Source organism: Schistocerca cancellata, chromosome 9 (assembly GCF_023864275.1).
Source record: "Schistocerca cancellata isolate TAMUIC-IGC-003103 chromosome 9, iqSchCanc2.1, whole genome shotgun sequence".
Classification (NCBI taxonomy): Eukaryota; Metazoa; Arthropoda; class Insecta; order Orthoptera; family Acrididae; genus Schistocerca; species Schistocerca cancellata.
Window position 1 is genome coordinate 315,520,096 of NC_064634.1, and position 72,089 is coordinate 315,592,184.

A 72,089-nucleotide genomic window follows, 5' to 3' on the forward strand; every position below is an offset into this window, starting at 1 on the left:
CATGAGACTGCTTAGTCTTCAGTGATTTAATTATTGACTCAATCTCCCCTTGTTAGTATCACAGAGGAGTATTTCAGACATCAGTCTCGGATAGGAATTTCTCAAGAGTGTTATATGCTTCCCTGTAAAAAGTAAGCTTTTATTTAATTCACCAGCAATGCTCAGAATGTGATTGTTAAATACAGTACATATATCTGACTTATCAGTAGCAGAAATGTTTTTTCTACGAACTGACTCTATATCGTCGACCTTGTGCTGCTGACCAGACACTTCCTGCAGAACTGGCCAAATGGTTTTTAATTTTATCCTGTGAATTAGCTATTCTATTTGTGTACCACATACTCTTTGTCTTCCTAATACTGTTTGTAGTGGGCTACTGAAACTTGATTGTGGGTGCTTCTAACATTTTGATATAATTCCCGCTTTGTTCTACATGATATTCTTAGCACACTACTCAGCCACCCAGGCTGCCTTTTACTGCGAGTTCTCCGCTTAGAACATTCTATTGTAAGGCAACTCTCAAAGAGCATGAGAAATGTGTTAAGGAAAGCATTGTACTTGTCATCTATGTTATCGGCACTAAAAACATCTTGCCACTCTTGTTCCTTATCAAGGTATAAAAAACTCTCTGTTGCTGTTGGATTAGCTTTCCTACATAGATTGTAATTATATGTGACACTTGTTTGAGTACTAAAGCCTTTTAGTGTTAAAATTTGTACATCATGGTTTGCAAGGCCATTCACACTTTTAACAACAGAATGCCCATCTAGTAAGGAAGAATGAATAAAAATATTGTCTATGGCTGTGCTACTGTTCCCCTGCACCCTATTTGGAAAAAACACAGTATGCATGAGATCATATGAATTTACAAGAACTACCAACATCCGTTTTCTTGCACAGTCATATACAAAATTAATATTGAAGTCACCACATATAACTAATTTTTGATACTTCCTATAAAGTGAACCAAGAACCCTCTGTAGCTCGATCAGAAATACTCTGAAGTCAGAGTTAGGGGACCTATAAACAACAACAATTAGAAGTTTAGTTTCACTAAATTGAGCTGCCCCTGCACAACTTTCGAATATCTGTTCAGTGCAGTGCCGTGATACGTCTATGGACTCAAATGGAATACTGTTTTTTACGTACATGGATACTCGCCACTCCAGAAGGAACTCCTAGAAAAACAGCCACCTAATCTGTATCCTGGTAAAAGAAGCCACTGATTTGTCAAAGTATTTAAGTGCTGCTGCGATATATCAATAATGTCAGAGTTAACATTTATAAACAGTTCACTAACTTTATCTCTGATACCCCTATATTTTCATGAAATGTGCTAATTCCTTCTCTACTTAGACACACAACCTTCTCTGAAGGTGATTCCTTAGTTAGAGGGACTTCCTTTAAGCAGGTATACCTATCAGCTACCTTCAATCTAGAGATGGTGCAGCTCTAACACCAACTACTACAGAAATTTTTCAATAAGTGATCTCACCGCCAGCCACTACACTGTCACCTATAAGCGTTGCCAACCTCCCCTTCCCATACCTATTGAGTTGCAGGCCGTACCTAGTGAAACCCGATGTATTGATAAACTCAACTGGCACCACTGCAATGTGACACATGCCCTCTGCCATCAGTGCCTTCTCCAGCCCCATGTTAAACGCCTAACAGCCGCATTAAGATTCCGATCATGAACAGTTGCTCGAAATGCACATTAGTGCAACCGGTTTCAGTAGCTATCTTTACCATGTCGCCATCTACATCATATTCCCCGTCCCTAGCAAGACTATTCCCTACTCCATCCACAACCACCACCTGATCCTCTTTCGTAAAATTCCTCCATAAGTGCTGTAAGTTGCGCTAGCTAACCCTGCACTAGGCTTCACAATGTTGCTGACCTGGTGCTCGCTCCCCAGCACTTCCTGTAGCTGCTGGCCCACACCTCTATCTTGCGAACTACCTAGCTGCAGAACCTTCTCCTTTCTGTTAGACTTTGCAACTGACTCCTGACTGCTGAAGGTTGCTGCATGTTTCCTACACCTACAGCTACAAGAGACTCCTCTCCAAGCAACTCTGACAGTTGGTCAAATCTATTGGATACACGCAAAGTACAGCTGTCTGAATACCTCCTCCTCCTAGTTGCCTTCTTACAAACTGTCAGTTCCTATTCCCCATGACTCTTCATCCTCCTCAACCTCTTTAGCTCCTCAATTGAATATTGTAACTGCACCTGAGAGGCACAGATATTACGCTCCTGCTCCTCCTCTATCAACTTATTTTTGCTACAGATTCTGCATTCCCAGAAGAGGATCTCGCTAGAATGCCCACTGGCTTCCCCACTGCATTCCCCCCTATGAAAATACTTTGAACAAATCCCACACCGTACCCACTGCTCACAAACCTACAACTAAGCCCGCACTTCTCACTCATGGTAAAATTTTACAGTTACTGAAAAAAATTAAACGTCTACGTTACTTAAGTTCAGTTACAACAGTAGAAAAGTAGTAACAATTGTGGCCTCGAAATTCTCCCTCTACTAAGAAAGCAACAACTTTTATTAATACTACTAAACCAAAATTAATACCAGTACCACCAAAACTTCACACAATTTCTTAGCTAAAACCAAGTATTCAAGCGGCCACTGGAACACTCAACGAAGTTAAAACAGTGAATGAAAATTTTACTGAAATATTTCACCAGAAACAATAAGAAACGCCAGCTGAAAACTACAGTCTTAAATTTACTAAACGACTTCAACGCACAGAAAACAAAAACACATTGAGGGAACGTTTCCAAAAGTTTATTAAACCGTTATTTTGCTGCAAACAGCACGAAACACCATTGAAAACTACTAATTTTATTAACTGTGTAACAGTGCACAAACAGCTTTGTCAGAGCTTAGCTTTATATCCGCTATAACTGCAACCGCACGCCGCGGAATGTAAAGCCACTGCTGAGGCGTGAGACTTGGATAAACGACGTAAGCACACTCACGAATAACGGACCACTCGAGTCAGTAACACAGAAAGAAAGACTGAGATTAATGAAAATCCACTAATAAATTACTTTTACAGCAAATATTAACACAAATAAACTTTAAAATAAGTAACAGAAAACTAAAACTCTTCAAAATACTGACGAGCAGTTTCAACAGCAGTCCAGCACACGTGACGTTACACCAAAGACAGAGTCACTGTTATGTTTATGTGCGTCCCTGGTCACGTCGGTCTGACCGGAAATGAGGTCGCTGACGCTGCTGCCAAGGCTGCAACACTCATACTGCAGCGCGGTAGTACTTACATTCACCCCGATGATCTCTTTGTTGCCCTCTGTCAGCAGGTGTTGCCACTTTGACATCGCCACTGGTCGTTCCTTCGTGGGAACAAGCTCCGGGGAATTAAACCTCTCCCAGCGGCTTGGCTGACCTCCTCTCGGTCCTCTCGCAGTGAGGAGATTATTTTAGCTAGGTCGCGTATTGGGCACTGTGCTTTTAGCCATCGCCGTTTCTTCAGTTGTGATCCCGCACCACTTCGTGCTCATAATGTTCAACCTTTGACGTTCGCCATTTCCTGATGGAATGTCTTTATTTATAACCACTTACGACGTTCTGTTTTATGTCTGTCGTCTGAGTTATCGGCCGTTTTAGCAAACGATGCTCGGGCTGTCGACCGCGTTTTACTTTTTATGCGTCGTAGCAATATGGTGAAGGGCATTCAATCTTTAATTCATGCCCTGTTTTTAGCTGTCTTTCCTTCCGTCGATTGGGCTTGCTGTGTGGCCGCTTTTAACTAGTTTTTTATTTTCGTGTTTTAAAGTTCTAACATGGGCGCGTATGACCTTAGTTGTTTTTGCGCCCTAAAACAAGACGAAATAAAACAAATCACTCAATGCGCTACGTAACAGAAGGGCATGACTCTCTGAAGGATATCGTCATTGGTGATGAGTCGTGGGAGTACCACTATACGTCCGAAACTCAGCAGGCCTCTGTGGAATGGAAATATGCTGCTCCCCGCTATGAAAAAAATTCAGAGTGACTCGTTCTGCTATGAAGGAGCTTCTAACAGTGTTCTGAAATATGCATAGTGTATTAGTGGTGGACTTTGCTGAACACGGGGCCACTGTGAATGCTACAGCCTACATTAAAACCTTGGTTAAACTGCGCCATGCCCTTTGCGACAAACGGCACAACATTGATGCTGTCAGACTTCTTTATGACAATGCTCGCACCCATACTGCTGCTCCCGTTCGTGAGAAAGTCGGCAGATGTGGGTGGGAGGCGCTCCAGTATCCACTGTACAGTCCGGACCTTCCACCGTCGGGCTTTCAGCTGTTTAGCCCCACGAAGAAATTCCTGGTCGGCCAACACTTTGCGACAGATGCGAAAGTGAGATCAACAGTCCGCAGATGGCTATACTCCAATGAAACGGACTTCTACGAACGGGGCATGTTGAAACTGGTACCACGAATGGAGAAATATGTTCAGAACGTTAGTGACTACATAGAAAAGTAGGTAAAAGATGCAAGTACATTTATGATTTTTTGTCTTATTACCTATTAAGCATTTTGGTGATAAAACTATTGTGCGCTACTCTCCGATCTTCCCTCGTATCTTACTTCGCCGTCATACATTAGTCGAAACTACACAAATGAAGAAATGTTGAGATAAACTGCCTTCCTGTTGAGTGGGGACAGCTTGCGTAGTCGCGTAGCAGTGATAGCCATCTGGGCCGTGTGCAGCCGGTTGCGAGTTGTGGGATTGTCGCATCCGGCTTTCAGGCGGAAGATAGCGGAGAGCCAGGCTGGGCTGGGCAGGGCTCCCCGCCTCCCAATGTTCCGCGGCTGCTGCGGCTTCGTCAGCAAATTACGGCTACAAGCAGGCGCCGTCCGTTATCGACGATAGGCATCTGCGGGCGGGCAGACGGGAAGCTGCAACTCGCGCCGACTATTGGAAGCTTGTACATCCAGTGTACACAGCTCTACCGTAGAACCACTCCTAGTTTGCAGAGAATTTGCATAATGCGCAATATTCTCTTTGGTGAGGTCGAATACTGATGGGCAGTTACTCCTCCTACGTGAATTCTTCTCTACCTGGAAATTAGCTTGATTGAACTAAGTCAAAAATAAAACAGTAAAATACAGCTCAATTTAAGTTTAGTAGTGCTTAGGATTGCTGGAAACATTTTACACTGTGTGACGAAGTAGCGAAGCACCTAGAATAGGATGAGTAAACGAAACGGATTGACAGGGCGTATGATATTATTTCAGTGATTACAAAATCGAATAAAATTTACAAGCAATTTAGCTGTATGAGCCCACTTTTCAGTAAGACTTCTCGCGTCCGCCGGCCGTCGTAATTTAATATATTATAAATTGGTAACGTTGATTGTTGCCGACTTACGTGGTGGGCCTTAATCAAAATGATATTTCATTTCAATTTTGATTTACAATTAAACGCTTTTGTGAAGTTATCATTTTTAACAATGTTGATCTTCAGTGGAATTAGACTCGCTGAATCTTAAAACATGAGTATATAAGTTGAACAATGGAATAAACTTTTCGTATTAATTTCTTCGGCTAGTCAGTTCACTTTAAAGCAAAAAGTCTTTAGTCATTAATTACAATTGCGGCCCACACACGCGCAAGAGTATTTCTTCTTACGTCCGTTAACCGTTGCATTGTAGTCGGAGTCCTGGCTCTGGCACTCGGCTGTTGTACTGAAAATAAGAATCTTAAAGCTACGTATTTTCTGCAACGTCAGGCGGCTGTGGAGAAAAATGAATATTATGTTAATAGCGGGCGAGTTTTCAAAAAAAATGGCTCTGAGCACTATGGGACTTAACATCTGTGGTCATCAGTCCCCTAGAACTTAGAACTACTTAAACCTAACTAACCTAAGGACATCACACACATCCATGCCCGAGGCAGGATTCGAACCTGCGACCGTAGCAGTCGCGCGGTTCCGGACTGAGCGCCTAGAACCGCTAGACCACCGCGGCCGGCGCGAGTTTTCAACTTCCGCTATTTTTTTTATAAGTTAGTATCGCCACGTAATGGCGTCGTTGGCTGCATCGGCCGCTGCGATTGTTGAACTGTAAATTACTCGAATACAGGTTAATTCAGAGGAAGGCGGACATGACATCGGGATCACCTCTTACAAATTAAAAGTGAACAATGATATTAAATCACTCTATTATCTGCTTAATTAGTACAAATATGCTTACATTTGACAGCACTCGCAAGATGTCTGTCTACACGCAGCCAAGACAAGAGAAGAAGTGAAGACGATTAAAAAATTAACAAAAGAGCCTATCTTGTCGTCTCTTTAGATCATTTTGTTATATTTCTTTGCCCTCGAAACTTACACAGAGAAATTATTATAATACGGGTACATGATAAAAATGTATATAATTCAGTTTCTAAATGTCTCTTTTTTATAAATATTGTTTTTAAGTCTTTTCTTATTATTTCACGGGGGACACTATAGACTTTGGAACCATTCTGGCCTGGACGCATGAACTTATTCGGTTGAGAAGGCTTATCGTACACCCATTTCATGCTCTCCTGAGGTACGCTGGTCAACAACTGCTATAAATGGTCCTTGACATGCTGGATACTGTCAACGTCTGAGCTGGTCCCACATACGTTCTATGGGGGGACAGATCTGGAAATGTTTCATGATCACGGGAGTGCCTCATGATCACGCAGACAGTTCATACAGTACATGCCATATGTGGAAGAGTATTGTTCTCATGAAACGTGGCACCACGATATTGTTACATGAGGGGTAACACATGAGAACGCAGGAAGTCCGTGATGTACCACTGAGCCGTCAAGAACTCCTTCAGCCACTACCAGCTGTGACCTGAAGTCGTACCCAAAGGTTCCCCACACTGTCACGCTAGGAGTAACACAGCTGTGCCTCTGCAGAACAGAGGAAGAAAGGGATCTTTCTCCAGGTTGTCGCCATACTCGCCGACGATGGTTATACGGGTTAGTGTAGATGCGCACTTCATCGTTAAACACAATGCGGCGCCAAGCGTTAGGACTGCATTCTTGCGGTCACCCACCACTCCAGATACAGCCGTATGTGTTGTCTTTCTTGTGCACGACGTTACACTCTACGGTGAGGAGAGGTAGGCTACACAGTGGTAGGAAAGCTGGACAGGAGCAGAAATGATTAGTGAACAAGTTAACACAACAAACAGAAGGTTTACTTAACTTGTATTTCTCCAAGTGAACGAAGACTCGTTAGAAATAATGCACCAAGAATCCAGCTCTCAGTGTCAACAGGGAAGAGTCCCTCTGTACTGAAGCACAAATGATGATGTCGGTGCCACAACTAGGCAGCATCTCTGTAGCCTCTCAATGTGAACAGGCTTAAAGTGCAAGCGGCTGCGTGGCTGCCGCCGCATATCACGGCAGCAGAGGGCGCTCGTGCTACTAAGCCACTGGCGGTATGGCTCAGCAGGTGCGCATCATTGGGGCCACCCGACCTTGAGCGACCATAATCGGTGTCCAAAAGAAACTTGCTATTCTGGTACCAACGTAGCAACGCCCGTGTGGTGGTGCCGATACATGATACTATAGTGTTAATGGCAGCTCGCATGTGGGATGGTAATTCCCTAATTCAGCCACTGCTGGCCTTCGACCAATCGTGCAGGATGACACCGATTGTTGCAGGAAGTCCACTACTTGTTCTAGAATGACACTTGCAGATGTGAAGGGATTATGATGCGTTTGGTGCAACATATGATGACCCATCCTGATGGTGGTCAGAAGTTGTCAAACGGAACCTTGACGACCAGTATCCCTGCGATCAACTTCCCACGTAGTCCAACAATGGGCCTCTGTCACATCCAAATTCTCCCAAAATCAGGATATTGCACAATTCACCCAGTCAGCCAAATGGAAACTACAGTAAGGGGTCGACAAAAATCTATCAGATGCTGATAATCTATCTCAGATGAGTATGCAGGATCTCCGTGTCCTTTACAGCTATCACTCAACATCTGTTCACGCACCTTGTATATCGTTCAAGGTCTAGTAACATTACTAAACATGGACAACAGTAATCCACTGTAGTGGCCGTTCAAGCTGTCACAGAGAACTGCAACTCTAATCATTCACAAACATGCCGATAGTGTGTGTATGTATGGAGGCACGCTGAGATCTGACCACATCTTCTGGATGCTCCACTTCTTTGTCAGGAAGATTGTTTACTGGTAGGGACCTCATTTTCAAAAGCGTTATGTTCCTTTCAGCACACTCATGAGGAAATGAATTATATATGTTTACCGCTGTCGTATACATGTTGTGAGAAATGTTAAACTTGATGTGACATAATAGTGAAATATAAATTTTGCTAAACAATTGCAAGTCGAAGAATCTCATTGTGTATGGCCGCAGAAGAGAAGCTAAAACAAAAAGGGAGACTTATCTGGCCTTGAGTAAAAATATTTCTCCGTATTGAACCGACGAACAGTTTATAATGAGAAACAGTACCTGAGCATGCAGTGAGTCACGTATGCACTGCCCAAAATCTATGGGCAAAAGGAGGATACTTTTACAGACTGTCTCATGCATTGGAGAACATTTTGGGACATTCGAGAAGAATTGTTATCGTTTGTAGAGAAATGAAAATCACACTTAAGACAAGAGGCCTGGTGTGGTCCTATGGGTATATAAGAAAGAGAGTTAATCAGTAACTTACTTGGCTAGAGGAAGGCGGTTGACAGCCTCTCTGATACATTAGTCACATACGCAGCTCTGCTGTTTCTCTGGCAATCGAATGCTGTTCAGTCGGAATCTCAATTGAAGCTGCTGCTCCGCACAGCACAGAATAGTACAGAGGTGTGCAACACACATAGTGACAATTGGCCACGACTGTCTCCCACTTAAGAGCAGTAGCACACTTGGGGGAAGCAGGTGCCTGGCATAGATCGACTGCTGACTGAAATTCAGAGACTTGTGCTACAGGGACATAATTTGCGGTTTGACACTAAGTATCATTTGTGCATTGTTGCAAGAAGAAATACCCATAAGGTGAGTTCGTTTTTGATTATGTTTTGCTGGATACTTCCCCAGCTTTCTGTGAAGTTGACCAGGAAATGAATGTTTTGTGTTGTACATCAAGTTCTGGCGGTTCTCTTTTATTCTCCTGGCGCTTACTATGTTCGGAGCAATCCGTTTTGTCAACCAATTGGCCAGTAGGAACCTAGGCGCACCGAGTACGAGTTATCGATCTAGGGAGCCACCACACGAATGTGTGGCCTATATAATGTTATTATCTCACGAAAATAATCCAGCCCCGAATCAATGATCTGTATGACTACTCAGAAATTTCCGAGGGCGAAGTTGTATGTTAGGAATCCTCAGTAAAATTACAACTTTGCAGTAGCAATTCATTTGCACTCTAATCAGTCCATCAGTCCAAATCAGTCGTATAGTATCACAATAGTTTAGCAGAGAAAATCATCCAGAGCCTATCTGCAACAACACTTCCAGCAAAAATTAAATTTCACACGACTGTAGTTTCCCACAATATGTGTAGTCAGGTGCCACTTAAAATCATTATGTAGCATTTATAATCAATTGTTACATTTATAAATCACAGTCTATCAAGTCTGACGCGATGCAGATCACTATCCATTCACAAAAAGAAAGAACGAAAGGTTCTTTTTTTAACATTGTTTTCGTAATCTTTTTCTTTGGCAGCGGCTTTATTCTCGCACGACTGTCGGCTCCCCGCTGCTGTTGAACGGCTGTTGGGTTCACCTATCCTTCTCTAGCAGTGGCGGCGCCTCATAACTTACGCTAAATTTTCTGCGACAATTTTCAATTCATCTCAGCATCATGAAAATTCCCCTTTCTCCGGACAGTAATTGCCCTCTCAACTGCCTATGTATGTCATCGTGGGTGGACTAAGACAGCTGAAGCCCATATATATTTCGATGTCACGCTATTACGATACTTTCAGTATATCTTACACTGGATGAAACCAGTTATGAGATATCAATAGAATGATGACAGAGGCTCAGTCGTAGGTTAGTCGCGTGCCAGACTTATGCTCTTTGCAGGATACTAGGAAAATTCAATACTACGTGTTAAACAGTTATGTGACGCATTCTGGAAATTTGCTCAAGTGCACCAAATAGGAGTGAGAGGGAATACTGACCAGATCGAAAGAATAGCAGCTCCAGTAGTCAGACGTTTGATTGATTCACGTGACTGTGTTTCATAGGTACCGCGAAGGGAAGATTAGACTGAATGCAGTACATGCAGAGATATTAATGCAGCCATTCCTCTCTCGCTCCCTATGTGAATAGTCGAGTTAGAGAAAGTAATACGATCTACAGTGCGGAGTACAAGATGCAGTGCATTTCAAAAGGACACATATGTAGAAACCGCGTGACGCCTCACTTTCAATGAGGTTTGGTATCAGTTTATAATTGTTAAGTAAAAACGAGCAGAAGTGTTGAAATTTGAATATTAATTTTATGTATGATCCTCGAGGTGACAGATAGATAACGACTGCATAATAATGCTTCCCGAATTTTGCGGTTCATTTTCTTGTGATCTGACGAAACTGCAATCGTCCGGTCTTAACAGTGGATTCTTTGGTTTCACTGGGAGATGGTTGACCGTAACTGCAGCACTCCGTCTTCAGGCTACAAGGGGCCCATCGGGACCATCCGACCGCCGTGTCATCCTCAGGCGAGGATGCGGAAAGGAGGGGCGTGGGGTCAGCACACCGCTCTCCCGGTCGATATGATGGTATTCTTGACCGAAGCCGCTACTGTTCGGTCGAGTAGCTCCTCACTTGGCATCACGAGGCTGGGTGTAGTTCACGTTATTGCATGAACGGTAAAAAGATACACTTAACTTTATATCATCCATCTCACAGCAAAGAGCCGAATATACACTGACGGAAATAAATATCGTAACACCAAAAAAGAATTATTGTGGAGTAATGAAAATTCGGGAATACGTCTGTCTAGGTAACGTATTTAAGTGATTAATATTGCAAGATCACAGGTTAATGTAAGTGTGAGATAAGCTATTGAAAATGTAAAATCCCGGTACATTAATAACCAGTATAACCACCAGAAAGTTGAATGCAAGCATGCAAACGCGCATGCATTGTGTCACACAGGCGGCAGAGGCAGGTTCCACGCCTGTTGGACTTGGTCGGTCAGTACGGGAACAGTTAATGCAGTTCATGCATGACGCTGGAAATTTCTGACGATGTCCCACATGTGCTCGATTGGAAACGGATGTGGTGATCGAGCAGGTCAAGGTAACATGTCGACACTTTTTAGAGCATGATGGGTTGCAAAAGCGATATCTGAGCGTGTGTTATCCTGTTGGGAAAACTACCCCAGGAATGCTGTTCACGAATGGCAGCACAACAGATCGAATCACCGGACTGACATATAAACTTCCAGTCAGGGTGCCTGGGATACCCAAGAGAGCGTTCCTGCTGTGATACGGTATCGCACCTCATATCATAACTCCAGGTGTAGATCCACTGTGTCTAGCACGCACGGTACACAGGTTGGTTGCAGGTCCTCAATTGGCCTCCTTCTAACCAACACACGGCCATCACCGGCACCGAAGCAGTACCAGGTTTTATCAGAAAGCATAACCTCCATCCTTCCTCCAAAGAGTTCTCGTTTGACACCACTGAAGTTGCAAGTGGCGGTGGTTTCGGGGAAGTGGAATGCAGGAAGACTGGCTCGGAGCTGTCCTTGAAGTAACCGATTTCCCACAGTTCGTTGTATCACTGTAGTGCCAACTGCTGCTCACATTGCTGCTACAGGCGCAGTACGATGCGCCAGAGCCATACGCCGAACACGATGCTCCTCCCTGTCGGCAGTGTCACGTGGTCGCCCGGAGCCCGGTTTCCTTGGAACCGTACATTCCTGTGACCACCGCTGCCGGCAGTCATCGACAGTGGGTACATTCCTGCCAAGCCTTTCTGCAGTATCCCAAAAGGAACATCCATCTTCTCGTAACCCCATTATATGACCTCGTTCAAACTCAGTCAGGTGCTGGTAATGGTGTCTTCGTTGCCTTATAGGCATTCTTGAGTAAGATCAACTCCCCACGTCCAGTCTTGAAGGTAATTCACGTTCACGACCGTTAAAGCGCGTGTTTAAAGCAAACATGATTTGTTACTCTAAAGCGATGCTACTAGCGCCACTCTTATTGTGACTGGCGTGGAATTTGAACAGACTTTATTTTTCTGATGTAGAAACAAGCTATCGACTTTCGTTTATGTCGCACGACCCCTCCTTGGTGTTGTAATATCTTTTCCGTCAGTGTATTTACAACTGTCTTTGAATAGAAAAGCATCACTTGATCCACACAATTGAAAACCCTTCTCTTGAAGTACAAGTTTCACTTGAGGCATGAATAGCATCGTTCTCGTAAGTGGATGATGTTGACTGCTAATCATGCTCGGCTTTATAGCGAATTCCATACGGTACAGAGAGAGAGAGAGTGTGTGTCTTCTGTAGCGTCTCCCATTCGTCGAAGCTGATTGCAGCGAGACATCGCTAATATCTGTGGAACTGACGTGCGTTGCCGACTTTGGTGCGGCACCGTGGTCTTTGGACGGTACGACAAATTTAATATTGGCATTAAAAAGTTACTACGAGGGCAATCCCAAAAGTAAGGTTCAAAATGGTTCAAATGGCTCTGAGCACTATGGGACTCAACTGCTGAGGTCATTAGTCCCCTAGAACTTAGAACTAGTTAAACCTAACTAACCTAAGGACATCACAAACATCCATGCCCGAGGCAGGATTCGAACCTGCGACCGTAGCGGTCTTGCGGTTACAGACTGCAGCGCCCCAAAAGTAAGGTCTCCTATTTTTTTATAAATGCATAGACCTATTTCTTTCTACAATGGCTTACATCAGTTTACAGCTTGAACATTTAGCTATTTTTCGACATAATCACCATTTCTGTCGATGCATTTTTGTAGACGCAGTGGCAGTTTTTATATGCCCATGTCATACCAGCTCGCCACCATGCTGTTCAGAAAGTTATGAGCCTCTTCTCATTAGTCTAAAATGTCAAGTGGTATGCCCAGGTTTCGTCACCCGTGACAATTGAGTCCAGAAAGTTGTCCTGTTCGGCTGCAAGGCGGTGAAGAAATGCGCGGGAAGCATCAACTCGTTGACGTACGTGGTCCTCAGTCAGCTTGCGTGGCACCCATCTTGCGCATACCTTTCATTAGTTCAATGTTTCCGTTGAAATTCTGTGAGCGGTGCTTCGGGAAACCTCAGGAACCAACGTGCAGAGATCATCCAGGGTGATCCGCCGATCTTCACGCATGCTTTGCTCGACCTTCAATACGGTCTCCTCAGAAATTGACGGTATCCACTTACGAACATTTCATACACTTCCATACACTTCCGTCAATTGGTGATGGATTTCAATCGGCGCAGTGCCCTTTGCGTTCAAAAACCGAATAACTGCGCGCAATTCGCACTTGGCTGTAACATCCAGCCGGCCGTGGTGGCTGAGCGGTTCTAGGCGCTGCAGTCCGGAACCGCGCGACTGCTACGGTCGCAGGTTCGAATCCTGCCTCGGGCATGGGTGTGTGTGCTGTCCTTAGGTTAGTTAGGTTTAAGTAGTTCTATGTTCTAGGAGACTGATGACCTCAGATGTTAAGTCCCATAGTGCTCAGAGCCATTTGAACCATTTGTAACATCCAACGGGCGCTCCATTCTCAACGGCTGCCAGACGAAGACTGAGCGCCTCAGCGCGGCGTGCGCATGTTTACACACAGCGTGTGAAGCACTCTTCATAAGTGTGACCAACTGGCACACAAACAGAGCTCTGTACCTATAAAAAAAACAGGATACCTTACTTTTGGGATTACCCTCGTAGGAAACGCCAGGATGGCGTTTTCCGTTAAAACGAACCCACAAGGCTGCTGTCACCTTACAGGGATACACCTACAGTGCGAAACTGGCGGGAAAAAAGTCGACAGGTCCTAAGAACCTAAGACCACAAACCAGTTCACGTCGAAGTTGATACGAAAAGTTGAAATTTAGGCTGGTCTCAGCCAATGGCTCTACTGTCGTCAGTCAGCTGTTTATCCTCAGACGGAATTATTTAAGTAGGCCTCAGTGGGAGCATGGGAGCACGTACCACACATTTAGCTGGATTAGGCGTTTCTGTGATATAGCATGCAGGCAGACCACATGGAACGTTGGTTTATGCACCGAGTAGGTAGACTCATCTACTGTGTATTGAAACAACAGAAGAATAAGGAGTTCGTTGAGCTGTTATTTCATACGCATACCACTTTCAAGTCGCGATATCGGATCAGCTACATCAAGTACGGCAATACGAATACATGATTGCCGACAAGCATCCAGATCAACCATGCTGCTGCTCAGGTAACAGCTTGAAACGATCTGGTTGCGCTGAACCATACCTCATGAACTTCTCTCCCGGTCACCTCGCTATTCGAATATTTTGTTTACCAACTAATTCTTGCTGATGTCTTTAGTCCTAAGAGTGGTTTGATACAGCTCGACACGCTAATCTATCCTGCGCAAGCTTCTCCATCTGAGCATAACTATTCCACCCTGCCTCCCCCCGACGCTTCCCTCCGTTACCAAACTGATTCCTTGATGCATCACGTTTTCGCCTATCAGCAGATTTCTTATTAGTCAAGTTGTGCCATAAATTTCTTTTCTCCCCAATGCTATGCAATACTTCCTCAATCCCCATATGTTATCAGCGTTCTTCTGTAGCATTTGATAAGCAACTATTCTCTTCCTGCCTCAACATTTTATCATCCATGTTTCACTCCTATACAGCGATAACTGGAGATATTTTTATATGTTGTACCTTAATATGTACAAAAATCAGTGTGTCTGTTGTTTTTTCTCTGTAGCTAGCATTCTCCCCACAAACAAATCACGTCATTTACTAACTGATGTTTTCTGCACGGTCGCAACTGCACCACTAAGTGCACTACACCTGCTGCATAGACTAAAAGTTTTGCGTCCATACGGCCACGCTTCAACACCAGACGTGCTGTCCAGGAGAAAATAATGACTTGCTTTTGGCACATGTACTTGGAGGTGCTAACCAACCTAGAAACATACTACTCCTAATAGCTATAAATATTAGTTTGAAAATCACGTAAATACTGATGTAATGTTGTCCAGCACACTGTCCTCAATCACCAATCAAGGTATCTGCACTTATCCACTTTACACCCTGTACAATGATACATTGTAAATATCTGCACAAAAGACTAGCTAACATTTAAATTTACATTCGATGTTAAGAAACTTTTCTTGTCATTGCGAGTCTATATTTTATATCCTATCTACTTCGGCTGGTCAAATAGCGAAACTCAACTAATTTCCTGTCTCATTTCTAACTCATCTGACTTACTTCGCCTGCCCTCTTCTAAAGACGCTGCCCATACCCTTCAGCTTCTTTTACAAGCCCTTTGCCGTCTCTCACAGAATTTCAGCGTCGTGAGCAAAAATTTGCAATTTTAATTTCTTCCGTCTGAACATTCCCTATCCAAATTTTTCTTTGGTTTTCTACGTAGCTGTTGAGTGTCACGAAATCTGTCAGTGCGCGTACATCCAGTGCCGCCTTCGAGCTACCAGTGCCTAGCAATAGAGCAGTTAGCAGCAGCCGATTAACCATACCTTGTTACGTAACTGACCGAAGCCCGCCTACAATTTGAGACCGGAGAACGGTAACAATTTCTCGCTTATCGCGGAACGTTCGCTCCTGCTTATATTCGCAACAGACTGGGGGGAGAGAGGGGAAAAAATGCTGACAAGGAGCGCAAAAGAAAAATGCAACACAACATAAGCTGGTTTCCAGACGTTTTCATTAAGAGCGCAGCACGGGGCAGAAAATGAGAAAAACATTTCCAATTAGACGAGTAAAAACGCTTTAATTGGCGGCAGATCCGTGATGAATACGCCTCGGGCGAACGCGCAGGAGATGGCCGATAGCGGCTCCGGACCAACAGCCAAACAAGAGAGAAGAATACAGTAGGCCTGCTTCGGGTGGCGAAGTAGCATCCATTACAGTCTGATTTAGAGTTATTGGCATTCATAGAAGGGACACTGTCGCGGCACTTAGACCGTACGAGATGAACGCATGACGTCATATTCAAAACAGCATCTCGATAAGCTGACTACTGGCGGAATTCATTTGCAAACCACATCTAGTCTGGGATACTGCTCAATTTATCTCTATCTTAATTATTGTATTTTCAGTAAAAATTACTTTATTACGGTGGTAAAATCTGGTGCAGCGTTTGGTTGCACCCGAAGATGCACTGATCAGCTAGAACGTTATGACCACCGAGATACTATCGATATAAACCCGCCCAGGCGATAGCAGCGTCACCTGGAGAGGAATGACTGCCAGTCAGACACATGCACGGTGTATGTAGTATCAGTGAGTGTGCTGTCCCTGTGTAGAATGGAGAAGGCGCGCCACCTGTCTGACCGAGGGCAAATTGTGATGGTTCGGATGCTTTGCACGAACATTTCGGAAACTGCACGACTTGTCGGATGTTCGACACATTCATAGAGCGTTGTGAACGTAGTTGAAGCAATGTCCGTATAGCTTAGACGAGCAGCGAGAGAGTGGCGCGTTCAACTCTGTTGGTCGTGGATCGTGTGCACGTTGTTCTGCCACAGCCAAAGCTAGCTTTGGGCAGCGAGCAAATTGCGCCCTACCTTTGTTGATGACGGGCCATGTGCGATTTTTTTTCTTTTTTGTTTTGTTAGAATATATCCTAGCTTCAGATGCGCATATAATACATAGTGATTGGGTGTGTCAATAATAGTACAGTATTGCAATGCTGAGACTACGAGCTTACCGAATTTGTTCGAAAGTGTGTTGAGGTGCCAGAGTGACAGGTAGTACCTAGCAATGTAACATAGAAATATGTCTATATGTATCACCCACGAGATTTTCTCTAAGCCGTTTTCTGCGCATTCTTTCTCAGAAAAGAAGGATATCACTAAAAATGGAGGGCCAACAACAGAACTGTCGAGCTTGGTTAAAAAGACCTATAAATGCAATAGACGTTTCAAATGTAATATTTATACCAAAGGTGACTGGTTAGCCGGTAGCAGTGACCTAAAGCCAGTGTTTTGCTGATACTGCCTGCTGTTTCAAAAGGATAGAGACGGTACTTTGATAAAAAAACTGGGTACACACATGTTGGAAATTTGGTGAGGTCAGTAACCTAGTATGGACATTCTATTAACGATCTACGATCGTCTGTAGCTACAGCTGTTTTTGGGGAGAACAAAACAAAAATTGCGTTTGATGACCAGCTTGAAAGTTAAATATCTCTACACAGTCAAAGGGTAAGACTCGGCAGCGATATCCTTAAAAGGCTTATTAATGCATTTTTTATGGGAAAACAAGAGTTGGGCCTTAGATGACACGATAAAATAAAAAATTCTTTTAATCAGGGATACTACGAGTAAGTGGGACAGTCGAAGTAAACTGCAGAGTAAGATCCTCGTTTGTTGGTGCACATAGAAACATCTTCTGTGTTTAAAGGAATTTCTAATCGAATTTAATATGATTTAATACAAGCCGTAGGTTCGACCGTTTTACCAGCTACAAAGCGGAAAATTATGGATTTTCCTTTTGAGCCGTCAAGGCTGACGAAACGTAAGAAATTGCAAATAAAGCATAATTTTATTTTGTTCAAAATGTTCAAATTTGTGTGAATTTCTAAGGGATCAACCTGCTGAGGTCATCGGTCCCTAAACTTACGCACTACTTAAACTAACTTAAGCTAAGAACAACACACACACTCATGCCCGGGGGAGGACTCGAAACTCCGGCGTAAGCGGCCGCTCAACAAGTGACGTGGCGCCTCAAACAGCGCGGCCACACAGCCCGGCATTCTTTTGTCCTGTATTATGTATATGAAGCAGAGATAAAGAAATGATCCTTGTGATGCTGTGATACAAGCAGTGAAAAACATTCTCAGTACATTGCAATATTTACCCGACACTTCTTATCAAAACTCGTATGTATGCACAAACGTTTAACAATGCGCCGACTATGGTGAGAAATCTGAATAGGACTCAAGTATTAATCAATGTCATACATCCTGAAGCCATATCTTTCAGTGTTATGCCTATGCGCTAAACCTCATTTTGTCTCAAAGCACCTGCCAAAAACTGAAACTGAAAATATATATCTTTTTGTAATTCGCTTGATGGACTTGCAGATTTTCTTGTAAACGTCTTCTAAACATTTCAAAATATTTTATACATTTTTCAACATTGTCTTCCACACGTTTTTCCAACATGACGGAATCACTTGGATTTAAGATTTCAAGATAATTGTAAAATGAAATTTTTAAATTACTTTTGACAATAAAACTGTGGAACTGTCAACAATTCTATAACCAGTTTCCCGAAAATGGCTTTCGAAGTCCCTTAGATGCCTGTGGAAAGTTCTTTGAAATCATTCGACTGAAAAATGAGCTGACTGTGATGTACAATTTTGAAGAGTTTAGAAATAAAACCACGAGTGGACTTGCAAAGCTACTGAGAACTAATTCAATGCCAAACATAAGTTTTCAGCAGTTTAATATGTTGATGTCATTACTGTATACAATCCTCGTGAGTATGTGTTCAGTAAAAAGGCCGTTTTCGAATGTGAAGAGAATGAAGAGCTACTTCCAAATTTTACTGGAGAAGAGAACCTGTCTCAATTTTCAATTTAAGCTCGCATACTAGAAGAACTCCGAAAGCCTTTCCAAGAGAGAAGAATGGAATTTCAGTTCTGTTGATCTTGCAGAGGTGGTCTACCAAAGTGTCGGGTTAGAGATTAAAGTCGGACACTAGTTATTTTCAATATACATTTGCTTATACTACTATAAATTGATATTAGGTCTAATTGTTTCAATATATCTTATGGAGATGAGCATGTCCTTCGCTCTACTATTGTTTAGTTACAATTATAATAGTAACATGATTAATTAATTAGGGGTATAATTATATTTAATATGCAAAAATAATAGTATAATGAATAATATGAAAATGTAATGATAATATTCAGTACTTCAGCTGTATGAAAGGTCACTGCACGCCACTAGTATTACATTATGTTTCTTATCTTGATATTATTTCGGAATCTGCACTTGATTAAATAAAAGAAGAAAAAGGTAAACACTTATTTTGTCGAAAAACTGGACTTTTGGATGGAAACTGATGTCATTTCCTTCAAAAACACAGTAAAACATTTTACATTAATTACTGAGGAATCATCAGGAAACTGTTTCCTGCTTTTGTCTTATGCTCCCATGGAATCGATGGACTAGACTGCTCGCTGAGCAACAAATACAGAAATTCAATGAAAACAATTATCTTGCCGCTTATTCTGGTACCGCGCGCCTCGGAATTTGAATCCCCTCCAGACGTCATGGACGTGGAAGACCCGTAGAGGTCTCTGCACCATCGCACCGTAAGATGCGGCGGCGCGCGCCTCCTGGCCCGCATTTAGTGTGAGGGCGCCACAGTGGAACACGTGGTTGCAGCGGCCAATAGCGGCGTCCCCGATAGAGAAGCGCCTGCCTGTCGCTCAGCCTGCATTCGAGGATTGGATTCCCTCACTTCCTCATCGAGGACTCTCATCTTCGACGTGGGAGATCCCCACCATTTCCTTGCCGTGTCGTCTGCTCGCCGTCACTACTCGCCGCCGCCGCCGCTGCAGCCCTTCTCGCGCCGCCACCATGTCCCAACCCACCACCACTATCATTTTCACCTCTCCCTCTGCTGCTCCAACCACCATCACATGGAGCTCATCCTCCACCCCCGTTCCCGTCCTTCCTTCTCTCCCTGTCCACCCCATCCCTGCGCCACTTTTGGCTGTTAACCACCCCCAACTCCCCCTCCCCTATCACTATCGCCCCATCGACAGCTACTGACTTTCCGGCGCTCCCTGCACCGCCTCTGACGGGCTCCGAGCCGGCACGGATTTCGGCTCGACGTTCCACAGTCTCTGTGACACCCACGCCCCCTCCCTCTGCGTCATCCGCTGCTCAGGGTGGTACTGCCCCCCGCCATCTCCCCCTGCAACCTGTCCCCCAGTCCCCTCTCCACCCTGTCGTGACCACGAAAGCTTCAAAGCGCCCAAATGTTGACCCTTCCCCCGAAATCTCCTCCAAGAAAACCCCCGATCCCCGTGACCCACCCACCCCCATGGACACAGCCCCGACCCCCACGCCCCTGTAACGCCTGCCACCCCCACCTTTGTCCACTCCAATCCTGACCCTCAATTCCTCGATGCCCGCTCCCTCACCCTCGCCATCCGGAAATACTACCCCGGTGCCCCCATCTCCCTTCTGATTCCTCGCAAGGACTCGGTCCTCACTATATCCCCTAATGCTTCCTTCATCAGCGATCTCCTCTCCCTCATTCCCCGTATCCAATTTGGCCGACGTGCAACCCTCACCCCCTACCGCACCCTCTCCTCTCCCCGTCAGCCTCGACCTCCCCGACGTCCGCCGACCTTCACCGCTGTGATCATGAAGTTTAGCACCGTGATCACGGAGGCTGAGGTGTTAGCGGAACTCGACTCCCGGCCCGACATTGAAATCCACTCAGCCCATCGCATCTTCGATGATGCCGCGCCGACTTTTCTCATGCAGATATTTACCGAATCCTCCTCCTCCGTTGACCGCCTCCTCACCAAGGAAGCCCTCATCTACAATCGCCGTCATAAGGTTGACCCCTCCCGTTCCCCAGTCCAATCCTACCGCTGCCAATGATGTCTCACATACGACGACCACGTTACCTCTGCCTGCAAGAACCCCCCTACTTGTCCCCACTGCAAAGCTTCACACTTCCTCAAGAATTGCCCCAACCTCACCTCTCCCCCCTCCTGCAACACTTTTAACGTACCACATCCTATCTACTCCTCGAAGTGTAAAGCGAAACCTCCTCCGGTCACCTCTGAGCTCACCGTCCCTGTCCATCCTGTCAATGACCCCATCCACCCCGACAACTCGCCCCGCCCTCCATCTACTGCAGAGGACATCATCTGTTTCGTCACCATTGTGCTCCAAAACATCCACCTCTTCCAGCGCTCCAACACCCTTTCCCAAATCGCCCTCGCTGCCCGTTCCATCTTCCATCTTACCACCTATTCCACATACTGCCACAACCAGGCCCACTTCACCTTCACCCCCCTCACCACCCTCGTCTAACTCTCCCCTCCCATGGTACAACAACCCTACCGTATCCTTTACCACAACATTCGCTCCCTGCCCACCCACAAACTCCTCTTCCTCCACACCCTCCGTCAGCACTGCGTAGATGCCTTCAACCCCGTATCTCCATCTCCACGGCTCCTTACACCCTTCACCGCACCAATAACCCGTACCCTCTGGCGCGTGGCGGAGTTGCTATAGGCCACCTCAAGCACCTCCCTGTCTGGCCCCAACCTCTCCTTAACAATCCTGCCGAGCATCTCACCCTCAGCCTCTTCTTCCCCACCCTTACCATCACCTGTGCCACCATTTATGTCCGCCTTTGCACCCCCATCTCGTACGATTTCCTGGCCCACATTGACCACACCTTCTCCACCTACGTCATTGCCACCGACCTCAATATCCACAGCCGCGATCCTGCCGACCTCCAACGGTGGCATCAGTTTCTCACCACCCTTCAGGGATACCTGGTTCCCCTGCCTCAGCACACCCCACCCGAATCCAACACCACTCCCGATGTGGTCCTTGCCTCTCCCAACCTCCTTGGGCGCATCACTGCAGATGTCCTTGATCTCATTGGCAGTGACCATGCTCCTGTTGTCCTCACTATCTCTAATGGTCGCCATCCCCGCAACGCTCCTCGCCCCGACATCCATCCTAAACTTGTCCATGATTACTCCCCTGCCAACTGGGATGCCTACCGGGACTCCATTCACACCCAGGTTGACGGCCACGACCTTACCCTCCAATCTCCTGATGACATCTCTCACACTGCTGCCTTCCTGCACCAGACCTTGTCTGACGCCGTCGCCACCCATATCCCCACCAAAGCCATCCACCCTCACTGCCCTGCCCTACCTCCACAGGTTGTCCTTCTCATTCGAGAGTCCCGCCGTCTCTACCGCTCTTTTCTCCGCACTCGTGACTAGGATACACTTACCCGCCTCCGGTAATTACGACGACACATCCGCAACCTGCTTACTGCGAAGAAACGCCGTGCCTGGCGCCAGACATGTCCACAACTCAACACCACGCTCCCCATAAACTCTTCCAAGTATTGGTCTGCTTTCCACCGCCTTACTGGGAACCGCCCCACCCCCTAGTACCCTCTCCTCCTTAATGACCATCCCTTTCCTGACAACCTCAGTAAGGCCAACCACTTTGCCTCTAACCTCTCCGATGTTTTTTCCATCCCAGATGATTCCCACTTTGATTATTTCCTCTTCCCTGACGTAATGGACTGTATGAATACCTCTGTTCCTCCCCTTGCTCCTATCTTCCAGTACTTGGGGCACACACCACCATCTGAACTTAACACTCCCATCACTACACAGGACATCAGCCTCACACTCCGCACTAAACGCAACACTGCTCCCGGCCACGACTGCATTACCTACCACCACCTCAAACACTGCCCTCCCTCCTTCCTTTCAGTCCTTGCCACCCTCTACAATGTCATCCTCGTCACTGGCTACTATCCCGACCTGTGGAAAACCTCCCGTATTCTGATGTTCTCTAAACCCAACAAGCCTCCATCTGATGCCTCTTCCTATCGTCCTATCTGTCTCACATTGGTGTTCAGCAAGCTCTTGGAATCCATCCTTTCCCGGCGCATCCATCACCACCTCCGCCAAAACCACCTCCTCCCCAATACCCATAGTGGCTTTCGACCTTCCTTCTCTGCTGATGACCACACTAAATGCACACTCCACACTACACGCAACACTGATCCCGGCCATGCCTCACTCATCTCCTCTCCCTCCAGCTTAACTCCCGTCGCTCCGCCATTTTTGTCTCCCTCGACCTCGAAAAGGCCTACGACCGTGTCTGGCATCCCAGTCTCCTGTTTAAACTCCAAACCTATGCCCTTCCTATCACCTACATCCATCTGATGGCCTCCTTCCTCTCCCACCGCCCCTCCTATGTTACCATCCATAATGCCAATTTCCACACCTTCTGCCCCTCTGCAGGTGTGCCCCAGGGCTCTGTCCTCTCGCCTCTCTTCTACCTCCTGTACACGGCAGATATGCCCCAACCCCACCTCCAGTACACCTCTTGCAATATGCTGATGACACCGCGTTCCTCGCCCTCGCTCCTACCCTTCCAATGGTCCCAACGCCTTCTCCAGAATCACCTTGACCTTTTTGCTGCATGGTGTAACCAGTGGTTCCTGAAAATCAATCCTTCCAAGACCCATCGTAGGTCGTACCACTCGCTCCTTCCGGCTCCTGGATTTCTCCCTTACTGTCTGCGCCCGTCCTGTCTGCCTCACCCCCACCCTCACCTACCTTGGCCTCACCATTGACCGTCACCTCACCTGGATCCTTCATCTCCGCTCCATCCAATCCAAAGCCCACAACCGCCTCCAACTCCTCAAACTCCTCTCTGGCCGGACATGGGGGTTGCACCCCTCTACCAACCTCCACACCTACAAATCCCTAATCCGTCCCATCCTCTGTTATGCCAGTCCTGCCTGGATATCTGCCCCCCTCCCCCCAAATTCTATAAGTCCCTCCAGATCCTCGAGCATCATGCACTCCACCACGCCTTCCATATACGCCTCCTGTCCCCCACGTGGGTCCTCTACGATCTCATTCCTTTCCCCCATCTGCGCCTATTCCTCAAACATATCCGCATCCTCTACACCTCCCGCCGCCTTGATGCCCCTCACCCCCTGGTTGCTCCTCTCCTCTCCCATCCACGACCCCTTCTTTCCCAAGGTGGCTTCCATCAGCTCCCCCTCCCAGATGATGCCCTCTCTCCCTCCATTTATCCCTCCTATCAACTCTGATCCTCACTCCCCCTCCTTCCCTCTGTCCTTTTCCCGAGCTCTCTCTCCACCACCTCCTCTCTGTCCTTTTCCCGGGCTCCCTCTCCCCCACCTCCCCTCTCTCTGCCCCCTTCTCTCCCCCGAGTCCTTTTGCATTTGCCTCCTCTGCCTCTTCTCATTCCCTCTCGTGTCTGACCTGTCCCTCTCCCCCTTTATGAGTTCTCTCCCTCCTTGGTTCCCCCCCTTTTCGTTTTTTCCTTCCTCCCTCCTTGTTCTTCCCCCTTCTCCAGGTCCACACCCCCCCCTATCTGCCTTTGGTTCATCTTTGCGCCACCATTTTCGTGCAGTGTTTTACAGTGAGTGTTCCGTTTTGTGTTTTTTGGGAAGTGTTGCGAACAGCCATCATACTGTCGCTGGGTGTGCTTTTTATCTCTTGCGAACAGAAACCAGACTGTCGCCATGTTTTTTAATTATGTGTGTACTATGTTACTTGTCTGATTCCTGTGTCTTTTGTTAACATTGCCAACCCCTTTTGCTTTCTGTTTTAACTTTCCGCATTTTTCCGCCATTTTACACTTTAAGTCACCGTTTTATCGCCTGTTTTTCTTGTTTCTTTTCTTCTTCCGTTTTTTTAAAAAAAAGCGTACTAAGCTGCTGCCAGCCCTCCCCCTTCGGGGGGAATTGAAAATCAATAAAGGAAAAAAAAGAAGGCTAAGCCTGTTCTCCTTCATCTCACTCATTTCCTCTCCGAACAGCAGCTCAATTCCCATTGTTCTGCCATCTTCCTCTCCCTCGACCTCGACTGTGTGTGGCATTCCGGTCTCCTCTTCAAGCTCCAAACCTTCGCCCTTCCTGTTAACTACGTCCGTCTGATCGGGTCCTTTCTTTCCCAACGTCCTTCCTATGTCATCGTCCATAACATGGATTCCTACATCTTTATCCCCTCCGCCGATGTGCCCCAAGGATCCGTCCTCTCCCCTCTTCTGTACCTTTTGTATACGGCGGACATGCCGCCGCCTTCAACCCCCATCCACCTTCTCCAGTACGCCGATGACACCGCCTTCCTTGCCCTCGCCCCCACCCTGCAGCGCTCCCAACACCTTCTCCAATCCCATCTTGACCGGTTCACCACTTGGTGCAACCAGTGGTTGCTTAAGGTCAATCCTTCCAAAACCCAGGCGATCATTGTAGGCAAAACCACCCCTTCCTTCCGCCTCCTCGACTTCTATGTCACCATCTACGGCCGTCCTATCGCCCTCACCCCCACACTTAAGTACCTTGGCGTCACGCTTGGCCGTCGCCTCTCCTGGACCCCCCATCTCTGGACAATCCAAGCCAAGGCATGCTCCCGACTCTGTCTCCTCAAGCTCCTTTCTGGCCGTACATGGGATCTGGACCCCTCCACCAGCCTCCACACCTACAAATCCCTTATCTGCCCTATCCTCTGCTACGCCCACCCTGCTTGGATCTCCGCCCCTTCTACCTTTTACAAATCCTTTCAAATCCTCGAACACCATGCTCTTCACCTCACCTATCGTATCCGTCTCCCCTCCCCCACGCGGATCCTGTATGTCCTTATCCCATTCCCCAACCTCCTCCTTTTCCTCGAACAGATATGGATCCTCTACATCTCCCATAAACTAGATACGCCTCACCTGCTCGTCTTTCGCATCGTCTTCCACCCCCATCCGCTGCTGCGACTGTATTTCCACTCCCTCCATCTCTCCAGTCTCCTTAGCCTCTCCCAAGGTGGCTGCCGCCAGCTCCCCCTCCCTGATGATGCCCTCCTCCCCTCCATTTACCCCTCCTATGAACTTTGATATGCCCCCACCCCACTTCCTGTGGTTTTTTCCTATGGGCGCCCTCTCTCCCTTCTCTCTCCGTTCCCTCCCTCCTCCTCCCCCTCCCCTGGGCTTTCCCTACCCCATACCTTCAATCCTCCCACCATCTCCTCTGCCATTGGCATCTCTGCTCTCCCCTCTCCCTCCCCCACCACCCTCTTGCCCTCTTGGCAGGTCCCCGGACTCGCACATGTTAAGTGGACATTTACGCCATCCATCAGTTCTTTGTGTGTATGCCATCGTGTTCGTCATTCAGTGTTTCTCGCCGCCCACACTCCTTCGTTCACATGTATCGTCTAAATCATCAGTGTTTGTGCACAGTGCCGACAATTTTTCTTGTTTTTCGTAGAGTGTGAACGGCTTCATGTTTTTTTTTTAATTATTGTATCTACTGTTTTTTAACCGTCATTGTGTTACTTTTCTATCTTCATTGGTTTTCTCTTTTATTGTACTGCTTGTGGCTGAAAAGCGGAGTAACATTTTCCGCCGCCATCCCACTTTGTATAAGGTGCAAACTAACGATAAAGAAAGAAAAAAAAAACCTCAGCCTGCCAGTCTAACCTTGCGTACGTCTTAGGACATATCGCCTCACATTAGACAGCGTATTTACTTTCGTGGTTTTTTTTTTACGAGTGGACGAGGTTGTCTTGTTTGGTTTTTTTGACTCTGTTGTCCATTCTTGTTGTTGTCGTAAGGTCCTTCGTTGTTCGTGTCCATCCTCTCCAGTTGTGTTGTTGTTCGCGGGCCGCTCCGCGGGTCCCGCCGCGTTTTCCGTCACTTCAACCCCGCGACTGTTCCGGTCGTCGTTACAACATGTTGGCGACGAGGTAAACGGTGGTCGTTGTTGGTTTGGAGGCGAAGTTGGTCTGTCTGCTGGAGCAACAGCAGCAGCTCATGCAGCAGCAGCAGCTCCAATTAGACATCTTACAAAAGTCACTGCAGTTGCTAACAGACAAAGTCGATGCCCGGGACACGTTACCACAACAGATTCAGAGTCCTTGGGTGTCCGATGCTTTCCCACGTCCGCCGTTGTTTTCACCATTTAATGACGCTAACGAGGACTGGGAAACTTACTTACATCGGCTGAAACAACATTTCACGGCTTTTCAAGTCACGGACGATTCTTTGCAGCAGTCGTTGTTTTTGTCTTGGGCCTCCCCTGAGACGTTCTTTCTTCTCCGCAAGTTGGCACCGTTGTCCGATCCTGTGGCTCTCTCTTTCCAGGAGATCTGCCTTTTGCTGACAAACTATTATTCCCAACACTACAATATGGTCGCCTTTCGGCTGGAGTTCCACCAGTACCATAAACAGTATGGTCAATCGTATCGTTCCTGGGTCACGGACTTGCAGGGTCTCAGCCGTCGATGCGATTTTACGTGCACCAATCAGCAGTGTAAGGCTTCGTATGTGGGCTCCCTGATCCGGGATGTGGTGGTTCAGCTGGCTCCCGATCCTGAGGTCCGTACTGCGGCATTGAATCACGACAACCCCTCCTTGGAAGAGATTTTCCGCATTGCCCACTCCTTTGAAATTGCTCAAGCAGCTAACGAGCGTCTTAATGGCGCGACCGCAGGTGTCAGCGATCGAGGCGTCACGGTGGGTTCCGCCATCGCGGCGTCGACGTGCCCGGCCGACAGAGGCCAGCGCCATCGGGACTCCTCGTTGTCCTACGTCTCTATGGCATCGTCGTCGGTCACGCGGCCCACTTCCATCTTGCCCACAGTGCTTTACTGCACATTCGCGGGCTGATTGTCCCCACTGCTTGAAAACGTGCACGCTGTGTAACAAGGAGGGCCACATCCGATCATTTTGTCGTAGTAGCCCGACTCGCTCTAGTCCTGGGCCTCAAGATACAGTCCATGCTCTGCAATCGGTCGTCCCACAGGACGACCGGGTAGCACGGAAGCTTTTCCTCACGCTCCGCATTTTCACTGAGGATGTTAGTTTTCAGGTCGACACTGGGGCCACCGTCTCCCTGATTAATATGGCGACATACACACGGCTGGGCTCTCCTGCGTTGTCGCCTCCCTCTCGCCGTTTGGTCGCCTATGGAGACGGCTCCATTCCCCTTTGTGGGCAGTTCGTCGTCCAGGGGACGTACAAGCGTGTTCCGCGGCTCCTTACCCTCTTTGTCGTCGACCATCCGTCGGCTTCGAATATATTTGGCCTGGATGCGTCTCAACTGTTTGGCTTTTCAATTCCGACGAAGGTCATTTCCTCGCTGTTTCCTTTCAGGACTTGGACGATCTGTGCTCCACTTTTGCGTCGTTGTTTTCACCGAATCTCGGATGTGCTTCCGGCTTTCAGGCGCACATCACCCTACAGCCGGATGGACAGTCTCGCGTTTTCCGGGCTCGGCCCCTTCCGGTGGCCTTATGGCCAGTGGTCAAGCAGGAACTTGATCGGCTCCAGGCCGCTGGCGTGCTGGAGCTTGTCAGTTACAGTGCATGGGCGACACCACTAGTGGTCATATGGAAACCCAGTGGGTCCCTTCGGCTGTGTTGGGACTTCGGCGCTACAGTCAATGCTCAGTCCCTTGTTGACAGGTACCCCATTTCGCGACAGGAAGACCTCTTTGCCAAGCTTGCAAGGGGAGAGTATTTTTCCAAGATCGACCTAGCTGAGGCATACCACCAGTTGCCCTTGGATGCCGAATCTCAGAACATCATGGTTGTCAACACGCCTTTCAGATTGTATAAGTACAAGCGCCTTCCCTTTGGTGTCTCTTCGGTGTCGGCCATTTTCCAGCCATTCCTGCAGCAGCTTACACAGCCTATCCCTGCCTGTGTCAATTATTGTGAATTATCTGGATGGCATCTTGGTCACCAGACATTCCTGTCAGGAACATTTGCAAAACCTCAGCGCCTTATTTCACACACTGCAGTCTGCTGGTTTACACTGTCGGCTGGACAAATGTTTTTTTCAACCGGAAGTGGAATACTTAGGCCACTGGCTTGGCAAAGATGGCATTCGCCCTTCGGGTCGTAATGTCGCGGCCATTGAGGCCCTTCCTCGTCCCAAAGACTTATCTGAACTCCAGGTGTTTTTGGGCAAGGTTACTTATTACTTAAAGTTCTTGCCCCAGGCTGCCTCCGTTGCTCAACCCCTCAATCACTTGTGTCGCAAAGGGATACCTTTTGATTGGACCTCTGCCTGTGACCAGGATTTTCTCCCTTTAAAGACTCCCTTTTCTCCAGACCGCCCCTTGGTTGTGGCAGCTGATGCGTCGGCGTATGGCATTGGGCCGTCCTTGAGCACCAGGATGCCAACAGCTCCGAACAGCCCATCTCTTATGATTCTAAGACGTTGACCCCAGCGAAACCGAACTACTCCCAGATTGAAAAGGAGGCTCTGGCGATCGTGTTCGCTGTCCAAAAATTTCACACCTGTCTCTTTCGGGCAAAGTTCACCCTCCTGACGAACCATAAACCCTTGGTTACACTTTTCGGACCCCACTTTCACCTTCCAGAGCGGATGGCTCAACGTCTCCAGCGCTGGGAATTGTTTTTACGTAATTACGCCCACCATGCTAACGCGAACGCTTTGTCATGTCTCCCTTTGGGCCCTGATCCTTCCTTTGACCAACAGCAGGTCCTCTGGTTTCACACTGATTCCGCCCGCTGGTATGCTCTGGGCGGTCTGCCTCTTATGGTTGCTCACATTGCTGCGGCTGCCTGCAGCGACCCTGTCTTGCGGCAGGTTCTCATCTATGTGGTCCACGGGTGGCCGTACTACGTCACTCGTCGGATGCAGTCCGATTTCAGCCCCTGGCGCCACCTGTCCCACAAGCTCTCCGTGGTCGATGATGTCCTTCTGTTGGCAACGGAGTCAGATGCCCATCGGGTGGTCATCCCTTTGGCATTGCAGCTTCGGGTGCTCAGTTTGTTACACTGCACGCACTGGGGTATGTCCCATATGAAAGTTTTGGCTCGCCGGCTCGTGTACTGGCCCGGCATCGATGGCGATATTGAGCGCCTGGTCCGTGGGTGCAATGTCTGTGCCCGTCACCAGGCGAGTCCCCCGCAGTCATTTGCACCCTGGCCTGTGCCTCGCTGGCCCTGCGTTTGCATCCATTTCCATTTTTCGGGCCCGTTTTTTGGGCCCATGTGGTTATTCATCGTTGATGCCTACTCCAAATACCTGTATGTTGTCCAAATCGCATCCACCACCACGGAGGCCACACTCAGGGCCCTGGTCCAGGTTCTTGCCATCGAGGGTCTGCTACACACATTAGTCTCTAATAATGGTCCCCATTTCACGGCGTCCTCCTTCCACGACTTCTGTCAGGCCAATGGTATCAAACATATCTGTAGCCCACCTTTCCACCCTTTGTCCAATGGCGCGGCGGAGAGGCTTGTCCGCACTTTTAAACACCAGTTCCGTTTCCGCCCCCTACGCGCAAGTTTCAAGGGGGAGGGATCTGGTACCGCGCGCCGCGGAATTTGAATCCCCGCCAGACGTCATGGACGTCGAAGACCCATAGAGGTCTCTGCACCATCGCGGCGTAAGCTGTGGCGGCGCGCGCCTCCTGGCCCGCATTTAGAGTGAGGGCGCCACAGTGGAACACGTCGTTGCAGCGGCCAAAAGTGGCGTCCCCGATCGAGTACTTAAGCGCCTGCCTGTCCGTCAGCCTGCCAGTCTAACCTTGCGTACGTCTGAGAGATACTTTTCTGCCTTCATTGGTTTTCTCTTTTATTGTACTGCTTGTGGCTGAAAATCAGAGTAACATTTTCCGCCGCCAGCCCACCTTGTATAAGGTGCAAACTAATGATAAAGAAAGAAAAACAAAAAAAAAAAGAAACTCAGCCTGCCAGTCTAACCTTGCGTATGTCCTAGGACATATAGCCTCGCATTAGACAGCGTATTTACTTTCGTGTTTTCTTTACGAGTGGACGTGGTTGTCTTGTTTGGTTTTCTTGACTCTGTTGACCGTTTTTGTTGTTGTCGTAAGGTCCTTCGTTGTCCGTGTCCGTCCTCTCCCGTTGTGTTGTTGTTCGCGGGCCGCTCCGCGGGTCCCGCCGCGTTTTCCGTCACTTCAACCCAGCGACTTTTCCGGTCGCCGTTACAACACTTATAAAAAGAAAGAACTGTCAGTGCAGTGTTTGAAACTGTTTGTTACCGTTTCACCTGGCCAAAAAATAGTATTAATATCTGAAATTTCGGAGGAAGTATGTTGACTACACCACTACACTAGTAATACTAATTCAACAAGTGGTTCAGTTGTTTAAACCAATGCTTTATTTCAGCTATAGATAGTAAAAGTCGAACCTGTCGGCTCCACTTCGCATAGTGGATAGTGACAGAAACATGTCCTTTTACCCTCCGTCAAGTGACTTACACGTTGTTTGCAAACCTCATCACGATAGACTTAGGGGCGTGCACGGCCTGTGTATATCCATGGTCTAAAGTCGCGAAAAGCAGCACTTGCAGGCAGCTGATGCAGTGTTCCACTCTGCCACGATTGAAAAACACTTTAAAAGTCTCTGCCCCTATATAGATAGCCGGTCGGGGTGGCCTAGCGGTTCTAGGCGCTACAGTCTGGAACTGCGTGACCGCTACGGTCGCAGGTTCGGCTCCTGCCTCGGGCATGGTTGTGTGTGATGTCCTTAGGTTAGTTAGGTTTAAGTAGTTCTAAGTTCTAGGGGACTGATGACCACAGAAGTTAAGTTCCATAGTGCTCAGAGCCATTTTGAACCCTATATAGTTAAGGCACAAAGCTTAAAATTGACATACAGTATAGTGTTTCTCATTATATCAAAAGCATATTCCTATTTTTAGTAATGGCCTGAGTTATATTAATTTTTCTTTATTTGGTCAAATTTTCCCGTCCAAGAATGTATCACGAAAACTATTTATCCATTGAAATATTTTTTTTTTCGATAATGACCGAAAAACATCGCTCAGCATCGGATCTTTTCTAAGTCTCGTCGCATTCCTTTTTATATGTATAAGCTTCATAGAGTAGCCTTTCTTCGCAATTTTCTCAATATTTAACTGTTAGTAATCATGAATTTTGACGCACTAGGACAGCCGAGAGCGTTGCTCACCGGTATGCTATACCCAGGGATAGAGCTCTGCAATGGCGTATCCAGGTTGCCCACACGCGTTGTAGTGCGCGAGTGAGAGCATCAATACGATTTGCGAACATTGGCGGACATCGCTGAAACTTACCGCGTGAGCACATGTATACGCGGCTGACGCAGCCGCTTGACCCAAGCGGACTTCACGCGCCTGCACTCACTTTCACACAGGCTGCGAATTTACAACGCGCGCATGTGCGATGCACTTCACTTAGCACTGGACTAGGGCGAAATTTATGCGAATGGTAAATAACGAATACAGATATAAATTAATGTTCGTTATTCGTGAATAACAAATGAATAGAAAGTATGAAGAATAAGAGATAAATATGAAATCCAATTGCATTTATAGCTCCAATTGTTTGTCATTCATTAAACAGATGTACTTCTAGTTTCTTTTAAATTAGTCTCCAGAACAACTGTTTTTTTGAAACGTCTCATCAGAAGCATTATTTGATTTACGGAGATTTACCGTTATGACGCAAAGAAAATACGTTCTAAAATGCAATGGACTCCTGAATTCGTCATTAATCATGAAAACGATGTTTGACTTTCAAATCACAATCTTCCTCAGCAAAAATTGAGAAATAATCAATTCTGCTGTAGTTTTTGGCAAATAATTTGTCATGAATTGACTTTAATGTCACTTCAAAAATCGCATTCGTAATAAAATATTCTTTTTACATCATAATGTCATCCGAACTCGTGACCTGATTTCTTTGGCTATTATATATCTGAAGTTTGTTGTAAGCCCCCCATGCTCATGAATAGCAATAAAGGTTGACTACTTGTTTTCAGATAGTGGGTCAGACTTTAATGCTATAATTGCAGTTGGTATAGAAGGGCGATGAACGTCTTCCAATCTTGTCCTGTTACTTTCAAGATACACGAATTGCATATGTGGTATAACATGACGAACTCTTTAACGTATTTGAACCCAGTGTCTCTTCAAAAATGGCACTGAGCGCTATGGGACTCAACTGCTGAGGTCATTAGTCCCCTAGAACTTAGAACTAGTTAAACCTAACTAACCTAAGGACATCACAAACATCCATGCCCGATGCAGGATTCGAACCTGCGACCGTAGCGGTCTTGCGGTTCCAGACTGCAGCGCCTTTAACCGCACGGCCACTTCGGCCGAAATTTTTGAATCTCAAAGCTCCATATAATTGCAAAAACGGATGTGGGATCGGAAAGTGAATCCCAAAACTCTGTAGGTGACTTTGGACGTACAGCAGCATTCCATAAACGTTTTAGGATACTTTAAATTAAAAGTATGGTGACGTTAAACGCTGGGAACACTGCGTTCTCGGTTGCCTCATTCATTTTGTAGCACTACAACGCAAATATCCGATAGTGTTAGCCATCTAGTAAAGGTTTTGCAGATTTCAAGTTTTTGTCAGCAACTTTCTCATAGGTGGCTGCGTACGTAGAGTTCTCGCGCCGTGTTAGTAGTGGGAGGGGAAGACATACTGTCTGGTGCAGAGAAGATGGAGTAGGCCGAGTCAGTAGTGACGTAAGGCTGGAACGCACTAGGCAGGCCGTCTGGGACAGCCAATAACAAGAAAAGCAGTGCATTGTAGCCCGTGTACTGGTCCGCTGCGACCGCCACCGGCTCCGCACTGTTAGCTGTGAACAGGTTGTCTCGTGGAGAACTTATATGGCTGCCTTCCGTGTCCATACACTTGGCGAAGCAGCAAGCAGCAAGATGGTTCAAACGGCTCTAAGCACTATGGGACTTAACATCTGATGTCGCGAGTCCCCTAGACTTAGAAGTACTTAAACCTCACTAAGCTAAGGACATCACAAACATCCATCCCGAGGCATGATTTGAACCTGCGACTGTAGCAGCAGTGCGGTTCCGGACTGAAGCGCCTAGAACCGCTCGGCCACAAAGACCGGCCGAAGCAATAAGTTTTTCCTTGCATCCTGAAATAAATTTAATGATGACTTTCGACAGCTCGTGGGGCTTGTGAGAATTTTTGGTTCTGGAGGGACGTACAATATGTGTTCAATTTTATAATCATCACGTTCTGCACATTATTTTGTAAAACACCACTTGCATGCATTGCGGCAATTGCAAATTCATCTCAAACATCTGTTGGGCAATGAAAAACTCTTCGTTCTCCATTTATTTGCAATAGTGTACTCCATAAATCGCCTAGTCCGAGACAGCTGGCTTTTAAAGGTTCTTTTACTGTTTGTTTAACACTCTCCTCCATAAGGAAAATAAACATTCATATATACTAAATGCCTCGTGTCCAACAGTCGTGCACGGCATCGGTACTCCTTTGTTTGATATGGGGTTTTTCCCCATTGTTTGTAACTTTTTACTAACGGGATTTTTGTGATGACATAGATGAGTCACTATTTTTTCCGTATGCTCCTACATCTATGTAAGTGAACTTATAAACCGCAGCGCTTAAAGCAAGTAAAACGACCGAAATATAATTTTTACAATTATGGTAAAGTACGTTTCTTATGAGAAAAAACGCATAACACATTCCATGTCCATCTCGCTCGGCTGATCGGTCAGGATTGGCCGTCAGCTGGCTGACTAAGTTGGGTGAAGAACATTGCGGCTGCCCAGTGTTTATAGCCCTAACTCCTGAAGCCGTCCACCTACAAGCACTTTTATGTTTCATTTGTTGCGCTGTAAACCGAGTAAGGCTGTGCACAATTTGAAAGATGGTTTCAGCATTGCAGTGCTTTACTAGGCATGTGATGTGCCCTTGTCTTCTCCCACCTCTGAACAGATACGGCCAGAGGGGGGCATTATTGTCATTATTATAGGCGAAAGAAGCTATGAACAGAGAAAATCGTTGGACCAACAGAAGATCGAACCCTAAGCCTCTTACATGGCTCTTTCACCATAACCCTTTCTGATTTGAGAACTATCAACAATTTTTAAAGTATCGTGTCGCAAGTCAGCACCAGTATGACACCAACTATGAATGTGAAAGTGCGATAGAAAACGAAACCAAACAGAGAGTTCTCGCAACGTGATACTTTGACAAATATTTCTTCAAGTTAATGAATAATACTATTATATTTTCTGGAATACGATGCAGAATCTGACAAACCACCGCGCAATTTACCGCTATGAGGGACGCTATGGCGCGCAAGATTATATCGCAAGGTCAGATTTGAAACGGGTCACAATTTTCCATCAAGGATTAGTTGCTCTGGAGATGGCTAAGATTTCGATAGAGTTCGCAAGATGTGTTTATGTTGGTATGTGTGTACTGGACCTTTCGAAGATCCACATCTACTGATTCAAGTTTGAGTTTGCGAAGCCAAACTTCTTTACAAACTGCCTATTGGCTTCTGTCTCGGGTTCTTCGGCCGACGTTCATCTAATGATTTTTCTGACGTTTCGCCAGCACGAGTGGCTGGCATTGTCAAAGCTTCACCCTCCATTGCCGGTGGTGAACTGGAGCTGAGCTCGCGGCTGCAGACTATATGTACCCGGCGCGCCAACGTCCGAGGGCTTCTCCGCGGTCATTTCCGGTGCGTTTCTCCTCTTGCTACCTGCGACGGTCGTTCGCTGCAGTACGGGAAGCCAGGATCCGTTCACCTTAAGGCTTTCCTCTTTCTTGTTGAAACTGTTCGCGTGTTTTTGTATTTCTACAGCTTCTCTGAACAAGCGCGTGTGATAGTGCTTCTCTACAGCCAGAACTTCCGACACGGAAGTCTTTTTTGGTCTCCCATTTTCAAATACCAACTCTGGCGTCAAAAAGGAATGAAATGATAACTGCATTGATATATGTATAAAGCAAACAAATATTCTCTCTAATGTTGCGTCGTAAACGGATAGCATTTATTTTAGACTGTCATGGGAGATGCACAAATGTAAAAAATATTTATTGTGATTGAAGTATATATACCAAAGCAAATGTGTGTCTGTAATTTTTCTAGTCCTTAGGATCTAGTCATTAAGTCATATACCAAAGAAAACTGTATCTCTGTAATTTCTATTCAATGTATCTTTGTACCAAATAAATAAAAAACTGTATAACCAGAAATTATGAAATATTTATAACTCTCTCATGGTATTTTTATTTACAAGAAGCCCAGAAACGATTTGAGGAGTTCCGCTGTATATAATGCACTACTGACCAAGCTGCAGTGGCACTGCATCTTTACTTGAAATAAACTACAAGGAATTGTTTATACAGTTCATTTATTTCCTCTCTTCGTTTCGGATAACGTTGTAGAGAATATGAACAACTGTAAGTATGCACACATTTCTTTACCCACACCAGGTAGCGGTGATGCACGATGCATGCTGTATACAGCATGACAACACATATCGAAATTTTTATTGATAGTATCCTCAAAAGCAATCTCATTAGTTAACTCAAGTGGCAGACTCTGCAAGAGAGGTGCTCTGCATCGCGGTGTAGCTTGCTCGCCAGGTTTCGAGAGGGTGCGTTTCTGGATGAGGTATCGAATATATTGCTTCCCCCTACTTATACCTCCCGAGGAGATCACGAATGTAAAATTAGAGAGATTAGAGCGCGCACAGAGGCTTTCAGACAGTCGTTCTTCCCGCGAACCATACGCGACTGGAACAGGGAAGGGAGATAATGACAGTGGCACGTAAAGTGCCCTCCGCCACACACCGTTGGGTGGCTTGCGGAGTATAAATGTAGATGTAGATGTAGATGTAGACCAAGCAGCAATCGGTATTGTAATTTTAAACTGTCGAAGCTGCGTTGGTAAAGTACCGGAACTTCAAGCGCTGATAGAAAGCACCGAAGCTGAAATCGTCAAAGGTACAGAAAGCTGGCTGAAGCCAGAGATAAATTCTGCCGAAATTTTTACAAAGGTACAGACGGTGTTTAGAAAGGATAGATTACATGCAACCGGTGGTGGAGTGTTCGTTGCTGTTAGTAGTAGTTTATCCTGTAGTGAAGTAGAAGTGGATAGTTCCTGTGAATTATTATGGGTGGAGGTTACACTCAAGAACCGAGCTAGGTTAATAATTGGCTCCTTTTACCGACCTCCCGACTCAGCAGCATTAGTGGCAGAACAACTGAGAGAAAATTTGGAATACATTTCACATAAATTTTCTCAGCATGTTATAGTCTTAGGTGGAGATTTCAATTTACCAGATATAGACTGGGACACTCAGATGTTTAGGACGGGTGGTAGAGACAGAGCATCGAGTGACGTTATACTGAGTGCACTATCCGAAAATTACCTCGAGCAATTAAACAGAGAACCGACTCGTGGAGATAACATCTTGGTCCTACTGATAACAAACAGACCCGAACTTTTCGACTCTGTAAGCGCAGAACAGGGAATCAGTGATCATAAGGCCGTTGCAGCATTCCTGAATATGGAAGTAAATAGGAATATAAAAAAGGGAGGAAGGTTCATCTGTTTAGCAAGAGCAATAGAAGGCAGATTTCAGACTACCTAACAGATCAAAACGAAAATTTCTGTTCCGACACTGACAATGTTGAGTGTTTATGGAAAAAGTTCAAGGCAATCGTAAAATGCGTTTTAGACAGGTACGTGCCGAGTAAAACTGTGAGGGACGGGAAAAACTCACCGTGGTACAACAACAAAGTTAGGAAACTACTGCGAAAGCAAAGAGAGCTTCACTTAAAGTTTAAACGCAGCCAAAACCTCTCAGACAAACAGAAGCTAAACGATGTCAAAGTTAGCGTACGGAGGGCTATGCGTGAAGCGTTCAGTGAATTCGAAAGTAAAATTCTATGTACCGACTTGACAGAAAATCCTAGGAAGTTCTGGTCTTACGTTAAATCAGTAAGTGGATCGAAACAGCATATCCAGACACTCCGGGATGATGAAGGCATTGAAACAGAGGATGACACGCGTAAAGCAGAAATACTAAACACCTTTTTCCAAAGCTGTTTCACAGAGGAAGACTGCACTGCAGTTCCTTCTCTAAATCCTCGCACAAACGAAAAAATGGCTGACATCGAAATAAGTGTCCAAGGAATAGGAAAGCAACTGGAATCACTCAACAGAGGAAAGTCCACTGGACCTGACGGAATACCAATTCGATTCTACACAGAGTACGCGAAAGAACTTGCCCCCCTTCTAACAGCCGTGTACCGCAAGTCTCTAGAGGAACGGAAGGTTCCAAATGATTGGAAAAGAGCACAGGTAGTCCCAGTCTTCAAGAAGGGTCGTCGAGCAGATGCGCAAAACTATAGACCTATATCTCTGACGTCGATCTGTTGTAGAATTTTAGAACATGTTTTTTGCTCGAGTATCATGTCGTTTTTGGAAACCCAGAATCTACTATGTAGGAATCAACATGGATTCCAGAAACAGCGATCGTGTGAGACCCAACTCGCTTTATTTGTTCATGAGACCCAGAAAATATTAGATACAGGCTCCCAGGTAGATGCTATTTTCCTTGACTTCCGGAAGGCGTTCGATACAGTTCCGCACTGTCGCCTGATAAACAAAGTAAGAGCCTACGGAATATCAGACCAGCTGTGTGGCTGGATTGAAGAGTTTTTAGCAAACAGAACACAGCATGTTGTTATCAATGGAGAGACGTCTAGAGACGTTAAAGTAACCTCTGGCGTGCCACAGGGGAGTGTTATGGGACCATTGCTTATCACAATATATATAAATGACCTAGTAGATAGTGTCGGAAGTTCCATGCGGCTTTTCGCGGATGATGCTGTAATATACAGAGAAGTTGCAGCATTAGAAAATTGTAGCGAAATGCAGGAAGATCTGCAGCGGATAGGCACTTGGTGCAGGGAGTGGCAACTGACCCTTAACATAGACAAATGTAATGTATTGCGAATACATAGAAAGAAGGATCCTTTATTGTATGATTATATGATAGCAGAACAAACACTGGTAGCAGTTACTTCTGTAAAATATCTGGGAGTATGCGTGCGGAACGATTTGAAGTGGAATGATCATATAAAATTAATTGTTGGTAAGGCGGGTACCAGGTTGAGATTCATTGGGAGAGTCCTTAGAAAGTGTAGTCCATCAACAAGGGAGGTGGTTTACAAAACACTCGTTCGACCTATACTTGAGTGTTGCGCATCAGTGTGGGATCCGTACCAGATCGGGTTGACGGAGGAGATAGAGAAGATCCAAAGAAGAGCGGCGCGTTTCGTCACAGGGTTATTTGGTAACCGTGATAGCGTTACGGAGAAGTTTAACAAACTCAAGTGGAAGACTCTGCAAGAGAGGCGCTCTGCATCGCGGTGTAGCTTGCTCGCCAGGTTTCGAGAGGGTGCGTTTCTGGATGAGGTATCGAATATATTGCTTCCCCCTACTTATACCTCCCGAGGAGATCACGAACGTAAAATTAGAGAGATTAGAGCGCCCACGGAGGCTTTCGGACAGTCTTCTTCCCGCGAACCATACGCGACTGGAACAGGAAAGGGAGGTAATGACAGTGGCACGTAAAGTGCCCTCCGCCACACACCGTTGGGTGGCTTGCGGAGTATAAATGTAGATGTAGATGTAGAACTTTGAAAGAGCATACCACGCATTGCCAAAAAAAAAAAAAAAAATCTGAAGAAATAATTGCACCACCCACCCCCCAACACAGCTATTCACTGACCAGTGGATGGCAGAACTAACACACACCAAGTTTCTGAACGTTGCTTACTGTAAATGTGCTGTAGCCTATCCTCATTGTTGTACATGTTAAATGTTTTTGAATAGTCACCTGAATAGTCACCAACACGCAGTGTGTAGCAGTCCAGTAACATAGGGGGGAGGGGGTGGTTTGATCATTGAACAGAGAAGCGGTCTTTGAGAAATTCTTACGTATCTGCTACCATTCTTTTGACGAAAGCATAACATTCTTGTCGCTAAACAGATGATTTTCAAATACTGTTAGCAGCGTGTTTCCGGGGTCTCCTACACGCCACGCCACCAACCCGCAAAGTTGTACCAGTATGTGGATCGTCGCTACAGCTCCGCAGGTGCATCGGCCAAAGTCAGCTGAACGTCTCTTGGCCGGCAGGCTAGTTCTTAGGGCGCGCAGAAGAGCAATAGAGGCCGCCACATATACAGAACTTTGTTGCATCCACCGCGCCATTTTCCCTCAGCCAATCCGCGCCCACATGGCTAGACCAATAGCTATCTAGTAGTCATCCGCCAAGCGGGTATAGCTGCCCTCCCCCGGCGAAGAGGAGGCATCAGTCACCCCGAGTTAGTATGCCGAGTGAGGAGGACCGCGTTGCTCGGGCAAAGGGTGTGGTGGATCGCTGTTCGGCTGGATGCGCTCAGGCGACGGAGCGTTCTCCGTCGGCGGCCCCATACGGCCCCCTATTTACGACGACTATGCTTTCGAAGACAGACGCCGCGTTGGGTTGTACTACGGACGTTTGCCCGCTGTCGGCGCCTCAGCTGTTCGCTGTAATGTTGCGCCTCTCTCATAGAGGTGCATATCCTGGCCGCGATCCCGAGGAAAAGGCGTTCAAAGCATTTTAACTCTACTTGCAGACACTGCCAGGCGCGACCAGTGAAGAAAACGTAGCGTCAGGAGCCCTGCCAGGTGTGTTTATTCGAGACGGCCCTGCCCTGCCAGTGGCGACCCACAAGGATCGTGGGCTCTACAAAATGGTTCAAATGGCTCTGAGCACTATGGGACTTAACTTCTGAGGTCATCAGTCCCCTAGAACAGAACTACTTAAACCTAACTAACCTAAGGACATCACACACATCCATGCCCGAGGCAGGATTCGAACCTGCGACCGTAGCGGTCGCGAGGTTCCAAACTGAAGCGCCTAGAACCGCTCGGCCACACTGACCGACTGGGATCTACACCCGGCTACTAATGAATCCTGAGTCCTGCTGGTTGTCCCCATTGGTGTTGCGCCCCCAGGCTCGGATATTCAAGCAACCAATGTCCTGCTGGCTGCCCCATCGGTCTCTGCCAGTCAAGAGGCCACTGCCCTGTCTGACTTTGCTCAGCTCGGCGTGACCACACAAGAAGTCACTGCCCTTTGAAGACTCAGGACATACCGGAGGCGAACCTAGCGTTCCTGCTCTCGGACCAGACACACATGGAGCTGTCACAGGTCTTGTGTAAGCGAGTAGCTGTGGCAGGTATGGACGATAACTCGTCCGTCGCTGCACGTTCTTCTGTTAGCATGAAGCAGACTACGAAGAAGGCGACTGACCAGGACACTCCAGAGATACCAAATCCGCCTCAGCCTTAGGACGACAGCTTCCAGAAGCCTTGGCAGAAGACAGTCGGGGCACGGAAGCTGGAACAAGTACAAGCATAACTTGTCGCAACCTCGAACCGCTTCGTCCGCAGCTAGTGGTCTCGCGGTCACGTTCTCGCTTCCAGAGCACGGGGTCCCGGGTTCAATTCCCGGAGGAGTCAGGGATTTTCACCTTCCTCGCGATGACAGGGTGTTTGTGTTGTCCTTATTATTTCATCATCACTCATGAAAGTGGCGATATTGGACTGAGCAAAGATAGGGAATTTGTATGAGCGCTGATAACCGCGAAGTTGAGCGCCCACAAACCAAACATCATTATCATCATCATCAGCATCAAACCGCTTCCTAGTTGACCCAGATGTGGCCACTGACGCCATGATGAAGACCCAAACCCTCAACAGCGACCAAAGCCGCCTAGACCTCCACCGATTGTCATGCAGCGGAAGGAAGACTACATGACCTTCAACAAGATGGTGAAGGCGTCGCCAACATCACAGGCATCAAAACAAAGGTTGAGAACCTCTACCAGGTCTTCCCTGCCACGATTGACGGCCACCACAAACTAATGGCATTATCCGGCAACAGGGGCTCCATTGCTTCACACACAATGCTGAGCTGCTGAAGCTACTGAAGGTGATTTTCCACTATCTTCACCTGAAGATGGCGCCTGACAACCTCAAACAAGAGCTGGTCAACATGGGCTTCAAGGTTCACACAGTTGAACACGTGAAGTCTCCGAGGACGCACAGGAACATGCCCCTGTCTCTTTTCATCCTTGTTGACAACTGTGATAACCGCAAGATCTTCAAGATCGCTGACATCGATGTCTCAGTTGAGACACTATGAGCCAAGGGCAAGAGATTGCCAAGGACTCGACCATGTTTCCAAGAATTGTTCCATGCCTGTCCGCTGGGTCAAATGCTCTGGGCAGCACCAGAGCTAGGAGTGCTCTAAGAAGAAAGAAGACCCACTGCCGGGCTGCAGCTGTAGTCAAACCCATGTGGTTTGCTACAGGGGCTACACTGCGTACAAGATGCACAACTCTCGTGGCAGGCCAGCACGCACTGTGCAGCCTGGAGTCAGCCACGCGTCTGTCGCCAAAGCACAGGTGACTGTCCAGGAGTCCCCCTCTCATCCCCACGAATGCCACAGAGGACGCCCTCCTGCAGGCCCCGCCCCACAACAGGCTGACTGTGCTACCCAATACATTGCCACTTACGTGCTGGCACTGCCTGCCTTCACTGCAGTGACCACCCAGGCCGCATCTGCCCCTCAAGAACTCCACTCCTGAGGTCGCGCCGACCAATGGGGTTCCTGCAACAAGCTTCACATTCTGCTGTAAACCCTTTACACAGTCATGTCCCAGCGCTGGTCTCCGCTGTCTCGACGGCCCTCCAGGTCGCCATTACTTCGACAACATACATGGATAATGACCATATCTACAGCCTGAATATCTGCGTTTTCAGAGCCAGTAGTCTCTTCCCACAACAAGGAGAATTCAGGTAATTTCTCTATGATGAGGTAATATATCTGCCTCGTCCATGAGACCACCTCAAGCCCGGAATCGCTGTCAGGGTGGCGAATTTCAGCTGCTAATGGATGGATAGACAGCTTCCAGCAATGGCACTGCTGTCTAATTCAAATCTCTATCTGGCACCACCAGATGCATTACCAAAGCTGGCCACGATTGTATCTGCCATGTTGTCCGATCACTTCCCCATGATCTTTGACATGGATATGATCAGTGTGGAAATCCAAGCTGTCTGTCCCTCCTAAAGGAATGTTTATGTCAAACTATACTAGGCTGATTTGCTCACCCACGTCCAACACACAACCAACCCAACTGAGGAGGGGGCCGACATGGCTGTCACTTTCCTTACTCATGCACTGCTCCAAGCAGCTGACGCTGCCACACCTGGGTGGCCACAACGACCATGGTATTTCTTCCATCGCCGGCTGCCTTCAGTCTTGGCAGATATTGCTGCAAAAATTGGCTGTTCTGTGAGTGGCAACTCACGCATCAGCAGGGCATGAAACGCTGATTAAACGAAGAGTGATGCAAGATTAAGACAGTTGTGGAGACCCACCAGAACAGGGAGTGGGCTGACTTGGTTTGCCACTCTTAACCTTGATGATGGCAGTGTATGGTGTATAGTGTGTAGTAGCTTCCTGTGGCACAGACAACACACCTCGCCTCTACTCATCGACCAGGAACCTATCAGCGACCCCGATGCCAAAGCCAGTCTATTGGTTGACACCTTCTAAGCCAACTTCACGCCAGTAGGTAATGTCATTAACGAGGACCACATATGCCTCATTGAGGAACGACCTTCCTGGCTGCCAGGGAGGAGGATGACATCATCATCCCATATCTACTGAGTTTGTCGCTTCACAACTTCAGACACTGAATACCTATTGACCAGGATTATCTCATCCTGGATGAAGAGTTTGGTTTTTGGGGTGGCCTGCCACTAGACACCAGCTGTTACGTCTAGTGGAGCACACGATGAGGGCACTGGGGACGAGGGAATACAGTGGGGCGGGTTTCCTGGATGTCTCCTGGGCCCTTGACTCCATGTGGCATGACATGACAGTCTTGTGTACAAACTCTTTGTACAAGGGGTCCGAATGTCACACGTGGTCCTTCTAAAGCCATACCTCTCTGGCCTCTCATTCCACGTGCAGGCCAAACAAGGAACATCCACTCTCCAGCCTATCAGAGCTGAGGTGCCTCAGGGGTCCGTTCTGCTCCCCGTGCTGTACTCCATTTATATGGCTGACACACCTCAGGTGGACAGGGTGGAGTTAGCTCTCTATGCTTACAACACTGCTCCATTCATCTGTAGCATGAACACTCATACCAAGGGACGCCATTTGCAACTGTTCTATGAGGCACTGGTGGCTTGGTCCACTAAGTGGCACCTCAAGTTCAACTCCACCAAGAGCCAGATGGTCACCTTCACTAGGAGGAAGATACTTCCAGACCTTGCACCACTCACTATCATGGGAGGCTCCATCCTGTGCACCAAGATAGCAGTGTAACTCGGCGTCAAGCTAGACCAGCGCCTCTCGTGGAGTCCTCACATCCTTTGGATTAGGAAGAGGGCTACAGGGTGCCTCCACGCCCTATACCCTCTGCTGACCCTGTAGTCGAACTTGCCTCTTTCCCACAGTAATACAATACACCTCACACCGATAAGCCTAGTGGTGGAATATGTGGCAATTATGTGAGGCAATGCTGCTGACTCGAAGACAACCATACAGCAAAGGGTCAAAAACATGGCGCTTAAACTCGTTGTGTGCCTACCCAGGGCTTATCCCATGCAACAACTACATGAAGACACCGGCATCCTGCTGCTGAGGGGCCACTTCTGGTCCACAGCATGCAAGTTGTATCTGTCAGGACACAAATCCCAATCCCATCAGGTACTGCAGGAACAGCACACTGTGCTTAGACTGCTCCAGACCGATATGAGGAAGCTAGTCCAGCGGCTGCGTCTGCGTCAGTATCAAGCAGTTCCATCTCTGCCAGCAGAAGAAGTAGTTTGTCAGCACCATGCCGCCACCTTGACTCGACGTCGCCCTTGCTACCGGGTACCACCACGGACAGCACCCTGCTGCTCCATTGTGGACTTCTTGTATTGCTCTTGAGATTGGAGGCTGCCAACTGCGCATGTCTAAGATGACAGTAGTTTTCGTTTGCAAGAGAATTTTTGAAAGCATAGTCTCATGCAAAGATTTATTTATAGAAGAACAGTTATTTTAGATTGTCGTGCAGTATTTCGCCAGTGGAGCACTGCTGGCGATATGCTAGATGCTCAAAGTTGAAAATCTGAAGTCCGACAAAACAGGTAAATCCTGTGGAAAACTGAATGGCTCCCATAGCTCAGGTTTCTCCTCCGATGTGGTAGATGATCTCTAACGCTTCATGATGGTGCTGGAGCTCGATAAAGGTACATTCTACGAATATCGAGTCTCCACACAGGGTGCTGGGTGCACGGAGAAAGATGGTGATGGGACCTGGACCAGTAGGAGCATCCTGCTCCATTGGAATAGGGGAGACGCCCCTTTTGGGTCATAAATTACCATCTTCATGATGACAGTTACCACCATTTGACCATAACTGACACCTGTGTAAACCTGAGCACAAGTGTGCTACTTGGCAACCGTATTGTCTATAAATAATAGTAACACACTTACAGCCCATTAATCGCAATTATAATGACAGTTATTGCCCATTAATTACATTCTAAATAAACAAAATACAGGCCCAAGTGAATGGTTTGTTTACATAAGGGTCGTTAGTGCAAGTGGCTGGTTTGTGACCCATTCTCGGGTACTGCTCGAGTGCTTACAATACCCTACGGGTCGGATTACATGAAGACATAGGAATTCACAGGCAAAGGTCTAGACTTGTTACCGGTAGGTTCGATCAACATGTACTACGGAGATGCTTTGTACACTCAAACGGAAATCTGTGGAGGGAAGAATACTTTCGGTTAATGAAACACTATTGGGAATACTGAGAGAATTGGCAGTTAAAGTCAAATACAGAACGATTCAAATGCCGTCAACGTACATTTCGCGTAATGCCTATGAAGATAAAAGAACTTAGGGCTCATTTGGAGACTAGTAGGTAGTCGTTTTTCCCTTGCTCGATTTGCGAGTAGAACAAGGAAGGAGATGACCAGTCGTGGTACAAGGTAACTTTCGTCATGCACCCTACGGTAGCTAGCGGAGCATGTGTCTAGATAAACTATGTTTGGAACTCCACAGAAAGTGTAACCTTCGTTAAGCTTACCTACCTACACTACTGGCCATTAAAATTGCTACACCACGAAGATGACGTGCTACAGACGCGAAATTTAACCGACAGGAAGAAGATGATGTAATACGCAAACGATTAGCTTTTCAGAGCATTCACACAAGGTTAGCGCCGGTGGCGACACCTACAATGTGCTGACATGAGGAAAGTTTCCAATCGATTTCTCATACACAAACAGCAGTTGACTCGCGTTGCCAGGTGAAACGTTGTTGTGATGCCTCGTGTAAGGAGGAGAAATGCGTACCATCACGTTTCCGACTTTGGTAAAGGTCGGATTGTAGCCTATCGCGATTGCGGTTTATCGTATCGCGACATTGCTGTTCGAGATCCAATGACTGTTAGCAGAATACGGAATCGGTGGATTCAGGAAGGTAATATGGAAAGCTGTGCTGGATTCCAACGGCCTCGTATCACTAGCAGTCGAGATGACAGACATCTTATCCGCATGGCGGTTCAAAATGGTTCAAATGGCTCTGAGCACTATGGGCCTCAACTTCTGAGGTCATTAGTCCCTTAGAACTTAGAACTAGTTAAACTTAACTAACCTAAGGACATCACACCCATCCATGCCCGAGGCAGGATTCCAACCTGCGACAGTAGCGGTCTCGAGGTTCCAGACTGCAGCGCCTAGAACCGCACGACCACTTCGGCCGGCCGCATGGCTATAACGGATCGTGCAGCCACGTCTCGATCCACTCATAGTCAACAGATGGGGACGTTTGCAAGACAACAACCATCTGCACGAACAGTTCGTCGACGTTTGCAGCAGCATGGACTATCAGCTCGGATACCATAGCTGCGGTTACCCTTGACGCTGCATCACAGACAGGAGCGCCTGCGATGGTGTATTCAACGACGAACCTGGGTGCACGAATGGCGAAACTTCATTTTTTCGGATGAATCCAGGTTCTGTTTACAGCATCATCATGCTCGCATCCGTGTTTGGTGACATCGCGGTGAACGCACATTGGAAGCCTGTAGTCGTCATCGACATACTGGTGTATCGCCCGGCGTGATGGTATGGGGTGCCATTGGTTACACGTCTCGGTCACCTCTTGTTCGCATTGACGGGACTTTGAACAGTGGACGTTACATTTCAGATGTGTTACGACCCGTGGCTCTATCCTTCATTCGATCCCTGCGAAACCCTACATTTCAGCAGGATAATGCACGACCGCATGTTGCAGGTCCTGTACGGGCCTTTCTGGATACAGAAAATGTTCAGCTGCTGCCCTAGCCAGCACATTCTTCAGATCTCTCACCAATTGAAAACGTCTGATCAATGGTGGCCGAGTCACTGGCTCGCCACAATACGCCAGTCACTAGTCTTCATGAACTGTGGTATCGTATTGAAGCTGCATGGGCCGCTGTACCTGTACACGCCTTCCAAGCTCTGTTTGACTCAATGCCCACGCGTATCAAGGCCGTTATTACGGCCAGAGGTGGTTGTTCTGGGTACTGATTTCTCAGGATCTACGCACCCAAACTGCGTGAAAATGTAATCACATGTCAATTCTAGTATAATATATTTGTTCAATGAATACCCGTTTATCATCTGCATTTCTTCTTGGTGAAACAATTTTAATGGCCAGTAGTGTAAATAAAAATTCCTTTTACTTACCACATATTTTGTAAGTTACACCTGATCTGAAACACCGTGTGTGCATTTGATATGCGGGATTGACTTTCGACACTTTCAAGAAGAGAACGTTCGAGGAGTACGGTCCACTCCAATAAGGATAAATTGCTCGAGAGATTAAGGGGTGTAGCACCACAGAAAATATGAGGAACGAAGACATCTTCTGTTAATTAAATGTATACAACGTAATGGGCAAAGAGAGTGAGTACAGAACGTGTCGGACTACAAAACTTGTACCCCAACTGTCACAGGGCCGTTTCCCTGTGAGAACGTGGAGACAAGCGAGATGAGGGCAGATCACCGTGACGATGAGCACAGGACAGACAGTTGAGCCAATGCCTTCAATGAAAATGATGACGGAGGCCTCTAGCTGCGTAACATATCACTGAAGTGAGAGATTATCAGCGGGAGGTGAGTACACGTTCATCATGTACATGAAGCTTTGTCTATTAGTGGTTACTGTGCGAAACAACGTACTTTAGTTCGATTTCCAACCTTATAAGTGGTGTTAAAGCTGATATTTGACGTCTGCTGGTACCTGCTAAGCTACAGTGATGATCCTGACTGCTCTTTTCATGTCTTGCACACACCTGTCGCCTTTCCTGTCTTTGAGATTACTGTTATGGACACAGTGGTCGTCACAACTGAGCACCTCTTGTGAGACCCAGACTCTCAGCTTATACCGCACACTATAATTATTCAAGTGTCCAAAAGAACAGGCACCATGTACACGGTGATCCATTGATCGTGAACCGGCTAAATATCTCACGAAATAAGCGTCAAACGAAAAAACTACAAAGAACGAAACTCGTCTCGCTTGAAGGGGGAGACCAGATGGCGCAATGGTTGGCCCGCTCGATGGCGCTGCCACAGGTCGAACGGATATCAACTGCGTTTTTTTAAAAATAGGAACCCCCATTTTTATTACATATTCCTGTAGTATGTAAAGAAATATGAACGTTTTAGTTGGACCACTTTTTTCGCTTTGTGATAAATTGCGCTGTAATAGTCACAAACATACGGCTCACAATTTTAGACGAACAGTTGATAACAGGTAGATTTCTTAAATTAAAATACAGAACGTAGGTAGGTTTGAACATTTTATTTCGGTTGTTCCAATGTGATACATGTATCTTTGTGAACTTTGTAAGTAGGCTGTTTATGTTTTCTTTATGTAAGTAGGCTGTTTAGGTTCTTATATTGGTAACGCCGCCGCCACGTAGCGCTCTCTGTATGAAAATGAAATCACTGGCTGTGCTGTGTGCAGTCTGTGGCTAGTTTGCATTGTTGTCTGCCGTTGTAGAGGGGCAGCTGGATGTTAACAGCGCGTAGCGTTGCACAGTTGGAGGTGAGCCGCCAGCAGTGGTGGATGTGGGGAGAGAGATGGTGGAGTTTTGTAATTTGAAATTGAACTGCTATATATATTATGATTATTAAGGTAAATACAGTGTTAGTTCTCTATTAAAATCTTTCATTTGCTAACTATCCCTATCAGTAGTTAGTGCCTTCTGTAGTTTGAATCTTTTATTTAGCTGGCAATAGTGCGCTCGCTGTATTGCAGTAGTTCGAGTAATGAAGATTTTTGTGAGGTAAGTGATTTCTGAAAAGTATAGATTAATGTTAGTCAGGGCCATTCTTTTGCAGGGATATTTGATAGTCAGATTGCTTTGCGCTAAATAATATTGTGTGTCAGGTTAAGCACAGTCGTGTATAAATTGTTATAAGGGGACGTTTCAACTTATCATTTCTGAGAACGCATGCTCTTACAGCGTGATTACCTGTAAATAGCACATTAATGCAATAAATGCTCCAAATGATGTCCGTCAACCTCAATGCATTTGGCAATACGTGTAACGACATTCCTCTCAACAGCGAGTAGTTCGCCTTCCATAATGTTCGCACGTGCATTGATAATGCGCTGACGCATGTTGTCAGGCGTTGTCGGTGGATCACGATAGCAAATATCCTTCAACTTTCCCCACAGAAAGAAATCCGGGGACGTCAGATCCGGTGAACGTGCGGGCCATGGTATGGTGCTTCGAGGACCAATCCACCTGTCATGAAATATGCTATTCAATACCGCTTCAACGGCACGCGAGCTATGTGCCGGACATCCATCATGTTGGAAGTACATCGCCATTCTGTCATGCAGTGAAACATCTTTTAGTAACATCGGCAGAACATTACGTAGGAAATCAGCATACATTGCACCATTTAGATTGCCATCAATAAAATGGGGGTCAATTATCCTTCCTCCCATAATGCCGCACCATACATTAAACCGCCAAGGTCGCTGATGTTCCACTTGTCGCAGCCATCGTGGATTTTCCGTTGCCCAATAGTGCGTATTACGGCTGTTTACGTTACCGCTGTTGGTGAATCACGCTTCGTCGCTAAATAGAACGCGTGCAAAAAATCTGTCTTCGTCCCGTAATTTCTCTTGTGCCCGGTAGCAGAATTGTACACGACGTTCAAAGTGGTCGCCATGCAATTCCTGGTGCATAGAAAGAGATATGGTACGGGAGCAATCGATATTGATGTAGCATTATCAACACCGAAATTTTTGAGATTCCCGATTCTCGCGCGATTTGTCTGCTACTGACGTGCGGATTAGCCGCGACAGCAGCTAAAACACCTACTTGGGCATCATCATTTGTTGCAAGTCGTGGTTGACGTTTCACATGTGGCTGAACACTTCCTGTTTCCTTAAATAACGTAACTATCCGGCGAACGGTCCGGACACCTGGATGATGTCGTCCAGGATACCGAGCAGCATACATAGCACACACCCGTTGGGCATTTTGATCACAATAGCCATACATCAACACGATATCGATCATTTCCGCAGTTGCTAAACGGTCCATTTTAACACGGGTAATGTATCACGAGGCGAATACCGTCCGCACTGGCGGCATTTTACGTGATACCACTTACTTATACGTTTGTGACTATTACAGCACCATCTGTCACAAAACGAAAAAGTGGTCTAACTGAAATATTCATATTTCTTTACGTACTACACGAATATGTAATAAAAATGGGGGTTCTTATTTTAAAAAACGCGCTTGATATCCGTTTGACCTATGGCAGCGCCATCTAGCGGGCCAACCATAGCGCCATCTGGTTTCCCCCTTCAAGCTAGACAAGTTTCACTCTTTGTAGTTTTTTCATTTGACGCTTATTTCGTGAGATATTTGGTCCGGTCACGATGAATGGACCACCGTGTATACAATTAAAGCGATGGCGGCCAACGATCCCTTCAGTGCAGATGCATACCAAGATCGAACTCTTGCAGGAATCGGCGAGATGCCGCAAGTAGTGAGGCTAATGATCAAGGGCACTGCATCAGCAGTGTGTGGCACACGTCGACAGTTTGGGTCTGTCGGGAGATGCGCTAGGCTAGTCCGTGCGGTGATGGTCTGGATGGCGTAGTGGCCAGCGCGTCGGCCTAGTAAGCAGGAGAGCCGCGTTTGAATCTTGGTTGGCACAAACTTTCGGACATGTTCCGAGAGAATAAACACGACATATGTATCATTGCTGTGAGCCAGCTTTGGTATGAATGAAGATAATCCATGTACTTCAGTCTATGGCCAGTGACTAGTAAGGGTCGAGTCATCTCATCTTCTCAATCATAGAATCGTGGAGTCTGCTTACGGCTGTTCTGCCTTTTGGCATGCGACCTCAGGTACTGGATGAATTACCACCTGACTGGAAATCAGTTACCTCCGACAGTAAAAATGCTGTTAAAATGGTGGCACGGCATAATGCGGCATTTTTTTTTATATGGCTGTAGCATTATTTTCTGCGACATTTCTTGAGGTAGACGAAGTCTAGCGGAACCTAGAATTGCAATGATTGCAGGGTTTGTGGGGGCAATAAGAGAATAACGTGATCACCAGTAATGAGAACAAACAACAGCACTACAGATCAGATGTTACAAATCATACGTCCCGCGTACTAAACGGGTAATCGAAAATGCACTTATACCTACAGAAGGGATCGAGATAGTGTGGATTTGTAGCACAGTGAGAAACCCTGTCAGATAAAACGAATGAGCCAGGCAGAATATCACAAAAGTGAACAATCCCTGCCTTACAAGTAGTTCGCTGTGAAACAACACATAATAAAAATATTCTAAAATAACTATTTTATCAGAATATTTGTACTTACGTTAATTTCATATGACTTGGGTGTACCTATGTTAATAAATTATAAATTCTAACAAAGATGGTATCGCTGGTAAGCAAATGGTTAGTATCGAAGGAGAAAAAAACCGGTGCGACCCTCCAGGGTTCATTGACCACACGGAAGGAATGTCTTCTTGCTATAGCGGGCCCTAACCGTTCAGCAGCTTCTAATCTCGAAAAGCAGGTGCGAAAATAATTCGACTGCCGGCTGCCCGAGCGCTTAAGTCAGCGCCTGCGTGCCAGCCATTCGCTCAGATCTGCGATACCGGCTCCAGCACAGCCGACTAACGAAGCAGTTCTGCCGGGCGATCTGGACTCCGGTCACTGGTCCCCACACGCACGAAACTGCTGCACGTTGTGATGTAAAGGGAGGCTTGGGGTCCAAACGGCGGAGTCCCTGCCGAGCTCAGTCCAAAAATCCTGTGACTTAGTACCGTTATTTGTCACAGTTTGCTGCTGGTCCCTCTAACGAAGATTTTCACCCACATACTGGAAAAGCTTCCGTGATAGTTTCCCATCTGTACCATGAATATTTGAAAAGAGCGGGTTTTTGTATATAATGTCCATAGCCGGCAGCACTCACGTGTCGGCAGGTTGATAGATCAAATGGTTCAAATGGCTCTGAGCGCTACGGGACTCAACATCTGAGGTCATCAGTTCCCTAGAACTTAGAACTACTTAAACCTATCTAACCTAAGGACATCACACACATCCATGCCCGAGGCAGGATTCGAACCTGCGACTGTAGCAGTCGCGCGGTTCCGGACTGAAGCGCCTAGAACTACTCCGCCACCGCGGCCGGCGGTTGATAGTTAACTCTGTTTTTTAGAAGCATACCAAACAATGGAGCTGACTCGAGAAGAGCAATACGACGCTATAAATTCTGTGTTTGTTTAAACCACACAGCCAGAGAAAATTAAGAAAAGCTGTAGCAAGCATACGGTGAAGACGGACAACCTCGTCAAAGAGTGTTTACATGATTCAAGGACATCAAAGAAGACCAACTTGTCTGTTTTAAGCAAGGGCTGCCTGGTGTTTAGGCTTCTGCTGTGACTGTCTGCCAACATCAACACCGTTGCTGTGATTGTCTTGAGGATCGGCGGATAACATTACGTAGTCTTAGTGAACTGTTGAGAATTTCATTTGGTTAGTGTCCTTGCAATTACGGGCGATCGTCTCAAGATGACCCTTGTTTGGGCCTTGTCTGTTGACTCCGGACAAAAAGGCTGTGCGAATGGAGACATGCGTGAGGTGCTAAGCCCCTTTGGTGATGGAGGGGATGCGTTTCGGAAATTTATTATCGCCGGTGATGAGCCATGGCTGCACCATAATGATCCAGATGGAAAGCGAGAACTCTGAAGCAGTGCTCAAGAAAAGTGAGGCGATTCTCAAGGACCTGAAAAAGAATGGCCTGCGCCATTTATTTTAGGCCTGGCAGAGACGTTATAAAAGTTGTGTTCAAGTAGGTGAGGAGTACTTTGAAAAGATCACGTAAACGCTGAAATGGAGTAATAAACATCTGTGGAAAAGTCAGTGTTTTTTAATTAGCCGTTGCATTAACCTGCTTGGAACAACCAAACACGCTGGGCACTGGACCAATATGTGTCCGCTTCAATCTCAGTTGTCGTGTTGGGTTGTTTAATAGGTCTTTCCCAGACAAACACATTCTAATTGTTTTTTATACCTATATCGTTCAATACATACATTTCCTTTTATTTTTATGATATATGAAACGTCTTTTGTTGTATTTGTATTTTCGTGTCTTTTGTTTGTTTTGAAGTTGTAACCTTTTCACATTTAGCTGCGTTGTATTTGAAATTGTTCGTACATTATTGTTTTAACGTTATTGCAAATACATACAATAATGAGGAAGTAAAAATTTGTTCGAGTACAAAAAATTGCTTCATGCACTTTGATTTTGCGCGTCATTTACGATTCCATGAAGGAAGAGATGATTCTCCCTCTCTCTGCCTTGGCGAATGTTGCCCTGAACCAAGGGCGTTAGAGCATGGTCAAGTGGTGTGAGGAAAACGCTTCACGACTGGCCGCCTAATTGGCAGCAGTGATGGTCATGCTGAGTGCTGGACGCACAGTCTACTGTTTCTCTCAGCTCACGTTCACATTTTTCTGATATGGTTATATTATAATGTTGACTCGCATTTGAGAAATAATATTCTAAAAATTCGATCCCTCATTCGCAATCACATTTCTTCTCCCAGATTTGTCAAACTTTTTAAATATGCACGGTACAAGAGTGTTTACATTGGACAGCAACCCTCTGAATGTGAGACATCAGTTTAACTTTGCTTTAAAAACTGTGATACTGTTTGTGACTCCTGTTACAAAATTTCAATTGTCTGATGCGCCTGGTGCGCAAAATCAAAGAGCATGCAGCATTTTTTTCCTGTTTAAATATGGAAACGTTACAAATTGAAAACAAACAAAACACACCAAATGTAAAAAGAAAACACAAATAGAACGCAAGATATTTGATACTTCATTAAATTAAAAGAAAATGTATATATACAGTGATATATTCAGAATATACATCCAGAATATATTTATCTTGAAAAGACTTATTAAATAACCCAACATGACCAGTGCATTGAAGCGGACAGACAACGGGCAAACATTCAGCGATGTAGAGACATTTCTAGATTATTTCTGACAAACGCGTGTTTGGAATACGACTTCATTATATATTATTGAATTTGGTATTAAGGATGCTATACGTTTTGCTACAAGCCAAATGTCAAACTAAAAAGAAAAGTAGTTGGGTGGCGGGGGGACATTTTCGATAGATATGGGTATCGCATTGTAAGGTACTTTAAAAACCATACAAGTTTTATTTGAAGTCTTTTTATATAAACTCTTATTTTTATGTTCCAACGGTATTAATTCAGCAATATTGAACTCAATTTTTTTCAAGGTCGTGTTCCACCCCTTAACGGCCATATGGGAACGTCTAGAAAATTATGTGTCTCCTATTTTGCGCTACACTGCAACATGTTCAGAGCCGATCACAACCGAAGTGTGTTTCTTGCTTAGGTTGCTGCTCTATGGCGGTATAGTTGTGTAGCAGGCAGCGCGCTACGGGCCGGCATCGAGACTGGAATGGGTGAGTGGGGCAATGAACGACCGTTTGCAGAACAGCATGGGGGCTGGTACTGTGCAGAGCCGTACTGCTACTGTGAGTAAGTGGCTTGCTCTGCGTCAGCCGATATCAGCTGACACGACCACGCCTTTCTTTCCTGACTCGTCACTTTACTTTTCGTACCGTCTGCTACCCCAAGCCACGCTGTCTATTATACACAGGGTTTTTCACAGTTCCTACAATGGGCTTCTAGGGATTTAGAGGGGACTTAGCAGATATTTATTTATTATTTAGCGTATGGCTCATAAGATCACAGTAAAAATTACAGAAACAACACGATTTAAAAAAAAAGTCACATATGTATAAACAGAACAATAAATAACAACGGAAGCGCTGCGCACAGTGCGAAAGAAAGCATGCAAAGCAGGTGCAGCGAGCAGCAGGGTCACCGCGTGGAGCAGCTCCTGAACACACCGCTGTATTGTAAACTGTCTGCTCTAAACCTTGTACCGTCTGGAATACTTAGACTTTCAGTATGGATACAGTGCCACAGTTTCTGGCGTAATGCGGGTTGCCTGCACCGGTGCACCGGCCTGAAGCCTGCTGTGCAGAAAGAACCCTTGCTTCGCATATTACGACACGAACTGTGGCACCGTTTCCGTCCTTTAAAATCTGCGTATTCCGCAAGGTATGAGATTCATAACAGTGAAAACATGTCTGCCATCACTAGCTGTACCTATAGTTTTCACTTCCATAGAAAAAACATGCATGTGCTGCGATCGAACCGCTGAATCTTTCCATCAGTAAATGGGGTATGTTCTCCACTGACTCGGTTGTTTTAACCCCCTCCACTGACGGAATGACCCACTTCCCAATTTCGTATGTATAAAACCAATACGGACTTGCAGCTGTCACGCCTTTGCGCTTACTGCTACGTATTTTAACTGTAAATAACTCAGTCCCAATGGTAAGAGGCAGTAGTGAATTCACGTAGTTAATATTTGAATCCAGCACAGCTGCCACAAGCTCAGCTCACTTTTACTCCACTCCTACCCTCGCCATTGCACCACATTAACTAGGTGCTACGTGGACCTTGCTAAATTCACTTGCGTATACATTTTTGACCGTTACTCGCCAGTATTTACCTAATGATTAGTACACTCCTAACCGGACTATTTCCCTAAGAGCTGTGATGATTGAACGGGTTTGATCCATGGCCTACAGTGCCCTACAGTTCACACGGTAACACTGCCTACCTGACCCACTTAACTTGGTAGTGAGCTTATGTATCCAATCACCACTGCTAGCAGCAGTGGATAATCCTATCAGCACGACGAGAGCAGCAGACTTACCGTCGAATCCTCCTGAAAATACTTATAACTACGGTCGCCAGCTCTGAAGGAGCAAAAGAATAAATCAATTTTTGGGCTCGTTTCAAAGTGAAATGGCTTGAGTTGAATTTAAACTTAATTCTGAATAGTACTATTTCTGATCATTATAGATGATTCTACAAAGCAAATACTCTCTCAATTTCTGTGAGTTGGCTTGGTAATTACTACCAAGACAGGTTATGCAACTTCGGTTAACAAAATTCTTCCTTCAACTTATTTAATGATTTTGGATATTACTCTTTGGACCATTGATACAGAATTAGTTAAGTGACTTTACTTGAAAGGTTGCTCAGAAAAATTTAAGTAACTGTAAATAGGCGACTCATTCTGGTGTGACCATTGCTCTTTTCAACATTCTTATACGCTAAAGTATTCTACAACCACAAGAATTGTAAATGAAAGAGGCGATGGTGGCCTCAGTCTGATTTCACTATACTATGTTTGAGGTTACTACACTTTACAATGAACAACATGCGTCGTAATTTTACTCATTACTATATTCTGTCCTCTGCACTTGCATAAAAGAAAACTGGTATTCTCCTTTTACATGTATACAAAGTTCGACTTAACAATTGCAAGCAGTCTTGCCTTGGGTAGACGTGTTGGTGCTGGTGGTGAGATGCATGTGGCTAACGCAGCTCTTCACGCCTCATGCCCTTAATGGCGGTTGGAACTACGAGCTGTAGCACTCGTATAAGCTACTGCACATCCGCCATAAAATCTGGGCACAGGAACTCTTACAATCAGCCCCAGTGGCATAGAGGCGGCTTCAACAACCATTCGTCGCGTTTTACTCCAAAAATGGCGATGATATTCGCCTCTTCGCTGTTGCACAATCACTTTTGCGTGAGCACAGTTACGCACGTCCGATCACGTCAACACTCCCCAGGCCATTCCATTGTTCAGTCTCTGTGTCTCCAGCTACCCCTAGCTACGCTTGTATCACCAAGAGTGGGGGCGTTCCCCTACCACCTTTTTACCGAAATCATTTAGTATTTAAGAATATTTATATTTACTACCCTGGAGTCCATACCAGTCATAATAATTTACTACTAGCGCTTTACAACATTAAATTATACAGTAATAACTTATAATTACCAAGAAAAAGAATACATTTGACTCCGAGAGCTTAGTGCATTGTCTGACAGGCAGCGCTAATTCCCAGTTTCGCCAATAGATGGCATCAGGGTGCGCTCCCTGGCAGTCTCACACAAGCGCGCCCGTTTCCGACGCGCGGGCTCCAAATTACTGTCAGCCCACCATCATTTCAGTTCCGTTACAGTGCCTTTAAAAAAATATACGTGTGTTCAGAAGACGCTACACAGTTCCACAAGCTGTGACATGATCGCGAATAAAACAGTGACCTGAAGATAGAATAAATTTCCTTTACTTTATATCTATGGTCACAATTTTCTTTTCTTTTTTTGTCATCAGACTACCGGTTTCGGTCTGTAATGACCATCTTCAGATCTGTTTTATAAAAACATGTCCTAATTTCCTGAGGGCACTATGGCTCCAGTATATTAGGATATGTTTTTATAAAACAGGCCTGAAGATGCTCATTATAGACCGAAACCGGTGGTCTGATGACAAAAATTGTGACCATAGACGTAAAGTAAAGGAAATTCACGCTACACCGTTGTTTGGGGAAGCTGAAGTTTCTGTTTCGCCAGTCGTGTGTTCTTCCGAGTGCTCGTATAAACGCATCTCGGATGCGCTCGACACTTATCAGTCGCCGGCCGGAGTGGCCGTGCGGTTCTGGCCGCTACGGTCGCAGGTTCGAATCCCGCCTCGGGCGTGGATGTGTGTGATGTCCTTAGGTTAGTTAGGTTTAATTAGTTCTAAGTTCTAGGCGACTAATGACCTCAGAAGTTGAGTCGCATAGTGCTCAGAGCCATTTGAACCATTTGAACACTTATCAATCAGATGTGTGTGGCCGACAAGTGCTCTTCCCTTTCCATATGCAGCCAGCTTCCAAGAATTTTGTATACCGATCACACAGTGATCAACCAGTACATTATGGCCACCAACGTGCTATCGATATAAACCCGCCCAGGCGATAGCAGCGTCACCTGCCGAGGAATGAAGTGCTTGTCAGACATACGGGCGGTGCGTTTATTAAGAGTGAGCGCGCTGTCTGTGTGTAGAATGGGGATGGCGGGCAATCTATCTGAGTCTGACAGGGCAGGCAGTGATTGCCCAGGGGCTCGGCACGATCATTTCGAAAACTGCATGACTGGTCGGGTGTTCAAGGAGTGCTGAGGTGAGTGTCTTCAACACGTGGTGAAACCACCTCCAGACGTCGTGGTGTTGGATGGCCACCCCTCATTACAGATGTCGGACGTCGTAGGCTTAAACAGGACAGGCGGCGAAATGTGGAGGAACTAACAATAGACATTAATCCTGGGCAGAGTACAAGTGTGGCCGGATACACAGTGCACCGCACACTCTTAAATACGGGCCTCCACAGCCGACAGCCCAAGCATGTGCCTATGTTAACAGCACGACATCGCAATTACAACTGAAATGGGCACATGACCATCGGCGCCGGACGTTGGCGCGGTGGTAGAGCGTCGAATTTTCTGGTGAATGCCGGTACCTTATTCATCACGCCTATACCTTCTTCATCATGTCGATGGGAGGGCGCGAATCCGTCGTCTTCCAGGGGAACAGTTCTCCTGGAGACGGCTCCATTATGCTGTGGGGAACATTCACGTGGCCATCCATAGGTCCAGTGGAGGTCGCGCAAGGCACCATGACGGTCAAGGAATATCGTACACTGGTGCAGACCACGTACAGCTCTTCATAACGATCGTGTTTCCAGAAGGCAGTGGCATTTTTCCACAAGGTAATGCGTCATGAGAAGTGTGATGTAGTGTTTCGAGGAACGCAGTGGCGAGTTCCAGTTCATGTGCTGGGCCCCAACTCGCCACATCTGTACTCGATCGGACACATGTGGGATGTGACCGAACTTGGCATCATCTCACCTGTTTTTACGCTGATTCTTCCAGAGCATTCTGTTAAGCTGTACAAAATTGTCATCTGAATGCCCCTGTGTATACCTTACAATTCAGTATCCGACTTCAGAAAAATCCATCTGAATATTTTTTAATCCAGCTGGAATCTTTCCATGTCTCCAGGTTTTTTTTTTCTCAAGTATACCTTCTCCTCTTGTGATTTTTGAACAGTGTTAGCTATTACCATCTCAGATTTACCGCAGTTACTGTTTCTCCTCTCTCATTCCCACTAACAATCTCATATTCTCCGGTAACTTTGTTTTCTTTCATGCTCATACTAAAGCGTTCCAAATCACCCATGATTATTACATTACCATCTCTTTTTACGTGCTGAATCACCTGTTCAGTGACCTGACATATTTTGTCTTCTCCTCCCACTTGTCAGGTAGGCGAGCTATTGTTGTTAGCGTTGGTCTGCTGTCGATTCTGTGGAGAACAAGCCCATGACTAAACTGTTCATCTACTTACTGACTATACAAAGACATGAGGTTGGTAAGTCATACCACAGCGGCAATTCTAATCCATTGTTTAACAATAGATTAAAGAACATGGAAGTAAATGATAAAGTTCAAATTAATGGAAGACTTAGTCACATAACTGCATGATCTGGAAATGACAAGAACCAAAAATAAAATTAAAATTTCGTTTATTTTATTTCAGATGGGCTGAATAGATTTCATCTTTCCTTGATGGATCGTACGTTGTAGCAGCTGTTGTTGTTGTGGTCTTCAGTCCTGAGACTGGTTTGATGCAGCTCTCCATGCTACTCTATCCTGTGCAAGCTTCTTCATCTCCCAGTACCTACTGCAACCTACATCCTTCTGAATCTGCTTAGTGTATTCATCTCTTGGTCTCCCTCTACGATTTTTACCCTCCACGCTGCCCTCCAATGCTAAATTTGTGATCCCTCGATGCCTCAGAACATGTCCTACCAACCGATCCCTTCTTCTATTCAAGTTGTGCCACAAACTTCTCTTCTCCCCAATCCTATTCAATACCTCCTCATTAGTTACGTGATCTACCCACCTTATTTTCAGCATTCTTCTGTAGCACCACATTTCGAAAGCTTCTATTCTCTTCTTGTCCAAACTAGTTATCGTCCATGTCTCACTTCCATACATGGCTACACTCCATACAAATACTTTCAGAAACGACTTCCTGACACCTAAATCTATATTCGATGTTAACAAATTTCTCTTCTTGAGAAACGCTTTCCTTGCCATTGCCAGTCTACTTTTTATATCCTCTCTACTTCGACCATCATCGGTTATTTTACTCCCTAAATAGCAAAACTCCTTTACTACTTTAAGTGTCTCATTTCCTAATCTAATTCCCTCAGCATCACCCGACTTAATTTGACTACATTCCATTATCCTCGTTTTGCTTTTGTTGATGTTCATCTTATATCCTCCTTTCAAGACACTGTCCATTCCGTTCAACTGCTCTTCCAAGTCCTTTGCTGTCTCTGACAGAATTACAATGTCATCGGCGAACCTCAAAGTTTTTACTTCTTCTCCATGAATTTTAATACCTACTCCGAATTTTTCTTTTGTTTCCTTTACTGCTTGCTCAATATACAGATTGAATAACATCGGGGAGAGGCTACAACCCTGTCTCACCCCTTTCCCAACCACTGCTTCCCTTTCATGCCCCTCGACTCTTATAACTGCCATCTGGTTTCTGTACAAATTGTAAATAGCCTTTCGCTCCCTGTATTTTACCCCTGCCACCTTCAGAATTTGAAAGAGAGTATTCCAGTCAACATTGTCAAAAGCTTTCTCTAAGTCTACAAATGCTAGAAATGTAGGTTTGCCTTTTCTTAATCTTTCTTCCAAGATAAGTCGTAAGGTCAGTATTGCCTCACGTGTTCCAACATTTCTACGGAATCCAAATTGATCTTCACCGAGGTCGGCTTCTACCAGTTTTTCCATTCGTCTGTAAAGAAATCGCGTTAGTATTTTGCAGCTGTGACTTATTAAACTGATAGTTCGGTAACTTTCACATCTGTCAACACCTGCTTTCTTTGGGATTGGAATTATTATATTCTTCTTAAAGTCTGAGGGTATTTCGCCTGTCTCATACATCGTGCTCACCAGATGGTAGAGTTTTGTCAGAACTGGCTCTCCCGAGGCCATCAGTAGTTCTAATGGAATGTTGTCTACTCCCGGGGCCTTGTTTTGACTCAGGTCTTTCAGTGCTCTGTCAAACTCTTCACGCAGTATCTTATCTCCCATTTCATCTTCATCTACATCCTCTTCCATTTCCATAATATTGTCCTCAAGTACATCGCCCTTGTATAGACCCTCTATATACTCCTTCCACCTTTCTGCTTTCCCTTCTTTGCTTAGAACTGGGTTGCCATCTGAGCTCTTGATATTCATACAAGTGGTTCTCTTCTCTCCAAAGGTCTCTTTAATTTTCCTGTAGGCAGTATCTATCTTACCCCTAGTGAGACAAGCCTCTACATCCTTACATTTGTCCTCTAGCCATCCCTGCTTAGCCAATTTGCACTTCCTGTCGATTTCATTTTTGAGACGTTTGTATTCCTTTTTGTCTGCTTCATTTACTGCATTTTTATATTTTCTCCTTTCATCAATTAAATTCAATATTTCTTCTGTTACCCAAGGATTTCTATTAGCCCGCGTCTTTTTACCTACTTGATCGTCTGCTGCCTTCACCACTTCATCCCTCAGAGCTACCCATTCTTCTTCTACTGTGTTTCTTTCCCCCATTCCAGTCAATTGTTCCCTAATGCTCTCCCTGAAACTCTCTACAACCTCTGGTTCTTTCAGTTTATCCAGGTCCCATCTCCTTAAATTCCCACCTTTTTGCAGTTTCTTCAGTTTCAATCTGCAGTTCATAACCAATAGATTGTGGTCAGAATCTACATCTGCCCCAGGAAATGTCTTACAATTTAAAACCTGGTTCCTAAATCTCTGTCTTACCATTATATAATCTATCTGAAACCTGTCAGTATCTCCAGGCTTCTTCCATGTATACAGCCTCCTTTCATGATTCTTGAACCAAGTGTTAGCTATGATTAAGTTATGCTCTGTGCAAAATTCTACAAGGCGGCTTCCTCTTTCATTCCTTCCCCCCAATCCATATTCACCTACTATGTTTCCTTCTCTCCCTTTTCCTACTGACGAGTTCCAGTCACCCATCACTATTAAATTTTCGTCTCCCTTCACTACCTGAATAATTTCTTTTATCTCGTCATACATTTCATCTATTTCTTCATCATCTGCAGAGCTAGTTGGCATATAAACTTGTACTACTGTAGTAGGCATGGGCTTTGTGTCTATCTTGGCCACAATAATGCGTTCACTATGCTGTTTGTAGTAGCTAACCCGCCCTCCTATTTTTTTATTCATTATTAAACCTACTCCTGCATTACCCCTATTTGATTTTGTATTTATAACCCTGTAATCACCTGACCAAAAGTCTTGTTCCTCCTGCCACCGAACTTCACTAATTCCCACTATATCTAACTTTAACCTATCCATCTCCCTTTTTAAATTTTCTAACCTACCTGCCCGATTAAGGGATCTGACATTCCACGCTCCGATCCGTAGAACGCCAGTTTTCTTTCTCCTGATAACGACGTCCTCTTGAGTAGTCCCCGCCCGGAGATCCGAATGGGGGACTATTTTACCTCCGGAATATTTTACCCAAGAGGACGCCATCATCATTTAATCATACAGTAGAGCTGCATGTCCTCGGGAAAAGTTACGGCTGTAGTTTCCCCTTGCTTTCAGCCGTTCGCAGTACCAGCACAGCAAGGCCGTTTTGGCTAATGTTACAAGGCCAGATCAGTCAATCATCCAGACTGTTGCCCCTGCAACTACTGAAAAGGCTGCTGCCCCTCTTCAGGAACCACATGTTTGTCTGGCCTCTCAACAGATACCCCTCCGTTGTGGTTGCACCTACGGTACGGCCATCTGTATCGCTGAGGCACGCAAGCCTCCCCACCAACGGCAAGGTCCATGGTTCATGGGGAGGGTTGTAGCAGCTAATAAGCTTTAATCCCACACGATGTATTATTAGTGCTTAAATAACTTTTGCTGTAATGGGGGAATTTAAAATGGCTCTAAGCACTATGGGACTTAACTTCTGAGGTCATCAGTCCCCTAGAATTTAGAACTACTTAAACCTAACTAACCTAAGGGACATCACACACATCCATGCCCAAGGCAGGATTCGAACCTGCGACCGTAGCGGTCGCGCGGTTCAAGACTGTAGCGCTTAGAACCGCTCGGCCACTCCGGCCGGCTGGGGGAATTCAGAGTACGTTTTCCTGTACTTAGAATTCGAATCATTGAAAAATTAAAATCTTGATAAATCTATGTTATACGTGAGCATCATCAAAGGCGACAAAAAGCAACAGTCATATCATATAAAAGTCATATATTTAAGAATTACGGATCAGACATGGAAACACTAAGAAAGTTGTAACGAGGTTTGATAAGGCATTCTCCTGTGACATAAAGTATCCCGTGTCCCCAGTGTTAAGCAGCAGGTGAGAAGCAATTTTGAAGGTCTTTGTGCTACTCAGATTGTGCAGGGTGATCAGTCGTTAGCGCAACCGCGGGCAGGCGATGCTGGCTGCTGCGACAGGAGGTCCGCAGTAAATGCAGCACGATTTGCCGCCTAAGTTAATTCTAACATGAACACTTAAAAAATGGTTCAAATGGCTCTGAGCACTATGGGACTCAACCGCTGAGGTCATAAGTCCCCTAGAACTTAGAACTACTTAAACCTAACTAACCTAAGGACAGCACACACATCCATGCCCGAGGCAGGATTCGAACCTACGACCGTAGCGTTCGCGCGGTTCCAGACTGTAGCGCCTAGAACCGCTCGGCCACTCCGGCCGGCAAACACTTAAACACAAAAGTAAATTACTCGCGTACATTAAGCAAGGAGGTGCTGAAACTGCGTTTCTGACGACTGCTTGGGAAATTGCTCATTACAGTCTGCAATTCCCTGTGAGAAACGACAGCAATTTCTTGACGATTTTTAGTTTTAAGTTCGTCTAAAGTATGTGAGTTTGATTTCTACATGTTCTCTTTTAATTGCCCCGAGAGATAAAAATCGCGAGGGGTTAAACAAGGGGCAGGAGGAGGCCGTATGTTATTGCTAACAACTCTATTTCCTGTAATGAGACGTTGGCTGTACGTGTCGTCGCAGAGTCCTGCTGAAAGGTCGTGAAATGACGTTCTCTCTCATTTAATTGGCTAGAAAAGGCCGTGAAATGTTTTCCACATGTCTCTCGCTGTTAATTGTTCCCTCGAAAAATGTAAGGCCTATTATTCTCTCACAGCTAATAGCGGACCACTCACCTGTTTTATGATCATGCAGAGGCGCTCAGGAACTTCATTAGGCTTTTCAGAATTTCAGTAACAATTATTTTGTGAATCAACGTATCCACTTAGTTGGAACCATGATGCGTCACAAAATAAGTTAGATAAGGGTCAACTTCTCTATCATGGGCCCTATTCAAAATCCATTCACATTGCAGGGTCATCCGTTTTAAGTTCTTGTACTACAGTTATTTTGTAAACTTCAGTAACTTTGTAGCTGTTAGAACCGAGCCATAGAAAATTCCCATTTGCTGAGGAAGATGTAGAACTGATTTTCTAGGGGACCTTTCTGGGCCATGGCCAATGTTATCAAGATTTTCTTCTGTGAGTACTGAACGTGGTTATCCGTTTTCTGTCAAAAACACTTTCCGTTTCACGAAGTTCATTTATCAATCCATGAATCATACTTCGATTAGGAACCTGAACATCAGAAAATTCCTCTTGAAATAATCTCCTTACTGCACGCACTGATTCTGTATGAACGTATGGATCATACTTGAATATTCTTTGGCGGCTAGAATACTTGTATTTTACCATTTCAGATGAAATGCTTTAACTCAATACACTATACTGCATTGCCTAACAATCATGTGCTCCCTGCGCAATATTTATATACAAAAAAGGGCTCGCAGCGGAGGGAAAATATACTCCCCGCCAGTGCCGTTAGATGGGTTGCTTTAAGGATTTATCTTTCTGTTGTTTGATGGTTGTTTGCCAGTAAAAATATGTGACTTTTTATTCTTTGTTCGAAGATATTAATTTTACACTTCAACTTTATCAATTATTGAAAAATAGAAATTATGAAATATTAATGGTTGGACGTTTCTAAAATCGTATCACAGGACAAAATGTTTCATTGTAAAAGAAATTATTTTGGTATGAATTCCATGTCACAGGTAAACAACGACTTTCTGCTGTTTCCTTAGGGTAAGAAAAAAAACTTGCAATGATGCATCGAAACGTACCAGATCCGCATTTACTGATAATGTGTCACGAAACCGATATTTATACACAACAGACCCACATGCATTACATTAGCACAAGTAAAGGCATCGCTGGTAAAAACATGGTGTCCTGATCACTCAGTCCATCACAAACGACTTCATCGCAGGCCGCTCTCTGTCTATATACGCTCTCTATGTACTGGTATGCAGTGACTGTCGCTGATGGCGTACTTCTTATTCTTCGTGTTTTGCTGTCCATTTTAATGCATATCACCTACCCGAATACCTGATCGCCCTTTTGGCCAAAATGGGAACTCTATTGGTTTTGCACGTAAGATTCTGATTTAAAACTTGGGATAAGGACCCAGTGTCAGGAACCATCTTCCAGCGACATTAAATGACGTGGAAGTTATGGAAGAAAATGACTGCTGCAGTGGTACCCATGCAGGAGCGTCTTTGTATGACATTCCTGGACATGGGTTTCTGTCCTAAACTTGGTACCCGATAAAACCTTTGCGTCGATTTAGGTGTGTCAGTATTGTTTTCTTAGACATTTTTAGATATTTATAGACTACCGCAGTTCAAAAATGGCTCAAATGGCTCTGTGCACTATGGGACTTACCATCTGTGGTCATAAGTCCCCTAGAACTTAGAACTACTTAAACCTAACTAACCTAAGGACGTCACACACATCCATGCCCGAGGCAGGATTCGAACCTGCGACCGTAGCGGTCACGCGGTTCCAGACTGAAGCGCCTAGAACCGCACGGCCACACCGGCCGGCTACTACCGCAGTGCTTGCATTGCTGGTGCAGGTGTACAGAAGTGACCATTATAACGATTCGTGAGTCGAAGTGAGTTTGGTGGCCCTTGAGAAAATACAGTTACGTAATTAATAATTCGCGTGTCGTAACACCGCAGCACGCCGCTAGAGGAGCCGTGTAGAACATTGCTAAAATGCAGTACCGTGCGATAATTCGTTTGCAGTATCTGAAGAGAAACAACGCTGCAACAACCCATGTTGGTGGACGTGCACAGTAGAGATAAGAAATTAACTCCGTAAACTCACTTCAAACTCGCCAGGGGTCCTATGACGTCATCCGCGATCACGCGGTCTCCGTGTGTTCGGAGACTTTACTCTTCAGTCACCTCTGCTGCCCAAGTAACCGACAACACGTCATTTGCGTCTGCTGGCGGGTGCAAGTGAACTACACCAGTGTGTAAAGGTGATCGAGTGCACGAGTTCGCGAGCATAGCCGAAGACTCGCGGTATTGCCGCTAACACACACACACACACACACACACACACACACACACACACACACGCACACACACAAGGATGGGCATGACGGTTACCTATATATTTAAATTAAAGTGTTCCCCCATTGTGCTTTTCTGTCTGCATGTGGAGACTAATATCAGGAATTGCTGTAAGGATTTTGTTACGGTTTTTACTAGCAGATAGCCGGCCGGTGTGGCCGAGCGATTCTAGGCACTTCAGTCTGGAACCGCGCGACCTCTACGGTCGCAGGTTCGAATCCTGTCTCGGGCATAGATGTGTGTGATGTCCTTAGGTTAGTTAGGTTTAAGTAGTTCTAAGTTCTAGGGGACTGATGACCTCAGATGTTAAGTCCCATAGTGCTCAAGAGCCATTTGAACCATTTTTACTAGCAGATAGGCTGATGCACAAGGAAGGTTCGTGTATCTAATGCACTTGCCGAGAAACCCGACGTTGACCAGGCATTGATTTATAGCTGTACATCCACAACCGTACCACGCAACTGAAAGGTCTCTGTTGGATTCCTTTCATGTTTAATTTCTTAAATCTGTTGCCATTTATGGAATAAATTCCTCTTCTAAATGTACTGTGGCGTTTCTGACTGTCTGGGAGGAGACTGAGCAGTGGAACGTGTTACTTTTACACATAAACAAGAACGATCTGTCACACTACTACACTTTAAAGCACAGTTTATATGTAATTCTTATATGTAATTCATGTCACGCAGTCTCATACAGAACCTACATCCGCTTTCTTTTATGTACTGTATATGATAAGATACTGTCATCCCCCTTCCCTTTTGTGTGAGAGGATGAATGAGCATATGTATTTCTAGTTGCATGCTTGAGGGTAGCAGACAAGGCTGTCTGCTAGAGAACAGTAGGACCAACGTCGGAACAGGTAGCTACGCTTCCTAAAAGCAAAGAGGTTTCTATCCTTAGTATGGTCCTGTCCGTCCATTGTCATGTTGGTATAGGAAGCTGCCCCTCTGGCCACTTCCGTTGGTCTTTGTGAGCCTCCCTCAGGAAGCACACTCTAGGGTAGGTCAGTTGCTGTGTGGCCGTGGCGAGCGTCTGAAGTGGTAAGATCTCCGGCTAAGCGCGTGTCTGTTAAGTCCGTAGGACAATGGATTTCTTAAGTTCAGCCTAACTGAAAATTTAATCACCTTTATTTCGGGTTTAGGTCTAAAATATCCGATGTTATCTTAAATTGCAGCGCAGTATTATTCTCGTGTGAAGTTCAGATTAGTTTCCGGTAGTTGCTTTGTTACTACTTTGTGAGTAAAGTGGAACCACGTGTTGATCAGTAACTCTAACTAAGTTCATCAATCTTAAATCCGAATGTGCGTGAGATTATAACGTCTCGTCTTGAGAATATTTTTTTTAGTATAGCAACTTTTCTTTATGCTTTTCTTTATGTTCAACCCACGTGGGGTGTACTTTGCGAGACCAGTACCACGTGCTTATATAACTGTTTGACCCATCAGGTTAATAGTAAGACGTTAGTAACCAGTTCAAGGTTTTTCTTTTGTCAATTGCTTTTCGATCTAATGTATTTTAATTATCAAAATTATTGTGGAGTTGTACGCTTTGTGTAAACCAAGTTGACCACGTGGAGCATGTGGTGTAATCATCAAAGTAGCCCTCAGCTATTCTTTTTGCGAAGACTTCACAAAGAGTTAATATGAATTTAGTATACCAGTGTGTGGTAATTACATGACGGACAGGATTGTGATATGAACGTAATTTCTTTGGGTAAAAACTGAATCTGTTGGTTGTGGTTAATTTCTTCTTGCTTATGTTTCAATGTTCTTCGTGTGTTATTTTATGAATGGAGTGTTGTATGCAGTTTCCCAAATCTTGGCTCCATATTTTATGTGTTCCGTAAGATTACAATCTCACATTCTTTTCAATCGTAAATAAGGCACCAGCTCAGTTATAACTCACGTATAATATGCTGAAATTTCAATGAACAATCTTAAAATAAATTTCCAAGTATAAACTGATTTCTTTCTTTTTATTTAAATTCTCCTTTTTATATATATATTTTACCGGTTTTGTATGACTATTAAAAGATTATCATTAGTGTTAGTCTGCTAAATATCTGATGAAACAGTTGCCCAGTAATCCACGGTTAATGTCCCCAGACAGATCACGGCTTTTAACCCACTTTCATTGTCTATTAGCACCGATCTCAGCATACCAAATTAAAGTTACAACATTACACACCAGCATAGCAAAATTAAAGTTACAATATTACACAACGTCTGGCCTTGCGTTTGATGTTTATAATGTCGTTACTCCTGAACTACGTGTCGTACGATGATGTAGTTTCGTAGGGGATTCGGCGGCAGATGTGGATACTGTCTGCAAAATGTGTTGTGAACAGAGTAAGTAGCAAAGATCTAATAAATTTAAACGTTATGCACTATGAGGCAGTTTTTCACGCATCTCTTTGTTTACGACGTCACATCTCCCGAACTATGTGTCGTACAGTGACATATTTCTGCACTTACATTCAGTGCTATATGTGCATACTATCTATGAAATGCGTCGCGAATACAGTAAGTAGTAAAGAAGTAATAAATTATTACCTCATGCCTCATGCGATACTCTTACTGCACGAACAGAGAAATAGTAGCCAGAGATAAACATTAGGGTAAAAGTGGCAAGCGATAAACATTTTTCCTTTCATCATTTTGCAGGGGGTGTCACCGAGAAAAAGTTTCTTGAAGGTTTTAAATTATACGCAAAGTTTGTTGCAAGTCACTAGGTGGTCGGATTCTCAATTACACAATCAATAACTTCTGGAGTTTTTCATCCGCACTCTTTTAGTTGCCAGGTGGTTCTTATCAGCACAGCGATTGTCTCCTGAGAGTAAGATATATGTGTAGCAACTTTGGTTGAAATTGGTGCAGTGATAGAGGAGGAAGTGTAGAACATACAGTCACACACACACACACACACACACACACACACACACACACATTTTTTTATGATATGTATGGATTACCAGTCATCCAGTCATCGATGGTAGTGCTACCCGTATATATAATCTGCCCTTTTGATAGAGCAGTCAGAAATTAGTCTAGTTCGATATTGCTTTTACCGATATGTATAAATGGCGACCGTAATACATGGTGAGCAACCTATACTCCGGCAGGGCCAGCACCTCCCTGGCCTACGTTGACTACATCGCCATTCAGCAGCGCTGCTCAGTCGATTTTGGAATACCTCATCCCTGTTGATACATATTGACAAAACTAATATCGCACTGGACTAATACGGGACAGCTCTGTCGAAGGGAACCTGAAATTCCACTTTAAAATCATTTTGTTTGTAATGGGAAAGAAACCGATGCTTTCCATCGGCACTGAGCATCACATGAAATGTCTGTTCGTGCTAACGCCAGCGGCACACTGGATAACTAAATTGCAAATATCCGCCGAAGCATCAAAGAACATGTTCCTAAAAATTACACTGAGGTGGCAAAAGTCGTTGGATACCTCCTAATATTGTGTCAGATCTCCTTTTGCCCGACGTAGTGCAGCTCAACGTGGTACGGAGTCAATAAGCTTTTGGAAATCCCATGCAGAAATATGAGCCATGCTGCCTCTATAACCAGCCTTAAAGTGGTGGCAGTACAGGATTTTGTGCAATAACTGATCTCTAAATTACGTCTCACAAATGTTCGATGGGATTCATGTCGGGCGATCTGAGTGACCAACTCGTTTGCCCCGGTTGTCCAGGTGTTTTTGGAACCAATGGCGAGCCGGCCAGTGTGGCCGAGCGGTTCTAGGCGCTTCAGTCTGGAATCGCGCGACCGCTACGGTCGCAGGTCCGAATCCTGCCTCGGGCATGGATGTATGTGATGTCCTTAGGTTAGTTAGGTTTAAGTAGTTTTAAGTTCTAGGGGACTGATGACCTCAGATGTTAAGTCCCATAGTGCTCAGAGCCATTTGAACCATTTCGAACCAATCGCTAACAACTTAGGCCCGGTGACAAGGCGCATTGTCATCCATAAAAATCCCATTGTTCTTTGGGAATATGAAGTCCATAAATGGCTGCAAGTGGTTTCCAAGTAGCCGAACAGAACCATTTCCAGTCAATGATAATGCAAATACAGGCAACACTATTATAGAGCCACCACCAGCCTGCACAGTGCCTTGTTGACGAGTCCACGGCATTCTGGAGTCTGCGCTATACACGAAACCTACCATCAGCTCTTACGAACTGAAGTCGGGACCCATCCGACCAGACCACGGTTTACTAGTCACCTAGGGTCCACCGATATGGTCACGAGCCCAGGAAAGGCGCTGCAGGCGATGTCGTACGGCTAGCAAAGGGACTCGCGTCGCTCATCTGCTGCCATAGCCCATTTACCCCAAATTCCGCCGCACTGCCCTAACATATACGTTCGTCGTATGTCCCAAATTTATTTCTGCAGTTATTTCACGCAGTGGTGCTTGTCTGTTAGCACTGACAACAGAAACGCTGCTGCTCTCGGATACAAGGCACAGCGAGGAGATGGAGAAACAGAGAGAGGAAAGGAGGGGATAGACACACATAGGAGGAGGAGGAGGAGGACAGAGATAGGGGAGGGAGAAATGGGCACAGAGAGAGAAGAGGAGGAGATGGACAGACAAAAGAGAGAGCACACGGACAGGACAGGGGAGGAAGAGACAGGCAGAGAGATGGGGGAGCAGGAGATGAACAGGCAGAGGGGAAGGGGAAAATGGACAGAGAAAGGGAAGAGGAGGAGATGGACAGAGATGCGTGAAGAGAGACATGGAAGGAGAGAGGGGGATTTTGTAAACCCTCGTCGCCAGTTCTGTAAAGGCGTTGTCACTACCGTTGTGAAAGCCGAGTTATCACTTTTGTTACGGTAGGCCGAGTTTGTGAGTTCGTAAAACGGCTTCTGGTGCAGTACACCTCTGAGATTGTTTCTTCCTGCCGCTATTACACAGTTATGCACTAGGGTCAGGTAAAAGCATAGGAGAACGAAGGTTCTACAACTCTCCAGAAAATTTGTAACAAAGTCACACAAATGAGTTAAAAAGGTTTACTTATGTTTATGACTTGGCGAAAAATGAAGTCCGAACACTGCATGTAATATAACACAAAAAAGGCCCTCAATGGCTAAGTACAAATAATAGTAGGTAAACTCCACAGTACGTAGCAAATGCAGTTTACAAGAACTCTCTGTTCACTTA